General features: G+C 45.2%; 2 protein-coding genes across 6 annotated transcripts; both read left to right on the top strand.

Moving 5' to 3' along the window:
- Positions 1–154: 154 nt before the first annotated feature.
- On the top strand, positions 155–798 carry LOC147007450 (tripartite motif-containing protein 14-like; the record flags this gene model as incomplete). Its single annotated transcript, XM_085867134.1, has 1 exon — positions 155–798. A coding segment is annotated over one exon (546 nt), but the record flags the coding sequence as incomplete, so codon positions are not given.
- Positions 799–26,379: 25,581 nt separating this feature from the next.
- Positions 26,380–61,686, top strand: LOC147007449 (DNA cross-link repair 1A protein-like). Of its 5 annotated transcripts, XM_085867136.1 has the most exons (11): positions 26,380–26,916; positions 32,510–32,680; positions 34,720–34,831; positions 37,051–37,176; positions 38,002–38,016; positions 38,263–38,406; positions 41,385–41,501; positions 41,854–41,999; positions 60,832–60,983; positions 61,069–61,210; positions 61,295–61,686. In XM_085867136.1, the coding sequence occupies exons 1-11, from the start codon at positions 26,805–26,807 to the stop codon at positions 61,471–61,473; spliced, it is 1,416 nt and encodes a 471-aa protein (XP_085723262.1). In that variant the 5' UTR covers positions 26,380–26,804; the 3' UTR covers positions 61,474–61,686. The 5 variants fall into 5 exon arrangements, with proteins under 5 accessions (XP_085723262.1, XP_085723263.1, XP_085723264.1 ...); XM_085867138.1 differs by lacking the exons at positions 34,720–34,831; positions 37,051–37,176 and having other exon boundaries at positions 26,393–26,916; positions 38,325–38,406; XM_085867139.1 differs by lacking the exons at positions 26,380–26,916; positions 34,720–34,831 and having other exon boundaries at positions 29,071–32,680.
- The last annotated feature ends 10,403 nt before the right edge of the window (positions 61,687–72,089 follow it).

The following is a 72,089-nucleotide window of genomic DNA, read 5'->3' as shown; positions in this document are numbered from 1 at the left end:
TCTATAAATAAATAAATAATGTAACTCGTCGGTGGTGAAGTAAATAAAGAAATAATAATAATTGTTATAATAAAATGTTTTTTGTTGATAAATGTGATTCTCAAAGGTTATAAATAGATTCATGTGTCCGGACAAACAATGTCCATGACCCCGTCTCGTGTCCACAGATGGACGGACCCCGAGTCTGGACCCAAACTCTGCACATCGTGGGATCAAGATCTCCCTGGACCTCAGGATGGCGACTCTAACCGTGACCGAACAACCTTACCCAGAACATCCTGATCGGTTTGATTGTTTCCCACAAGTTGTTTCCCGTGAGAGTTTCTCGTCGGGCCGTCACTACTGGGAGGTTGATGTGAGTTCGAGTCGTTTGTGCAGAATCGGAATTTGTTTAAACTCCATGAGGAGGAAAGGGGGAGGGAGGGAGTGTTGGTTGGGAGGGAATCCCCAGTCTTGGTGTTTATCTAAATATAATAATAAATACTACACACTCCACAACAACCAGCGGACCCCCCTGTCCGTGTCGGGGGATCCTGAACGGTTTGGGTTCTTCTTGGATTGCGAGGCGGGAGAGTTGACGTGTTTCGGGGACTCGCGGGTCCTGCACGTGTTCAGGGGGAACTTCATGGACCCCGTTAAACCCGTTAAACCCGCTATTGGGGTTCATCCCCCCGTTGGTGACTCCGTCCGGTTTCTCTAATCATTCCGTTCAGTTCGTGATGAAAGTTTATTTCATGAAACTTACAAAATGAAGGTTATTTTGGGTTCAAATTAATAAAATAATTTACTTGTACATGATGATGTGATTACTGATTAATATCTATATATATAATAAAGATTATATAATTAGATAAGTTCATTGTTTATCAAATTTGATGTGAAATGAACTTTAACCCCAACTCTTCACTCTGATCACCAAACAACACGGATTATTATTCTTCTTCTTCTTCTCCACTGTGTTTCATTCAAAGTTAACTTTTTAACTTGAATTTATTATTAGTCGTAGTAGTCGTCGTAGTTGTAGTTCAATGTATTGTAATAATAACATCCACGCTGTTCACACGGAGAGGTTTTAATTAAAATAATTCACCCCCCCCCCCTCCATAATATTACATACCGATGTTTACACTCACTACCAGTGGAGCTCGTGATGTTGAACTGTTCGTGTGTTGATTGAACATTTACTTTCCACCTGCTCCACGGAAGGTGAAGGACGTGATGTTTTCTCCCCTCTCTGTTATTAATTGATTCATCGATTCTGTTATTGTTTGTCTCAACTACAGGTCACAATTTTAAACCGATCGTCATGAAGCTTCACCACGTGGTGGAGTTTGTCATGAGGAAGAAACCAATTGTTTTTGAGGGCAAAAGGTCAACAACTTTGGAGGTATTTCTAAAATCCTCAATTATCATCTGATTGACTTGAAATTTCAAGAGGATTTATATTTCAGATCGCTGAATGAAACCACCAATTATTTTTGAGGTCAACATATGCCCAAGGTCAACAACGAAGGAGGTATTTCTAATCAGAAGTTGGTCTCGGTTGGGAGAGAATCAAACTGACATCGTCCATCTTGTAAACAAGTATAAGTGGATGAAAGGGACCCGAGAGGGGGATTCGTGAAAACAAATCCTTGTCCATCACAGGACAGGGAATCAAACTCCACATGTCACGTCACCCATTGTCCGGTGTACACGTTTAAACCAGGGATCCAACAATGGTCTTTACAACTTGATCCACTTCACTCAAGGAATCGATCAGAAATGTTGGGACTCACATTATAAACGGGGTTTAACTGGGTGTGGATCGGGGTTTCAATCACACGGTAATACTCCATTTATCTGTCCGTGTGGATGCATGGATGGATGGACCTTGTGCTGTGGAGAATGAGGGTGGAGGAGTCGCAGCTGAAATGTGAATCCTATCCTGGTTCCTCCTGATGACTTCATCTTTGCTTTTTACTTGTTCAGGTTCCTTCTGATTCCTCCTTCTCCAAACTTCAGAGAGTGCTGCAATACTGATGTTCAAACGCTGAAGCTCAGATATTAAGAGACAGGTGATCATCCTCTCTTTGTGAGAAGACATTCCAGGCACCCACCCAAAGCGACCTCGCCAGGTTAACCGTCAGCACCACCCTGACACCCACCACTGTAATCTGACCCTGAGAGTTTACCCCTTGCTTTTCCTCCTATCATCAAGGAATGGGGGTCCCGAAGACTTTGCCCCAATCCTCTCATCCTGTGAGCTTCCCTGTGAATGGCAGCAGCAGAGGAGCTACTCCCACAGAGTGGGTTTTCAGTTTTGGTTGTGTTTGTGGGTTTTAGGAGCCTGGTGTTGGCGCAGTGGTTAGGGCAGCGGCTTGGAATCCAAAAGGTCCTGAGTTCAAGCCCCGTTGGGCCACTGAATTAACACACCAGGGGGTTGACTCAGCCTGTCATCCTTCCGAGGTCGGCGAAATGAGTACCAGTATACTGGGCCGGTATATACCCTGGTTAAAATAGGTGTACCATATCCCTGTGTCGTAAGAGGCGACCAGGGTTGCGTCAGGAAGGGCATCCGGCGTAAAACATGTGCCAAATCACGATGCGGATCATACGGATGATCCGCTGTGGCGACCCCTAACGGGAGCAGCCGAAAGAGGAAGAAGAAGAAGAAGTTGTGTTTGTGGGTTTTCCGGAGTGAAGGGTTTTACGGTGGCTGGAGTGCAAATCCTGCCACCAACCTTCTAAAAAAAGTCACCCAACTGCAGGAGGACGGCTGCAGACGCAGTGGGACATGAGATATGGATGGCTATTGGCTCACAAGGAGCTCCTCCGGCTCTTTGACAGGTTTTGTTTTCCATCCTGCTGGGTATCCATATCCACACACCTTCCTCACCAGGTAACCTGGTTGGGCAGACAGTGTTGTCGCCGACAACCCGACCATTGTGTGATAAACACACCGACTTGTTAACCTCCGCCATCTTCGAAGATGGATGGAGGTTACTGTTTTCACCCCTGTCTTTGTTTGTTTGTGAACAGTATTACGGAAAAACTCCTCGACGGATTTCGACGAAACTTGGTGGGGGGGGGGGGTGAGGTATGGTCCAAGGATCATGCCATTAAATTTTGGACTTCGACCCCCCCCAAAAGAAAAAATTTGAGAGAATTTTTTTTTTTGCATTTCTACATGTTTTAAGTGATTTCCAACCCCCCCCAAAAAAATTGTCACCCCCAGTCCAAAAAAAAATTGTTGGAGAATTTTTTTATTTTTGCATTTCTACATGTTTTAAGTGATTTCCAACCCCCCCCCAAAACAAAAATTGTTCGAGAAAAATTTTTTTTTTGCATTTCTACATGTTTTAAGTGATTTCCAACCCCCCCCCCCAAAAAAAATTTTTTTTAATCTTTTTTTGTATACCTTGGTCGAGGCTCGTATGAGAGCTAACACACAACTCACAGCAAGGAGGCATGAGACAAGAGGGGCGGGAGTGGAAGGGACAAAACAGTGGGGAACAGACACATTAGGTGAACTGTGGAAGGGAGAGGGATGGGGATGGGACGGGGAACATGGCGAAGAGAAGATGGACATTTCAGGGACTTTCAGGAAGGAAAGTAGGAGAAATGAAGGAAGTGGGCTTGGGTGGATTATCGGGGGTAGAAAAGATCGAGGATTTGGATGGGGGAAGATAAGAGGTGGTGGTGAACAGCTGTTTTGAAAGCCTGGAGGGAAGAATGGGAAAGAATAGAGTGAGGAAGTTTATTCCAAAGGCGGGAAAAAAGAGGAATGAAAGAGTGAAGATGAGCAGTGATTCGTGATTTTGGTAGTTTTACCAGAAGGGGGTTGTTGGCGGACCTTGAGCGCCCTGTGGAAATGTGGTGGGGACAAATCGCAGAGAGAGCAGGGGGGCAAGGCTGGAGAGGAGTCGGTAGAAGACAGAAAGACCACCGACCAACCTGCGGTGATTGAGTGAGAGGCCCAAAGACTCAGCTTCATTGCGGGAGATGCCGATGATCTTAAATGCCCTGGTTTCGACAGCGTGAAGCCGAGAAAGGTGGGAGGCAGGAGCACCAGCCCAGAGGGGAGAGCAGTACTCCATCAGGCTACGGATAAAAGCTTTGTAAGTGGTCAGGAGCTCAAGAGGGCCGAGGAAGGACTTAGCACGACGGAGGATTCCCAGTCGGCGACTGGCTTTTGAGGCGAGGTTGGAAATGTGACTTTCCCAGGAAAGGTCATGGCAGATAGTGAGACCTAGAAGCTTGAAAGAAAAGACTTCTTCCAGAGGATTGTTGAGAAAGTGGATGGGGGGGTTTTGTAAACGGTCCTTTCGAAGAGACATAGTGAGAGTGTGAGATTTGTCTGGATTGAAAGACATGTTCCACGTGTTGGACCAGTTTGTGATTTTATCCAGATCTGCAGTGAGTGAAGAAGCTGCTGCTTGCCGGTCTGAGGGATGACAGATGGTACGGCAGAGGGTGGAGTCGTCGGCAAAGATAAATAGAGGATTTTCCAGAGAGTCCGAGAGATCATTGATGAAAACCAGAAAAAGAACAGGGCCCAGAACGCTACCTTGAGGAACTCCAGCCTGCACAGGAAGAGGGGATGAAAGAACACCATTTAGGGCCACACGTTGACTGCGACAGGAGAGGAAGTCTGCGAGCCATGAGTGGAGATGGCCTTGAATACCATGGGAAGAGAGTTTGGTGAGTAGGGCAGGGTGCCAGACTGTGTCAAAAGCACGTGATATGTCCAGGGATACGGCTCGGATTTCCTGTCTGGCATTGAGGACCTCCATCCATTGATGGGAGAGCAGAAGCAGCATATCCAGGGTAGAGTGACCTGGTCTGAAACCAAATTGATGATTGGAAATCAAGCCATTGGAGAAGAGGAAGGATTTCATATCTGAGGCGATGATGGATTCCATCACCTTGCTGATGATTGGGAGAAGGCTGATTGGTCTGTAGTTATAGGGATCTGTTTTTGCACCTTTTTTATGCAGGGCAGTGATGTTAGCAGATTTCCAAGCAGATGGCAGATGACCTTGGGCAAATGAGAGGGTGAATAGAACAGAGAGAGGGTGAGCAAGAGCAGAAGAGCAGGCTTTGAGGACACGTGGGCTGATGCCGTCTGGACCGGTTGCAGAATCTGACTCGAGGTTTGAAAGCAAGCTCTCCACCTTGTCAGGAGAAAAGGATACAGAGTCCAGGGACAGTTGGGTGCGACTGGGTAAAGTGGGTAGAGATAGTGATGGGTTTAGGACACAAGATTTAGCTGCAAACACCGAGTTTAGACATTCAGCTTTATCACGTGTGGAATCAGCAGTGCGGCCATTTGAGGTAAGGGAGGGGATGGAGGGGGAACATACACCAGAAACAGATTTGATTAAACGCCACCAGGATTTTGAGGAGGGAGAGAGGTTTGAGAGTTCAGACTTGAGATGAGAAAGATGTTGTTTTCTGGCTCTCCTGAGGGTAGATACACACTTGTTCCGAGCTTTGTGGAAAGAACTGAGATTGCCCTCAGTTGGGTTTGCTTTCCATGAGGCAAAGGCAAGTTGTTTCAGGACAACTGCCTCGCCACAAGCTTCAGTAAACCAAGGGCGGGAGGAAGGGTAAGACAACTGAACACGAGAGGGGATAAATCTGTGCATGAGGGAGAGCAAGTTTCTTTGAAAGAATTCCCAGGATGAGTTGATGTTTGAGAAAGTAGTGATAGGAGACCAGTCTGTAAGTTTGATGGCTGCTCGGAGACCCTGCCAGTCGGCTTGAGTGAAATGCCAGGCTCGACGGCGGTGAGGTGGTTCTCTGATAACAGCCAGAGAGATGTCCACTTTAACAAGGACATGGTCAGAAGAACCAATTGGAGCGAAGGAAGAGCAGCAGATATTGTCAGGGAAATTTGTCAAAATCAGATCCAGAAGAAATGGAGTACCATTGGTTGAGATCCGGGTCGGGAAGTTGACCGATTGAGTCAGTCCCAATGAGTCGCAGAAAGCTTTTGCTGAGGTGCCATGGCAGGTGAGAGAGGTACCCACACCTAGCCAACTGGCGTGATGACAATTGAAGTCACCACATAAGAGGAAGAGAGAGTTTGGATGAGAAGATAGAAGATGGTCCATGTTTTCGGATAGTGAGGTGTAGATGGAGTCATCACTGTTCGGTGGACGGTACAGTACACATATAAACATGAGGTGGGAGTGGAGGGGAAGCCGAAGCCAGAGGTATTCCTGGGGGTGTGGGGGAGTGAGAGCAGTGCATGGAGAGTGAGGAATAGAGTCTTTGATGAAGAGAGCAACACCTCCACCAGGACGAGGCTCAGGTCTGTCATACCGTAAGAGGGAGTAGCCAGGGAGAGATACTTGGGAGTCAGACACGTCTTGGGAGAGGAAAGTTTCTGTTAGGCAGATAATGTCTGGTTTGTCAGTGGCAACCTGTATGGAAAGATCTGAAAGGTTTGAGCGAAGGCCCCGGATATTTGAGGTCCACACTTTTAATGAAGAGGAAGGGGAGGAGGCTTTGGGTGCAGGAGGTGGAGGGGGAGGGGAGGGTAGACAAGGGACGAGGGGGCAGGTAAGGAGGGTTGCTGAAGGAGTGTGGGGTATTGCAGAACAGCGAGGGGAGGGGGCCGAATGAGGAGGAGAAAAGGCTCTGTGGTGCTGGGGGAGAGGGGGGACAAGAGAGGGGGAAGAAGGCAGTTGAGGATTTGAGGAGGTGGAGTGAAGAGATGGAGGTGAGAGGGCAGTGGAGGGAGGCAGCTTGGTGGATGAGAGGGGGGGCAACTTTGAGAAGGAAGAGTGAGGGGATGAAAGGTGAGGGGGGGATTTTTGAGAGAGGTGAGAGGGAGGCTTGGAGGGAGAAGAGTGGGATGGTTGCTTTGAGAGTGAGAGTGAGGGGGGTGAGTTGGCACTGAAGTTGGAAAAAAAGAATGGTTGATGGAAAGCGAGCATCCATGGCAAACTGTGGTTTTTAAAAGTTTTAGGTCAGAGATGCGATTTTACACAATTCTTGATGGATGCAATGAAGGCGAATTCAGAGCATGGAGAGAAGAAGCGCTGTAATAGTTGGATTTTTTAGGCAAGGAATGAAGGAGAGCTCGAAATGAGAGCAGTCTGTTAAAATAGCAGAAGAGTAGTGCATTGTGAAACAGTAAAGAGTACCACATGTGTGAGAGATGAAGATGAAGCATTATAAGATCGTTTTTGTTGTTACAAATAATGTATGAGAGAGTTTCACAGATTAGGTCATGGAAGTGTAAAAAAAAAAAAATCGAGGAAGAAGACGAGGAGGAAGTTTAGAGGAAGAAGAAGAAGCAGAATCGGGAGAAGGTGAGCGTGTTGTTGTTGGGTATATATATATATATATATATATTTTTGTTGTTGTTGTTAATATTAATATATGAGAGAGTTCAACAGATTAGGTCATGGAAGTGTAAAAAAAAAAAAAAAATCGAGGAAGAAGACGAGGAGGAAGTTAAGAGGAAGAAGAAGCAGAATCGGGAGAAGGTGAGCGTGTTGTTGTTTTAGGTTTTTTTTTATTTTATTTTTTTTGAGATAAAGAGATTAGTTGGGAGAATGGGGGATGTTTGGAAAGTGGGGAGGATCAAAATTGAAGGTAATGGGGAGGATAGAAAATGAAGGTAATGGGGAGAAAAAATAAATAAATAAATAAAAACGATCGAACACCGAGTGGAACCGGTAGGCCTCAAGCCTACGCCTAGGCCTCAAGCACAGGTAAGAACGTCGACAAAAATACTCACAAAATAGCACGATTTTTGAAACAAAACCGAACTAGCAACACACAGTAACATGTAGGTGAGAAAATTAAACAGTTAAAACGGGACAAATAACAACCGGAAACTTAGCTTTGAGAACGTCAGCAGGGAGCCCCAAAGGAGACCTCTCGCTGCTCAAAACCGGAACCGGAAGTGGTTACCGTTACCCCCAGTAATTGTTACCCCCAGTCCAAAAAAAAATTGTTGGAGAATGTTTTTTTTGTTTGCATTTCTACATGTTTTCAGTGATTTCCAACCCCCTCCAAAAAAATCGAGAAAAATTATTTTTTTTTGCATTTTTACATGTTTGAAGTGATTTCCAACCCCCCCCCCAAAAAAAATTGTTACCCCCCCCAAAAAGATTTTTTTTTTTTGCATTTCTACATGTTTTAAGTGATTTCCAACCCCCCCCCCCAAAAAAAAAAATGTTGGAGAAAAGAACTTTCACTCTTCGCACTGTTGACATCATATTTAATGAATAAGATATAAGGTTCACTTGAGTGACCCAGCAGTATTGGTGGCGGAGGTTTTGCACTCTCCCGAGTGCTCCCCCTCCAGTTCATTCTGTGAGACTTTGTACTTCACCTTTGGTTCGTATATGACGTCATAAACTTCCTTAACGATCCATATTATTCCGACATTATTGACTGTTTGGGTAAAGTGTTTGACACAAGTCTTTCACGAATCGGATGGCCAGGTTTGATCTTCGATTGATTGAGATTTGTGCGGGAATTTGGAGTTTGTTCAGATTGCTGGTGATTTATCTCACATCCTCTTCGTGAAATACATCATGAGGTGTTTAACGTTCACCGATTAATGCTAGGAGATGGGACAACCAGCTTAACGTCCACGTGAGGGACTGCAAACTTTACAAAAACAAAATCCTATTTGTGACGAACCAATCCGGAATTTTGTTTCCTGTTTCGTCATGGAACACAGATTGTAAAGCTGAAAGGAAAGTTTGCTACCTGTGTGACCTCCCGTGAATATAAATTACACAACTATCCTTGCAGTCTTGAGAGAAGGGAAACCCAGGTTGGCAGGACAGGTGTGAGGTGTGTGCACTCGTCTCTGAGCTATGGAGATCGATCATCCGTCCATGTACTTTTGTGTTCACGGTATTTCAAAAACCGTTGAACATTGAGCTTTCATATTGTAGATGTGTATTCCTCATGACATCATCTCAACCTGATTAAATCACCACTGTGATTGGCTGAATTATGTTTCCATGGCAACCATTTCAGTTATATAGCTTATGTATGTTGTAGTTCAAAAACTGTTCAACATTTCGATTTCATCTCACACAGATCTATTCCTCATCCCGCCCGAAAGGGAGGGAATCGAGAGTATCAGCTCCTCGGTATTTATTACATTAAATCCGGTCTCACCTCTTTCTTATCTCACCCATCACACCTTGCTCAGGTAACATAATGACCTAATATCAATGTTTCTACACCTGAAGAGATACTTGTATTTCCCCTTTATATATTTGGGATTATGTTGTTTCAGATGAAATCCCACTTTGATTTGTGAATCAAAAATAGGACTGAGTCCTGATCAGCTCACCTGGATCAGGAGGAACAATCACTCACCCTCCCCCCCCCGCCCAACAGACCCCCACAGACCCTGATTTTTTTTATCCGGTGAACAAACTTTGTTACATCACAAGTGATGAAGGTTGTGGTGGTTTCATCGAAATCGTGTGTCGTTCAAGAGAGAAGAGCAAATACCTATTTTGGGGGGTCAACCTCCCCACCTCCGTAGACGTCATAATGAGCGCAGATTGTGATGCGGTTGATAAACCTTCCTTCGACATCACATGTGAAGCTTGTGGCCAAGTTTAATCAAAATTGTGTGTTTGGTTCAAGTGATAATGACTGAAGTGTTCACTCACTCACTCACCTGAGGACACTGCTTGATCACGTGATCTCACCTGACAAAAGTCCAGGTGAGATAAAAATGGAAAAATAATTTTAAACACCCGAGGAGGAAATTCTTGTGAAATGCTTCCTCTTCTTCACTGCAAGGAAGACAGCTGTGAACGTTTCTCTTTTGTCACGTCACCAGTTTCGGTAGTACCTGTGCAGGTGTGTTCCCTTCGCAAGCGGCTTGCTATCGCTTTCCAATCCAGTCGTTCCGTATCAACCACTTTGCAAGCCACTCGTCTCAGCACTCAGAAAGTGGAGCAAGCGGTTAAAAGAAGTTCTTGATGTTCGTGAAAATGTCCTCCGAAGTCGGATTCAAAACAACACAACTAATGAAATGTTCACAGACAAACCCTTGTTTAATGTAGACTCATGTTATTGAAAAGTTCATGTCACATGTCTCTTTGTACTTCTATTTTCAATCCTAATCCGAAAAGATCTACAAACAAGAAAACCCTCCCCAACATGCACAGTGTGACAGCAAGCCACCTGCTCATGGAGCACACACCTGCACAGGTACTGTACGTTCTGAAGCAGAAGTAAACAAGTGGACCTTTCAGTCGGCTTTAATCAACACAAAAATGGCGATTGGCATCCACAACAATGAAAGAACAGAATAAGCAAAGCACAGAAGTCATCAAAAACTGTCACACAATCATACTATCACCATGACAACACTGAGGAACAATCGAACACACAACGATGTCATTGTGCCCTTGATCATATGACCAGACAGATCGGGGTTCGATGGACTCGTTCTGATCGTCACAAAGGTTCCAAATCAATGTTATTCTCAGCGTTTTGTTCAAGAACTTGATGGAATAAACTTCAATTTCCAGCCGTAATTGGTTGGAATCGAAATCAGGCTGTGGTTCAACCAGATGGTGTCAGGTAAGAGAGTTTACAAATAAAGAGGGGTGTGAAACAGGGATGCCTCATTTCCCCAGCACTCTTTGGAATCTTTTTCTCATTACAGTACTCGTACAAATATCTTTACATGAAGAGAAGCATTGTGTGCTGTTCCTTTCTCAGATTACATTGTGGTTTTGTTAACCTCAAAGTGGATGCATGCCAAGACCAAAGCACACCAGTGGAAAATGCAGGAAATTCTTTCCGTTGATGACGTAGTCTTGATTGCTAATGGTGAGGCTGAACTCCAACTATTGTGTGATAATTTTTCATTACCTGCAGGGATTCTCAAGGTTACCAAAAGCTTGAAAAAGTATTTTGTCATGCTACAAGGATCTGACCAGTTTCCCGAGATCTAAATAAATGATTCATCCTAACCCTAACCCTAACCCTAACATACTTGAGTCACGTACAGGTGTGCTACCTGGCTTCCACAGCTTGATGTAAAGCTCAACATCCATGATGTAATGGAACAGGCAACTATCCATCCATGATGTAATGGAACAGGCTACGAAAGCTATTACTTCCAGTCGCTTCACTGATCGTGCTTGGTTCAATCGCAAACTGAACATTCTGGCCAAGATGGCTGTCCGCTGTGCTTGCATCATAAACACTCTTTGATAAGGCAGTGAATGCTCTGCATACCATATGTATGACAGGAAATATGAATAAACTCATATCACATGTGTTGCCTCAATAAGGATCTTGGAGTGGAATGGAAAGATAAGATCATCAATGATGAAGTTCTGAAACGAGTCAAGATGCAGTCGTTATTCACAATTATTGATAAAAGACAGTTACAATGGCTTGGTCAGGGAAGCCGGATGGATGATGGACGGATACCGAGAGGTGTGCTGTGTGGTGGGCTGGGAGATGCTCCTCAGTGAGTTGGAATACCAAGGTTGAGATTCAGATATTTCTGTGTAAATGACCTGAAGTCTTTTGGAATATCCACAACAAGCTGAGGGGAACTGTGTCAAAACCTGTTCCCAGGTGCTCAGTCCACCGAGCTGTTATGTAAAACAACAGGAGAGATCAAGAGATCTGTCCACCATCACCTTGCCCCCATTGATCATGTTTCCCTGCAACATCCCATCTGTGGTTGCCAAGACAGAGCGATCATCGGTTTAACATCCTGGACAAATTACCTGCCTGGAGATATCTAAGGGATCCCTCATTCTCATCCTCAACTCGCAAGTGGGTACAGCGAGAAGGGAGAGCAGCAACTCCATCCGCTCCTCAAGTTCAAAAGGACAGTTACTGACCAAAAATAAATAAATTGTACAAAAGGTCAACATCGGGTGAGTACCAGTGGAGATAACAGGAAGTTCATGAGTCTCAATAATTTCTCTCTTTTCCTCATCCCTTTGAAGCTAAATAAGGGAATGAAGAATTTCCATCGATCCATTAATTCACTCATGAACATATTCCAAGCTTGTTTGGTTTCACTTTCCCTCACTTTAGTCTCGCATTCCTTCACTTTGTTGCTATTTCGCTGTCTGCTCGGGGTTTGTTCCCTCCATGGATCACAAGATTAAAATAACTTCTCATCAAATTATTTATCTTCTGTGCACCAACACGACTCACAGCAAGCAGGGAAATTAACTTCATGTCTCCATCCACTTCAACATCGACATGCAGGGAGTTTAATCAGATTACTGACACACAAGGCCTCGACTCTCTTACAAGATTTAGTCAAGCTACCGATACACAAACCCAACTATTGATTTTCCCCCATTCTTTTCCTGGTGTTCCTTCTGTTCTGTTGCATCGTGGTCCGTTCTTTGTTCCCGCTCTTCCACGAGCCTGGACTGTGTGTGTGTGTGTGTGTGTGTGTGTGTGTGTGTGTGTGTGTGTGTGTGTGTGTGTGTGTTTGTGTTTGTGTGTGTATATTTTGGACACACCTTTGGATGTTTCATGGCGACAACCTAAATATAGACGTGACAACTCCATTTAATCCTCACTTTCAGTGTGCATATCAGAGACTCAGTGTCCCATTCTGATATTTTATCAAAATTGTAATTTATTCGTGAAGTTGATCGTGTTTGCACCAGATGGGATATTTGAATCTCAAGAATGTTCCGAACTGAAACCATCCTTCCTCACACCTATAAATTTACCTCATTTTGATACCTGTGTTCACTCAGGTGAGGATCATATACAGTACATAGAAACATGAACGTCTGTGTTTCACAACAGGTGCTGTTCCACTCTCTCTTTGAAAATGAGTGAAACTCGGGAGAACCTCTCACCAATTAACCTGTTGATTCCTGGAACTCATTATGGATGAACCGTGACTACTTCCCCGAATTATCTTCATGACGGTTTGTTTCATTCGAGTTATTCTGACCCTTGAATGTTCACAAAAACCATAGACAGTTCTGAGACAGAACTGGTTCACGAAATCGTATCGACCGGACCATCAACAGATGACGGACATTTCGTGCTCGTCTCCCCTCTGGACACTCCGACCGTGAAGGTCATTATCTCGAACTCTCCTCCTTTCCTGAAGAATCAGACGTTGATCTGCGAACTATCTTCGTTATGGTTCTGTGGTTTCTCAGATCACCATGTTACCTTTACGGAGCCAGGACGATCAGACGAAGCATGTGGTGTATTTTCGGAGACAAGCTTGTGTGGTGCTTCCTCCCTCTAACGCTGAAAGAACCTTGAACATCGTTTTAAAACTCAAAATTGATAATCATGATAACCGAGTCTACGTAACCACTGACACCCTGAAATGTTTCGAATGTGGTAATTTCGGACACATGAAACGATCTTGCCCAAAGGCGACTTCGTCAAACGATGAAACAAACATCGTCAACAAGGAGACGTCTTCTTCTTCTTCTTCCTCGACTGTGAGGGAAGCGAATCCCGTGTCTGGTAATAAGGCCCAGGCCTCCCAGTCTGATAGTCTCAACAGCAAAACGAATGTTTGGGATCGTTTCACCGTCGTTCCATCAAGGAAGAGAAAAACTTTACCTGATGGTCCTTTAACCCAGAAGAAGGGAGCATTTACAAACGAGGAATCTGTCGGTAATGTTCCTGCAATTATGACTAACGTCACTCTACAAGGCCTACCCTGAATGGACCCTGAATGGACCCGGACCCCGGTACCTACGACCAACAAGTTTACCCCACTTGCCGGTGAGGACATCGACGTCTCCCTTCCAGAGACCGCTTTACCTGTTATCACAGTAAACGAAACTGTTTCACTCGTTAAAAACTCTCCTATTGGAAAGTCCATTGACGGTGATACACAGACCACTAGTGATGAACCTGCTGTCACTTTGGTAAATGTTAACCCTGAATCCTTGTCAGCAGGAAATAGTGAAACGAATGTTAACCCTGTTACTGCTCCCAGTCCATCACGTGGTGAAGTTGGAAACACAGGAAATGTTAAAATGGATGTTTTATGAGAGACCCCACCCCTGCCCCCCAAAGTACTGTAAACCTCCACACCGTTGGAGGTCGATAACACCGTTCCGGTCGAGGGAAGCGATATCGCTACATCCGCTGATGGTGTTTCTATTTCATCAAATCCCCCGATTTCTGTTACTTCACCAGGAGGTGTTCCCACAATGGAAGAGCACATAGACCTGGTAACCAGTACAGATCCGTGTGTCAATACTGACGACAGTATCGATATGTAGTACAGTTCACGCTTGTGTGACTCGGAAACTAAAATCGACTCTGACGAATCTGACCTGGAGGAAGCAAACAGGAACAGTCAGGTGGAAACGGTGGAGAAGCTGACCGGTCAAGGTCCTACCCCCCCCCCCCTTCCTGAACAAATGAGACTCTTCTTACAAAATACATACAGGAAACGCAATATAAACTTGACAGAATACTTTCCAGATCTTCCGTCCTTCCTTGAGTGTGCTCATGTTATCGTATGTAAGCCTGACTTATTGGGTTTCCACCAGACACACTGTCACTGCTTAAAAAAACTGATTGCCAATGTGAAAAGGGATCCAAATCAATTATCCCGCTTCTGATCTTATTCTTAGAACTACTATTTTTCTCATGGCCAGTTTCAAGATTGGAAGGATAAATGTTAATGGTGGTGGGAGTCCGCTCCGCAAGATCCAAATAAAACAGTTAGTAGAGGTCAACGGTCTTGACATAGCTTTGTTACAAGAGACCCATGCTGTCCGGTCTGTTCAGGCTCAGTGGCAACTATTTATGGACAAGGAATGTTTCTTCAGTAACAACTCCACGTTGAAGGCAGGCATCATGTTTGTCTTAGGGAAACATTTCCATCCGTCCTGCCTTAAATTTATGAGTATTATTGATGGACACCTTGCCTCCGTGACCTTCTCTATCAATCAGGTCAAGCTCACAATTCTCAATGTGTACGCTCCAAGCAAAAATGACGAGCGGATCTCCTTTTTTGCCGAACTGAGAAAATTCCTGCAAACACTGGATTTGCAGAGTTGTCTCATCATTGGTGGCGATGTTAACTGAACTGTTCATGCTTCATTTGACCGGAACTGGCTGGAACCCCAACCATGTACCACAAAACTTTTTGCAAACATCATTGCGAAATATAATCTTCATGATATTTGGTGCGTGCAGCACCCTTCTGATCGGTCTTATACATGGTGTCGTTGTTTAAACAACCACGTCTCACTTGCGAGGCTTGATCGCATCTATGTAAATTCTCATTTATTACATGGAGTTTATAAATCCGATATCGTGCCTTCTGGTTTCTCTGACCAGTGCTTTGCTCGAGTCTTTATTCAACTCTCTAAACCATGTCCAGGGAACTCTCATTGGAAATTCAATAACAGTTTACTGGAAAACCTCAACTTCATTCAGGCCTTTGAATCCTTCTGGACGGCTCTCTTAGAACAGAAGTTAAGCTGTTCCGTTAACCCGTTGATATGGTGGGATTTAGTAAAAACCCAAATTAAAGGGTTCTGTCAACATTATCGTTTTTTTCTCAACAAGGGTTGACCATGAAGTAAAGAAAATATTACAATTAGAGATTTTACAACTCCAACGGGTCATCGGACAAAATAATAGCAACATACAAAAATCCTTAACTGAGAAACAGTCCTTATTAAAGGAAATAACCGAGAAGAATGCACGCGGTGCCTTTGCTCGGATGAGGGTGCGACACCTGAATGAGGCAGATGTACCAACCAAGTACTTCTTTTCCTGAGAGAAAAGTCTTCCTCGTAAACAGCTTTCTCAGCTGCGATTAGCAGATTCATCCATTACCATTACACAATCAGAAATCAAACTTTTCGTGAAGAAATATTTTTCGAAAATATATTCAATGGAACAAATAAATCCTGTTAGTGTCGCCTCTATCTCCGTAGGCCTGCCAGTGTTGTGTGAAGATGGGCGTTCCCAACTGGAAAGACCCATTACTTTGGAGGAACTTGGCACTGCCCTGCACGGCCTTGCCATTGGGAAAGCACCTAGATTGGATGGACTTACAACAGAATTTTACAATAAGTTTTGGCACTTATTGGGTCCAGAACTCATTAACACCTTGAACGCAAGCTGCCAGCTTGGTAAGCTACCTCAGAGTTGCCGACGAGCTCTTCTTACCCTCATCCCAAAAAAGGGAGACATGCTGAGTATTGAAAATTGGCGTCCTATCTCCCTGTTATGTACGGACTATAAGATATTTTCAAAAGCCCTGGCATAGTGACTTACTCCTTATTTATCCTCGTTGTTGAAAGAGGACCAATGTTACTGTGTCCCAAAACGTTCCATCGATGACAACATCTCCCTTGTGAGAGACATCATTGAACTGTGTAAGGAAAACCCTAAAGATTTAGGACTTCTCCTTGATCAGGAGAAAGCCTTTGACCGTGTTGACCATCGGTACCTTTTCGAAGTACTTGAGCGGTTTGGACTTGATTCGACCTTCATCTCTTATATTAAAATACTCTTCTTCTTCTTCTTTCGGCTGGTCGCGTTCGGGGTCGCCACAGCGGATCATCCGTATGATCCGCATAGTGATTTGGCACATGTTTTACGCCGGATGCCCTTCCTGACGCAACCCTGGTCGCCTCTTACGACACAGGGATATGGTACACCTATTTTATCCAGGGTTTACACCGGCCCAGTGCACTGGTACTCATTTCGCCGACCTCGGAAGGATGACAGGCTGAGTGAACCCCCTGGTGTATTAATTCAGTGGCTCAACGGGGATTGAACTCAGGACATTTTGGATCCCAAGCCGCTGCCCTAACCACTGCACCAACACCAGGCTATATTAAAATACTATATAACAATATTTATAGCGTGCTTAAGATAAACAATGAACTTGTTGCACCTTTGTCTATTAACAAGGGAATTAGACAAGGTTGCCCTCTTTCCAGGTTGCTTTATGCTTTCTCCATCGAACCCCTACTGGTTTCTTTGCGTTGTCGACTTACAGGGGTTAGTTTGTCCCAGCTTGAACGGCCCATCAAGGTACTGGCATATGCCGATGATGAATGTGTATTCGTACAAGATATCAATGACGTTAACGTTAACGTCATTTATCGTTCGTTATTGTTTGTCCTTATTTGAAAAGGCTTCTTCAGCCAAAGTAAATTGGAACAAAACGAGCGTCCTTTGGCTCGGTCCGTTGTGCTACTTAGCGCCAAGACTTCCTGCTCCACTGTCATAGGCCAATGATGGTGTGAAATACCTTGGAGTGTTCTTAGGTAATAATACCACAGTCGCAAAAAATTGGGCTGGTCTGCTTGAGTTTGTTGAGGGTAAACTGCAAAAATGGAAAGGTCTGATCAAACAACTGTCATATCGTGGAAGGGTCTCGGTCATCAACACACTGGCCTCCACCTTATGGCACAGGTTCTTCGTGCTGCATCCTCCAGCAGTGTTGCTTCAACAGCTCCAGAAGTGCTTCGTGTCCTTTTTCTGGGACAGAAAACACTGGCTGCGACCTGGGGTCCTCAGTTTACCACTGACCGATGGAGGACAAGGCCTGGTCGACATAAAGGTTGCCGATAGGCTATGACGACATAAAGCTAGGCTATGACCACTCTCTTTTCCTGATGGACCTTTCCAAAATCGACACATCCCCCCTCTCTGGTTTCTATCAGAACATGCTAAATGCATGGCAAGCTCTGACAATAAGAAGAGCTACACATTCTTACACGAAACAGATGTTTCTGGAAGAACCTTTGTTCTACAACTCCCTTTTCCATGATATGCCTGCTGATTGGTGTTTTATTCAATGCTTTACTGACAAGGGCATTAAATCTGTCGCAGATCTTCTCAGCCCAAACGGCAGCTGGATCGGAGCTGATGCATTGGCAAGTCTGGTCGGTGTGCGATCCTCTCGAATCGTGGCACGCATATTATGTAGTGTGCTTTGGACATACACACGGCTTGCACCTGCTTGGGAGCAGGACCACCAAAGCAATGAACAAAATGCACATCGAATACCTTCTCTCTTTACCTTCCCTTGACTCGTATGTGCGTTTTCTCTTGCCAGCCCTCTTCCTTGTCCCCCTTTTAACGTGGGCTTCAATGGCCTTCCCAAACAAAAAGACCTTTATTTGGGTTGTGTAAAATTTCTTTCGCAACGGCAAATAACACAGCAGAAGGTTCGATGGAGAGACCTCTTACCTTGTTCTCCCCCTTATTTTCCGAACTGGAAAGGTTTTTATCACCCTCCTGTACCACCACGACATGGCGACCTACAATGGAGACTAGTACACTGTATCCGTCCTTCTAATCAATTGTTACACCGTTTTTAAAATCTGCTTGTAGATGAATGTCCTTTTTGTAAGAAATCTGAAAACCTTTTTCACATCGATGTTGAATGCCAACGGTTGGCACCTTTATTTATGTTACTTTGGAATTGTTTTGTGAGGTTTGGTTTGTTTTTTAACACTTGTGTGTTCATCTATGGATTGGATATCCCACACAAAAATTCCAATGCTGTGTTCGCCAATTTCCTGCTTGCTCAGGCAAAGATGGCAGTATATAAGTCAAGGAAAAGAAAACTTGATGGTGTTGGAGTAAATGATGAAGATGCTTTGTTTTTGTTCCAAAACCTTGTAATAAGTCGTGTTAAATTGGATTTTGATTTCTTTTCAGTAACTGGAAGATAACCACAGTTCGAATCAAAATGGTGTATAAAAGAAGTTATTTGCAAAGTCCGAGAGGAATGTTTATCCTTTTGTGAAATGTTTCGTATATAATCCACCCGATCCATCCTTTCCTTTCTTCAGAAATTCTTTCTTGGTTTTCTTTCTTTCTCTGAAATGAAAATGTAACTCCCATTTGGGGGCTTTCTTTTCTATTTTTATAATAAAAAGATACAAAAGTCAAAGTCTCTCCCTCTCCTCTCTCCAGTGGTTTGGTTTCTGGGCGTGGTGTCATGGCCGCCGTTGGTTCCTGCTCTGTGCTGTGGTGAGATCTTAGTGCTTTTTTCATGCCCCCTTCTATCTCCCTCTTTCCTCTTTTTCTCTCCAACGTGATTTTGGGGGTTGTCTGTGTCTTCTCTATCCCTTGTATGAGAGAGAGAGAGAGAGAGAGAGAGAGAGAGAGAGAGAGAGAGAGAGAGAGAGAGAGAGAGAGAGAGAGAGAGAGAGAGAGAGAGAGAGAGAGAGAGAGAGAGAGAGAGAGAGAGAGAGAGAGAGAGAGAGAGAGAGAGAGAGAGAGAGAGAGAGAGAGAGAGAGAGACAGAGAGAGACAGACAGCCTATTTGGGTGTGGCCTACTTGCTTGATGAGGTCTTGTAAACTTGGTCATTCTTTTCCTTTTTCTTTTCTTATAATGCATTTTCCTTCGTTTTTAGTGATTGTTTTTTTGTGTTTTTAGTCCCCCCCCCCCTTTTTGCTTTGTAAAGCTCGAGCAAAAGGGGGAGATAAACCGCTGATATGGTGGATACACACACTCGGTTTGAGGCATTTGATAATTTAACGAGGAAGTATGCATTGGTGTGCGTTCCACCTGAAGGAATTGCCACCAAAGACATTGTTTTATCAGTTGGGAAAATAATAGGGAATCAAAATGTAAGGGCAGCATCGAAAATGAATTAGAAAATTGTTGTCCTTGTGTCTGAAGAAAAAATTGTTCACGATGTTGTAAGTTCAGGATAAACTACAGAGACTGGTCTCTTTATGTTGGCTTCGCCAATGGATACCCCATCAATGAGAATTGTTATATCAAATGTACCCCCGTTTATAACCAATGACAAACTGATGTGTATTCTGTCACGATACGGAACAGTTGTGTCAAAAATCTCTGATTCCTCGAAGAGCTCGAGATGAACGGATTAAACATGTGATGAGTTTCCGACGCCAGGTTTATATGGTTCTTCCCGATCGAGGTGATGACACCGGTCTAAACATTTCATTCAAAGTGACTTTGAACAAGTATGAGTACCAAATGTATGGAACTTCAGCTTCGTTAACATGTTTTAACTCTGGAGTATTTGGACATGTGGAAATGTTTTGTCCAAAACTATCTTGTGTAAAGTGTGGTGAAGCAGGTCATAATGACACTGACTGTGAAAAGGATATTAGCCCGGTTTCAGGAGTAGAGAATAGAGTAACTCCTCATACCCAGATGCTTCCTGTTGTTTCCTCGCACAAGAAGACTCAGGGTTTTACTCCAGTTCCTTATCCTAAAGAAGTCAACATCTCAGCATTAGGAGATAATGAAATCCCCCCTGACAACTCAAATGGTTTGGCTGTTGCTGCATGTAGTGTGGAGATGGAGGAGGATCCCGTTGCTGTGACAAAGAAACGAAGAGCATCCGATATTAGTAGTTCCAACACTTCCGTAAAAAAGGTAGTTTTGGATGAAGCATGTGAAGTTGAGGATGCACCTCAATGTTTTACTCAGGATTCTCCAAGCTGCATTGATACTCGGGAGAATGTCTTTGGAATGAGTAATGAAGAAAATGATTTTCAAGGATTACTGTGCAATATTGGGAATTTGACGAGTAAAGCAGCTGGTGAGGCTGATGTTGATGGAAAGCTCATTAGCAAGTCGTCACCAGCACCTCCTGCTGAGAATGAGCAGAATGGAGATGTTTCAGTCCTTACTTCCCCTTCATTGATACAAAATCTCATTCATTATCCTGGTTATTCATCTGAGCCAGGGAACACCAGCCATCAAGAGCAAGAAACCGAGGTTGCTGCTCCGGTTGAACGTACTGAGTACCAGAGTAAAGTTGAGGAACATTCTGGCAAATCTTCAGAGTTGCCAGGACCTGAAATAATGACTGCTCAGACTGATTTATATGACCCAGTTTGGGCCGGGTCTGATTTTTCAGAATCAAATGATGAAGCTGAGGTGACTGAGTTGTCTCAATCTTCATCGTATCAGTCATACAGAGCCCCACAACTTATTCTTGCCTTTCTGAACGAAACGTATCGGCATCGCAATGTGATCATTAAAGATCACTTTCCTGATTTATTTTCTTTTGTTCAAGATGCAAAAGACATCATTAGGAAGCCTGCTGAATTCAAGTTAACAAAGTCACAATTTCATCGTCTTCGAAAGGTTGTTACAAAAGCGGGGACTGAAATTTCTCAGCAATCGCTCAAGCCTTTGGATAAAACATGAAAAATATCATTTTTGGAACCTAAAATATGAATGGTGGTGGAGCAAGTCACAACTGCCAGGTTCAAGTGAAAAGTTTGTTTGATCGTAAACATTTCGATGTACTTTTACTCCAGGAAACGCACTTAACTGAAGATGTGGAGTATGATTGGTGTCGCCTCTTTAAGGGACAGTGCTTCTTTAGTAATTCGTCTTCTTCTGCTGGTGTGGCCTTTTTATTCAGACCTGGGCTAGTACCTGAATCATGCCACTTCTAAGAGGTTATCAAAGGCCGATTCATCTCTCTCGAACTGGTCATTAATCATTTCCATTTTATACTATTCAATGTGTATGCTCCCAGTGAGAGTGTAGAACGAAGAGCCTTCTTTTTGTCTTTAATCAGACACTTTCGCTCAATTGATCTCAATGATTGTATTTGCATGGGGGGTGATTTTAGTTGTACCTGAGAACCTCTTTTATACAGGAATACAGCAGAACCTCACCCTGAATCCTCTGCCGATTTTTATCATTTTTTTTCAGCAATAGGTTTGTTAGATGCATGGAGGCTATGTCACCCCAACGAATCTCAATATACGTGGGGACGTTGGGCTAACGGGAGAGCATCCTTTGCTACACTTGACCGGTGGTACATAAACTCGCATTTCAGGACTGCAGTGTTCTCTCCGGTTCGCTTTCCATCCTTATTTTCCGATCATCATTTAGTTACCATGGGCCTCTTTTTCCCTCAACCCTCACATAAAAGTACATACTGGAAATTCAACACCAATCTTCTTGAAGATACTTCGTTTAAAAAAGGCTTCTATCCCTTTTGGGCGAGCCAACTCTCAAAAAAAGCCTTTTTTTCTTCATTAGAGTTATGGTGGGACAACGCAAAAGCACAGATCAGAGTGTTTTGTCAGCAGTTTGCTTCAAATGTCACCAATGTTAATAATACAACAATGGCTCTGTTAGAAGCTGATATCATACAGTTAGAGAGTAAAGTGGCCAGATATGGAAACAGGAGGGACCAAATGATATTAGTTGAAAAAAGGACCCAATTGAGAGAACTGACACAAGAAAAAGTAGCAGGGATGTTAATCAGATTAAGGATAAACAACATCAAGGTTTTAGATACTCCCAGCAAATCGTTTTTCCAAATGGATTTTGTCAATAAATCACAAAAGACCATTTTTTCTTTGCTTGACTCAAGAGGAAACATTGTTGTGAACTCCAGTGATGTACGTTTGTGCATTAGAGATTTCTTTTCAAAAATTTATGCAAAACATACTGTTTGTGAGCAAACTATGGAACTTTTAACTTCTCACTTTCCTTCCATCACTGAGCCCCAGCGTCTGAGCTTGGACTCACCAATCACATTGCTTGAGTTAACGCAGGCCCTTGCTGGATTGAACTCGGGGAAAGCACGTGGAATTGACGGCTTACCGGCAGAGTTTTTCTTGGCGTTTTGGGACCTTTTGGGCCCTGAGTTACTGAATGTCCTGGAATCATCTTTGATAAATGGAGAACTGCCTCTAAGTTTTAGAAGAGCGGTGGTGTCTCTTCTACCAAAGACTGGAGACTTACGGCAGATAAAGAACTGGCGACCGGTCTCGGTATTATGTACGAACGACAATATATTGTCAAAAGTGTTGGCCAGTCGGTTGAAGATGGTAATTGGTGATCTTATCCACTCTGATCAGAACTACTGTATCCCGAACAGATCAATTTATGATAATATTTTTTGATCAGAGATTTGCTGGTGTGTGATTCCATGGAAAAAGAATTTGGGATAACATTCCTTGACTTAGAAAAGGCATTTGATAGTGTTGATCACATGTTTTTGCATCATGTTTGGGAAGCATGTGTTCTTGGTACAAATTTTAGGGCCTATGTATCCTAACTGTACAGCAATATATTTTGTATTTTTAAAATTAATAATGATCTCGTCTCCTATACAAGTGCAGAGAGGGGTGAGGCAAGGGTGCCCTGTTTCTGGTTTATTATTCTCCTTGGTTATAGAACCACTTCTGATTCTATTCAGGAAAAATCTTTCAGGAGTAACTGTATCCACAGGGATTCCTTCAATAGTTGTATCAGCTTCTGCAGATGATGTTGCTGTGGTCATTAAGAATGACAATGATATCTCTGCATTTGTTAAGTGTTTAAATCCCAGCTTATGGGTTCCCAGCCTTAAAAACAATCCGCTGGGGACACGGTTAGTACCACCGGTGCATTTGCCTTCAAAGTTAAAATGGGTGGAAGAGGGAGTCAAATATCTCGGCGTGTTCCTGGGATCCCCATTCTATGTCCTCAAAAATTGGGATGGGATGGTTGATCCCCATTCTGTGTGGCTTCTCACTCTTGTAAGTTTGTGCTTCTTCTTCTTCTTCATCCAATTGTTTCCTACCCTAAAATTTCTCTTCCGCTCACTTTCCGTTTATTTGTGCACTTGTACTGCCTCTGTTCTCTCTCGTGATCTTTTCTTTCCGCTTTGCACAGTCAGACTCCGAGTTGGTGTTGGTTGCGCTGATCTGTGAAATGCTTTATCGTTTCCCGAACATGGCGGTCGCTCAGATCACACGAGAGAGCGTTCAACAAGCTGTTAGCAGTGGTATCTCAGCTCAGCAGGTTTGTTTGCTTGTCTGCATCACGTTTTTCTCTTTATCTCTCTCTCTCTCTTTCTCTCTCTCTCTCTCTCTCTCTCTCTCTCTCTCTCTCTCTCTCTCTCTCTCTCTCTCTCTCTCTCTCTCTCTCTCTCTCTCTCTCTCTCTCTCTCTCTCTCTCTCTCTCTCTCTCTCTCTCTCTCTCTCTCTCTCTCTCTCTCTCTCTCTCTCTCTCTCTCTCTCTCTCTCTCTCTCTCTCTCTCTCTCTCTCTCTCTCTCTCTCTCTCTCTCTCTCTCTCTCTCCAAGAATGAGGTTCATGGAAGAGAAAGGTTCAATTGAGAGTGAGGTAGTGAGGCAACAATTGAGCACAATTGGCAAGGAGATAAACGACACACACACACACACACGGAAGGGTGAAAAGAGACATTGCTTGATCGACCTGAGGGCAAGACAGACATCAACACAAATTGGATACAAAAGATTACGTATGTGGAAAGTAAATACAAGATTGGATACAAAACACAATAGACAACAGAGACGAAACAAGAAGGGAAGACAGGACAGATCCGGTGTGAAATCTTGGCTGTTGGCGAAGTTCTCGAGGAACAGGCAAAACCACATCCACACAAGAATGGTGTGCTGGAAGAATTTTCTTACATCTTATTTCAATCCTTTCTTCTGGCTCCGACAACAGCTTTCGTGCAGAAGGTGTTGTTATTGTCATGCTCACCATCCCTCTGACATGGCTCGCACTAATTCTTATTACACCATTGTCATTACAATAGTTTGGTACAGTTTTTAGGGTTTTTTTTTTTTTGCAGATGTACTTAAAAAAAAAAAAGAGAAAAAAAGTTGGTTCACGTATTCGTACAGAATGATGTCAGAGCACAGCACTCTTGGACGAGACATTCACCGTTGTTTCGTTTTACCCTGTGCATGAAGCAAAAAGCGGGGTTAACGGATTGGTTCACTTTGTATGTCTGCCTGTCTACAAACATCAGTTTATGATTGAGGAACGACTGAATTTCAACTGAATGCTATCCAACATTGTGAACATGAATCGGAACATGAACCTGAAGTTCGGAGCAGTACTTTGGCTCTGAATTTGGTAAATTGTACAGCGTCTCGTACAGAGGAGCAAGTTTATTGGAAAGTTTAAACGGGAAGTTTTAAACGCTTGATAAACGACACACGAGCTCCCGATACCTCTCAATAATACTGTAAATTGGATATTTTTAAAATGTTTCAAATTTGTTATTTCATTGGACATAATGTTTGTGATTACAACTGAACTCCTCTGTTCATGGTATCCTTCTTAGTTGTTTTCCTTTTGCAACTCATTACTGCTTGTGCAGTTCTTTATCCATCGTGCTGTGTTTGAAAACTCCAAAATCTCATTTGTGTCGATTCCAGATCATCCACTTGCTCCACGCACATGCTCACCCTGAGATGTTAAAACAGGTTAGCAATATTTTTGCTCATGTTCCTCACCCTCTCTTGCAGCATACTTTGTTCCAAAAGCATTATTATTTTTTGAGTGGACACTAATCGACTGCTCAATCTCATTTGAGGTCCACCGAAGCAACTTGCCGAGTTAGTTGCTCATCAGCTATCCACATTCTCCAGTTGATTTCATCTTGCGAACCTTTACCAGGTAGAATAATCACGCATGGGTTCAGCGGTGTCCATTTGTTCGTTCATTTATTTTGGTCCCGCCCACCACTCCCCCGTCCCCCGTCCTTCCACCAATACTCCTTAACTGTCTCTTTTGTTATTGAACTGCCAAATGCTTCACATAACTTTGGCATCAGGATTCAGATTTGATGCAGGACTGATGGAAAGCTGTTTAACCCAAGATGGACGGCTGCATGCTAACTCTAAAGGACTTGAAGATACCTGTCTATGCACTCGTTTGCTGATGTTGGTGGCCACTTCCAGGAAGCCGTGCAAGTCATCAGAGGTAATTCTGCAGCTACTTTGACTGATGTTTTCGACTGACCATTAAATTGTTTGAAGAGAGGTTCGCACAACCACATCCATTTCATTGTTTGAAACCCACAGCCAAATTCTGCTTATGAATGAATGAGGAACATTTGACAAAGGGTGACGTCATCTGCGACGTGGTTTCGAGGATCTTCCAGAAAGGCCAAAAAAATTATGTAAATTGTCACAATTTCTAATTCCCGAGCAAGGTACAGAAATTGAGTCGTGCAGCATTCTGATGTCCTCAAGTTTTTTTTTTTTATAAACATGACACTGCTGATGTCTCTGCCCGAACATTTCTTTCATGAAGAACTCCAACTCCGACATTGTTATGTTTGGATAACGTTCTAAAGTGATGTTTGTTTGAGTTTAGTTCGACTTCCTAAGTCACCCGATCTCCTGAAGTTAAATCTTTCTCAAGACCCCAGTGCTGCCCCCCTACCATTACCGACGAGATCTGCCTCTGGTAGATGGAACGTGATCGACTTTCTTTCACCGAAGGTAAAATTGCTTCCGAGTCCCCATGATGCCTTGTGCACATCATAAATACGGACCTATCACACTTTGCCAATTGATTACTTGGATTATTTTTCACTCATGTCACGCTATCATTTTTGGGATGATTTCTTGTGAATGACTAATTTAAAGGCCTTTTAAATGATCTTTTGCAGTCTGTACAATTACTTGTTCTTTTGAACCTTTTTATTCTTCAATCCCCACTGGCATGTCTGAAAATTAGTTATACTTTCAGTCATCAATATGTCCTTCGTTATCTCTGCCACCGAAGGTGGACGGAGATGATGTTTTCACCCGTTTGTTTGTCGATGAGCACGATATCTGAAAATGTGAGGGACTGTCTCGGACAAAGCGTGGTGTACAAGTTGGGTTTGCGACAAGGACCAATTAATTTGATTTTGATGACGATCCGGTTCCGTATCCGAGAACACTTTTATTTTCCAAGTGATATTTCACCTTTGAGAGATGGGGCCAAAAACGATAGAAAGCTTGATATTTCAAAATGTTCTGGATGGATTCGGATGAAACTTGGTGGACAGGTTGGATAGGTGACGAGGCCGAATTGATTCGATTTTGGTTTCGGACTGGATGCAGACATGCACTCTACTGAGTGCCATTCAAGTTTGCTGCTGCTGTTCCTGCCAAAAGAGTGATGCAGAAAATGTTTTGAGGGGTTGGAGCACGAAAAGGAAATTCAAAGGTTTGGTTCCAGATGTTGTCATAAGCAGCGAACAAAGCATTACCAACCATAACATTCACTTTGTGGAAGTAATATTATCGATGATAAGTTGTATATTTGTTTTGTTTATACTCCTCACGCCATTACGAGCATAAGGCTGCCCAGGCTGTTCCACTCATTCCGCGTTACAATCCTTGATGGTCGTTACTGATTCGTGATACTGCCCTGCGTGTGCAGGAATTTGTAATTTGTTAATGGTGCCTGTGATAACTCACTGACTCTTCATGGACGACACCCTGGAATCGTTACCATCCACCAACTAGTGACGGTAGATGATGGGACCCCCAGTTTAACATCCATCCGAGAGACGGCACACACATCGATTAATCACGCTGCCTGTGAGACACTGGGATGGATGACAGTTTATAGCTGTGTCGAGTTTTGAATGTTAATGCAATAATAATTTGGTTTGAAGCAATAAGAACAGAGTTTTGAACATTTAAACTTTTGCTTTGGAGTTTGACATTCAACATCTGTAATTTAAACAGTTACAGCTTTTCACTTGAGACACACTTGTCTCTTGTTGGTAGAGGCTAAATACATCTCGGCTGGCCATCATGTTCACCTTCACCATTATCAGCAAGGCTTGGTGTATTCAGGAAGAATGTTTTCGCTAACCTTTGCTGTTTATTACACTTCATATTAGAATGGTACTGCCATTCAACAATCCAGTAAACACAATCAAATAAAGGAAGGAACACATCCTTTTCGTAAAGTGGAAGAAATAGAATACGCCGGTTCCTTCTCGAGGCAAAACTGGCATCACGGAGGAGGCAGGTACTCGGACAGTTGGACTTGTGCTGCGCATATGAGTGGCCCGGGTCATCTGCTCGGCTGACCAATCGTTATGAGAGCATTAGAATGATATACAGGGTGGGGCAGAGAAACGGTCGATTTTAAAGTCAATAATGAAATAAACATTTTGTATTTGCCAAATTACAAATATGCCATTTTAAAGTACAAAGCATGCCATTTATTTCTTGAAGATTATATCCTCGAGGTGACGTGCGTCTTTGCACAGGCATTCCTCGAGTCATCCACGCATGTTTCCAATGACGCGACGTAGCATCTCCAAAGAAGTTCCAGCAATTTTTTTGATGAAGTCTTTCTTTCAGCTCTTCAATCTTGTGTGGGTGATGAGCATACACTTTCCTTTTTAAGTGTCCTCATAAAAAAGTCACATTCTGGCAGGTCTGGAGACCTTGGAGGCCAAGTAATGTCACTATTCCTGGAGATGATGTGGTTATGAAAAAGTAGGCGTACGGCAGCCATTGACAATCTGGTGGTATGAGACGTCATGCCATTTTGTTGAAACCAACTGGCCTCATTAACTTGAGGAAACCTAGTAGCAAGTTGATTCGTCAAAAAAGTTGCGATCATGTTGGCATCGCGGAGATCGGTTTTTATAATCTCCCGTTTCTCTGCCCCACCCTGCATATGAGGCTAATGGTGTCTGTCTGTCTGTCTGTCTGTCTCTCTGGTCTCTCCCACCCTGAAACACAGAAACACTCCTCAGAGAGAAAAAAAACCCAAGTAAAAGATCCTTCAAATTAATCCAAACCTTTGGAAAAATTCTAAGCAGGGCGGCAACGTCCCGCTGCCTCACACCTGAATTATTATTTTTCTCTTTGCTGTTAAGAAGTCGATTTAACCTCCCATTTTGAGCTCTTCCTGTCCTTCAGAGGCACACTTTGTGATGGATGCAATATCCTGGCGAAAGCACCACTCCAGCAGTTGAAAGTTGGATTGATAATTGAACCCGGACGACACCGCAAGTTGGATATTTCTTTTTAAACTCCAGTTAAAACAGCCAGCAGTGCCATGTTCAGTGGATGGACATAACCATCAGATGAAGGGAGATTTTTTTTTGGTATACCTTGTCAAGGCTCGTATGAGAGCTAACACACAACGCACAGCGAGGGGGGGGGGGGCATGAGACAAGAGAGGTGGAAGTGGGAAGGACAAAACTGTGGAACAGAGACATTAGGAGATCTGTGAACGGGAGAGGGATGGGGCAGCAAACACAGGGTGTGCAAGATGGACATTACAGGGAATTTGAAGGAGGTGGGTTTGGGGGTTATTAACGGGAGGGGGGGGATGGGGAGGGGGGTTAGAAAAGATTGAGGTTTTGGATGAGGGACGACAAGAGGTGGTGGTGAACAACTGTTTTGAGGCCTGGAGGAAAGAATGGGGTTGAGTGAGGGAGTTTATTCCAAAGGGGCAGGAAAAATTGAGGAATGAAAGAGTGAAGATGAGCAGTGATTCGTGATTTTGGTCGTTTGACCAGAAGGGGGTTGTTGGTGGACCTTGAGCCCCCAACGGAAATATGGTGGGGACAAATCGCAGAGAGAGAAAGGGGCTCGAGACCGGAGAGGAGATGGTAGAAGACAGGAAGACCACCGACCTGCCAGCGGTGAGAGAGTGAGAGGCCCAACGTCTCAGCCTCATTGCGGGAGATGCCAATGATCCGAAATGCCTTAGTTTCCATAGCGTGAAGTCGAGAAAGGTGAGAGGCAGGAGCACCAGGCCAGAAGGGAGAGCAGTACTCCATCAGGCTGCGGACAAAAGCTTTGTATGTGGTCAGGAGTTCAGGAGGGCCGAGGAAGGACTTTGCATGACGGAGGATTCCCAATCGGTGACTGGCTTTGGAGGCCAGGTTGGAAATGTGGCTTTCCCAGGAAAGATTATGGTAGATAGTGAGACCCAGAAGCTTGAAAGAAGGGACTTCTTCCAGAGGATTGTTGAGAAAGTGGATGGGGGGGGGAGGAGGGTGGTCTAAACAGTTCTTTCAGAGAGATATAGTGAGAGTGAGAGATTTGTCTGGATAAACAAGACATGTTCCATGTGTTGAACCAGTTTGTGATTTTACCCAGATCTGCAGAGAGCGAAGAAGCTGTGATTGCCGGTCTGAGGGATGACAGGTGGTACGGCTGAGGGTGGAGTCAGTCATCAGCAAAGAGATAAAGAGGATTTTCCAGAGTTTGAGGGAGAATAATTAAAAAAAAAACCTTTTTCATTCAAAAGAGATCATTGATGAAAACCAGAAAAAGAACGGCCCAGAACGCGACCTTGAGGAACTCCAGCCTGGACAGGAGGAGGGGATGAAAGAACTCCATTTAGGGCCACACGTTGATTACGACAGGAGAAGAAGTCTGCAAGCCATGAGTGGAGATGGTCTTGGATACCATGGGAAGAGAGTTTGGTGAGCAGGGCAGGGTGCCAGACTGTGTCAAAAGCACGTGATATGTCTCGGAATATGGCTCTGATTTCCTGTCTGGCATTGAGGACCTCCATCCATTGTTGGGAGAGCAGAAGCAGCATATCCAGGTTAGAGTGACCTGGTCTGAAACCAAATTGATGATCGGAAATCAAGCCATTGGAGAAGAGGAAGGATTTCATGTCTGAAGCGATGATGGATTCCATAACCTTGCTGATGATTGGGAGAAGGTCGCTTGGTCTGTGGTTGCAGGGATCTGTTTTTGCACCTTTTAATGCAGGGCAGTGATGTTTGCAGATTTCCAAGCAGATGGCAGATGACTTTGAGCAAATGAGAGGGTGAGTAGAACAGAGAGAGGTGGAGCAAGAGCAGAGAGCAGGTTTTTTTGCACACGTGGGCTGATGCCGTCTGGACCGGTTGCAGAATCTGAGTCGAGGTTTGACAGCAAGCTCTCCACCTTGTCAGGAGAAAAGGACACAGAGTCCAGGGACAGTTGGGTGCGACTGGGTAAGGTGGGTACAGAAAGTGATGGGTTTTGGACACAAGATTTTGATGCAAACACCGAGTTTAAGTATTCATCTTTTCATGTGCGGTATCAGCAGTGTTGCCATTTGAGGTGAGGGAGGGGATGGAGGGGGAACATACACCTGAAACAGATTTGATTAGACGCTACCAGGATTTGGAGGAGGGAGAGAGGTTTGAGAGTTCAGACTCTGGCTTTTTTCTGGCTCTCCTGAGGGTAGATACACACTTGTTCCAAGCTTTATGGAAGGAACTGAGATTACCTTCAGTTGGGTTTGCTTTCCATGAGGCAAAGGCAAGTTGTTTCAGGACAACCCCCGAGCCACAAGATTCAGTGAACCAAGGGCGGGAGGAAGGGTCGGACAACTGAAGATGAGAGGGGATAAATCTGTGCATGAGAGGGGGGAAGCAAGTTTCTTTGAAACAATACATTTTTTTTTTACATACATTTTTATATGTTCTCATTGCTGGCTAAAACGTCAAGGTGTGACAGGGCTGAAAGCGGACACGCAGGTGGCAAGAGAATCGGCTCCTCCGGTGATAAACGGGTGATGCATGGAGTAAACTCGAGGGGGAGCACTCGGTAGAGTGCAAAACCTCCGCCGCCAATACTGCTTGGTCACTCAAGTGAACCTGATATCCTATTCATTCAATTTGATGTGAACAGTGCTCACAGAGTTATAGTTTGCAACTTTCCCTTTTACTTTTAACTTTTACATACTCAATTCATTCGTCATCACTAGATTCCTTGAGACAGAAATTGATTTTACGTGGGTATATCCACCTGAAGTTCCAAAATCAGCCGCAATTATAATTTTGGCATGTTTTTTGTTGGAAATCACTTGTCACATGGAGAAATGCCCCCCCAAAAAATCGAAATTTTTTTGAAAAAAAAGTTGCAATTTTTTTTTCTCTTACAATTTTTTTTTTTGGGGGGGGGTTGGAAATCACTTAAAACATGTAGAAATACAAAAACAAATTCTAATATTTTTTCAAAATGGCCACCATAGTGGCCATATTGGACTTTGGACCAAGTCCAAAATCTCATGGCATGATCCTTGGACCACACCTAATCCCCCCACCAAGTTTCGTCGAAATACGTCGAGGAGTTTTTCCGTAATACTGTTCACAAACAAACAAACAAACAGACGGGTGAAAACAGTAACCTCCGTCCATCTTCGATGGCGGAGGTTAATAAAGGCGGGAAAGGAATCTGTTTACACACGGATACGGATTGCCGTGAAAAGTCCGCCATCACCAGGGTGTCTGACGAGCCCCGTGAAGTCGACGAGCCAGCTGCTGTCGGTCGGACTTGGCAACGCACTGTCCCTGCTGCGGTCTCCGTGCAAGACCGATCGACCTGGGGGGAAGCGCGGGGCAAGGAGTCTCGGTCCTGGAAGCAGGTTGTTCAGAGAACGGATCTCCTGGAAATCCTCACAACCCACGAATATTAAAGCTGAGAAAACTGGTGCACAGGATGTTTGTACGGGACATCGTGGTCATAAGGTTGTCTCTCGTGGCCCGGGTTGGTGTCGCCTGCACATGCAAAATGTCGCGGATCGCCTTCACCTCCAAGCCGTTGATGAAGCAGATGGATATCAGGGTCTATTTTGGACACACACCCAAGCTGGAGGTGACCGGGTCTCCGAATGTTCCCGTCGAGGAATAGCCGTGATTTCCCAGCAAGTGAAGGGGACACTCGGAGCCGAGGGCATGGACGCCGTCTGGTGAGAAGGTCGTTGTCGTTACTTTGATTCCAGTTTTGATGTTGTGGTCAATGTGCTTTTACTAACTATGCCTGGTGTGTGTGCTCAGAGGTCGAGGAGGCGGCGATCGCACCCTCGGAGGTGAGTCTTAAATCGATGACAGAGCACCTTGGGAGTGGACAGCGTGGCGCTGCCAAGCGCGAACGAGGACTTCCGATCCTGATGAAAAAGCCATCTTCAAGAGTGGTGCGGCAGTGCCCCTTCCACAAGAAGATTCCAGGTCTGTTTACTACTGCGTGGACCCACCACCACCCCTCATCTCCCCACCCCCACCCTAACGAATCATATCTGGTCAACTATCGGGTTTGTGTCATTGTCAGAGTGCTGATTGGTCTCCATGGTCCGGCTCTCTCTCTCTCTCTCTCTCTCTCTCTCTCTCTCTCTCTCTCTCTCTCTCTCTCTCTCTCTCTCTCTCTCTCTCTCTCTCTCTCTCTCTCTCTCTCTCTCTCTCTCTCTCTCTCTCTCTCTCTCTCTCTCTCTCTCTCTCTCTCTCTCTCTCTCTCTCTCTCTCTCTCTCTCTCTCTCTCTCTCTCTCTCTCTCTCTCTCTCTCTCTCTCTCTCTCTCTCTCTCTCTCTCTCTCTCTCTCTCTCTCTCTCTCTCTCTCTCTCTCCCTCTCCCTCTCCCTCTCCCTCTCCCTCTCCCTCTCCCTCTCCCTCTCCCTCTCCCTCTCCCTCCCCCTCTCCCTCCCCCTCTCCCTCTCCCTCTCCCTCTCCCTCTCCCCTCTCCCTCTCCCCCTCTCCCTCTCCCTCTCCCCTCTCCCCCTCTCCCACTCCCCCTCTCCCTCTCCCTCTCCCCCTCTCCCTCTCCCCCTCTCCCCTCTCCCTCTCTCCCTCTCCCCCTCTCCCCCTCTCCCTCTCCCCCTCTCCCTCTCCCCCTCTCCCTCTCCCCCTCTCCCTCTCCCCTCTCCCTCTCTCCCTCTCCCCCTCTCCCTCTCCCCCTCTCCCTCTCCCCTCTCCCTCTCCCCTCTCCCTCTCCCCCTCCCCTCTCCCCCTCCCCTCTCCCTTTCCCCCTCTCCCTCTCCCCCTCTCCCTCTCCCCCTCTCCCTCTCCCCTCTCCCTCTCCCCCTCTCCCTCTCCCCCTCTCCCTCTCCCTCTCCCCCTCTCCCTCTCCCTCTCCCCCTCTCCCTCTCCCCCTCTCCCTCTCCCCCTCTCCCTCTCCCCCTCTCCCTCTCTCCCCCTCTCCCTCTCTCCCCCTCTCCCCCTCTCCCTCTCTCCCTCTCTCCCTCTCTCCCTCTCTCCCTCTCTCCCTCTCTCCCTCTCTCCCTCTCTCCCTCTCTCCCTCTCTCCCTCTCTCCCTCTCTCCCTCTCTCCCTCTCTCCCTCTCTCTCTCTCCCTCTCCTGAAGGATACACCATCCGAGGCGTGGGAGATCAATTGGCTTTCTCCGTGTCACAGGCTTGTTCAAAAGACCTCTCTGGGGCTATACAACAATGACGATATGTGGGTTGGCTTGTTTAGCATTCCCATCAAACCCTGACTCATGATCTGGCTGGGAATGTAAACTCAAATCCCAGACAACCATCCGTTTGTCGACTAATGTCCTTGTAAATCGTGTTGAAGGTTGTTACTCGATGTCGATGAATCTTGTCCAGGGTGTGATTTCTCCACAAGCTCCACCATGAGCTTTGCATCGCTCGCTCTCAAAATCCAACACCATAATTTATTAATTACTACTATTACGATGTTATGATCGTCTTTCTAAACCAACATTTTCCTTCACTGGCTCGATCTTCTCATTATTAAGGGATGATCTCTTTCTTTGTGATGAGGTACGACTGTTGTGGCATGTCCACTGCATTCTTTGAATGCCGACATAGTTCACACATGAACCTTTTTCCATTTGGATTAGGAGATTTTGGGTGGTGCTGCCTTTTTCTTGGTTTGGTTGCCCCGAGGGCATCAATGTCTGCCACCCTCCCAGTCTGGTTGCCCCGAGGGCATTGAATTAAAAACAAATAAAAATTGCGTTACAAAGTTAACCGTGCCTTGCTGAATCGTGCTGTTTCCGGAGATAGGTAAATGATCATAAGTTAGATAAGGGAGGGGTTTGTTTGTTTGATGTTAGGATTCAAGTCGTCCTTGTTTTGTTCTTTTTGATCATCGTCGAGACTTGCTTTGGAGGCTTGGCACGACTGAAGTGGTTCGGGCCAAGTTTCACAACAATTCACCTTCCTCTCCCTTGTACTCATTTTGAGAATAAGGGAAACGCAATTGTTGTGGGTCCTTCGACATACCTAATTATAGTTATGTTTGTGGGCAGAACACGAAGATGGACATACATACGTACGGCTGTCAATGGCTCAATCATCCCAGCAAGCTGGCACTCATTTTGCCGACCTCGGAAGGATGACGGACAAAGTCAACCCCACCTGGTATTAATTCAACAGCCGAGTGGGATTTGAACTCGGGATCCTCGGATCCCAAGCCCACCATCCCAACCATTAAGCCAACACCAAGCATAGGAGATCATCTCCTCTCTGAATGTTACTAGTTATACTTCTGTAGTTTTTTAACAAATGTGAATGTAGCATTACAATTATTGTGCAACTCCATCATTTCCTTCTGCTTAATACTGTTTACCTTCTGCTGGATTTTAACCTACAGTATGTCTGATCTTCCAGTTCAGAGTTCTCACATTAAACAACCACAGTACTCTCGTGGTCTCTTCTCATTTGAGAGGTCCCTGATATAACTTTCCACTGCTGTTAACTTGATGGATGAATGAAGGGTTGTTTGAGGTTCGGATCGAAGTCGTCTTTGTTTTGTTATCTTTGTTGAGACTTGCTTTGGAAGCTTGGCATCACTTAAGTGATACTGGGCAGAGTTTTGGCACACAATCCAGATTCCTACACCTAATACTGTACTCACTCATTGGAAGAATAAGGGAAATGCAAAATGTGGAAAATCAGAGCTCTGCCAGCCTTTCTCAGGGGTAGAACTGAATGCAGCCATCAACCCAGCCGAGGCAGGTCACGCTGCTGGCTTGAACGACGTAATGCCCGAGCGAATAAACAATTTTGTAGCCCAGTTATGAGAGTGGCTTCTTCACGTGTGCAACATCTGCAAGGAACACCGGCAAATCCCAAGATCTGGTGTCGTTCACGAGTGATATCAATCCTCAAGTCCGGGTCAGATCCATCAAAAATAAAAAGCTCTTGGTCAATATCACTCGTGTGCCGTACATATAAACTTTTGGAACGAGTCATCTTGACCCACCTAACCCCAGTGATTGAACTCCTACTTATCAAGGGACAGGTTCGTTTTTCTGTCAAGGAAGTCAATTGGTCAACCTCACACAGCATATAGAGGATGGATTTCAAAAAGTTGTCATTACAGAAGCTGTTTTTGTTGATCTTTCAGCCGCGTATGTGAAACCGTGAATCACCGCAGACTCCTTCAGAAATTATTCCACTTCACGAACGACCGACATCCAACGGAACTTGAGAACCCCAATTGAGAACAGACGGTTCTTTGTTGAACCGTTTGGGAAACCAAGTCGTGAGATCTATTCTTTCTGATGCCCTGACCAACTTGTCATCGTACTATGAAGATGATCATCTGCATGCCAACCCAAACAAAACTCAAGTCTGTGCCTTCCATCTGAAGAACAACAATGTTGACCAAAAGTTGTAGATATTGTGGAATGGAACCAGGCTGGAGCACGACACAAATGCTGTGTACCTCGGAGTAACCCGAGAATCCAAATAATTCCCTGACGTACAAAGTCCATTTCAGTAAACTGAAAGCAAAAGTCAGCAAGTTGGTGAATTCCAAATGGGGAGCCAACCCAACAACAATCCAATCAACAGTACCAGTCCTCTGCTTCTCCATGGCACAATATGGTTGCCCAGTTTGGGAACGATCAGTCCATGTCAACAAGCTGGACCCGGTGCAGAACTTGCTGTTGTTACATGACTGACTGTCTGTCCGATACCCATCAATACTCGCCGTCTTTATATGCTTGCTGGTATTGGACCACCTGATGTTAGGAGGGCAGTAGCAAGCCAGATAGAACACCTTAGAGTATCAGAGAATGAGAGATACCCTCTCCATGGGCATTCAAGTGATCCCTTTGCGGCTTAAATCTCGTCGGACCTTCGTATCGGTCCATTCGCGAGACGGTAATCCGACCTCAATGAGGCTGAACCTTTGAGATGAAAGATCTTCGCTGTCTTCAGATGTTGAGCTAATGACCCTTGAGCTGAAAGAGAAACTCCCACCAGGTGCTGATCAACCAGAGACGCAGCCTGAATGGACTATGTGCCGGAGTTGGAAGGTGTAAAGCAAATATGCTGAAATAGGCACACAGTGAAGTTGATGCCAACTGTGAATGTAGACTTGGACCCGGGACGATGGAACGTGTAATAAGATGCCGCACGATAGATGAGGCACGTTCGTCAAAGGACCTGGCAGAGGGTAATGGTAGAGCCCTTAAGTGTGCCCACCAGTGATGGGCTGTTGTGTGATGACACAAGAGGAATGAAGCTTGATTTGTCAACGCTCTGGTTCTTATTTATTTACTTATTGTCATTCTATTCTTTCGTCCACATATGAACCCCTGTCTACTCTGCCAACCTTTGTTGGAACACAGTTCTCAGTGGATGCATTTTCTTCTGGGGATATCCCAGACTGTTCGGCCTACTTTCTCAGCCATTTTCACTCTGACCACTACGTGGGCCTTTCTCAGCGGTTCCATCACCGTCTATACTGCAGCCAGGTAACTTGGTTAAATGTTTGTGTTGGAGCATTTGCATGTTGCCGATGCAAAAACGGTAAAATCTTGATCCATCATGCTTGTAGTTTATCCACTCTATTAACTTAATACCTTTTTTTGTCTTCTCTATCTACTAAACCCATTCTCAGTCACCATTACCTTAATCTGATTGTCCTTTTTTAACAGCCGCAATTATTCCCACGTTCCTGTGGGGTTGGCCGGGGGGAGTTTGTCCCAAGTCTTTGACAAACTGACTGGCCAGGCATGATGTTCGATTTGGGTTTCGAGCAGGAATTTGTAATTTGGCTATGATGACAGCGATAACTCTCCTACTCAGACAGGACGTCCAGTTTAACGTATATCTACATTTGTGAAACACCAGGATGATGGTTTATTGTCTGGCCTGGATTCTAACTCAGGTGAGATAGCTTGGAGGTGAATGTGTGTACTTCAAAGCTATCCTGCTGGTTACCTTAATCTGATTACCTCTATAACTCAACATCTCTAATCAGGGGATTTACCCAGGGTACCAGCATGCGATGGCCGATTCCCGAGATCTTCAATGGCCATAATGTAAATTTAGATGGGCAAGTTGGCACAAGGATGGTGTGCTCTGAGAGACAATGCTGCACCCTGAGAGCAGTTTTCAGATGAGTAACCAAACCTAGATTAGACGGCCAAATGGTGAGCATGTTACCAGCTGACCTGTCCTTCCGCTCCATTTATTGACGTATACAAGTTTAGAACCGTACTAACATGACCCGGAATTGCACATTTTATAAACATTTCCTGATTTTGAGCTTATTTGTGACCTGCTTTGAATTTCAGATCACAGGGAACCTGGTGAGTCTTCATCTGTGCGTGCCAGCTCAGTTTGTTCACACACTGCCTATGGATAAGCCATGTCAAGTGGATGGTGTGACCGTCACACTTATTGAAGCCAACCAGTGAGTTAACCGACAAGGATCATGTTCTTAGCTTCCTTATTGATGTTCTTTGCCTTCTGCTTGCCAAAAACCCCCTCAAAATCTTGGGCTGCCTTTCGTTTGATTATATCGATCTCAGATTGGTTCCTGCCTCTGGTCTCAGCTGCCCTGGCTCCGTAATGCTGCTGTTTGAACTGCCTGATCATACGTGCCACCTTCACACAGGAGATTTCAGAGCTTCACCTGCCATGGAGCAACATCCAGCTCTTGAGGGACGAGTTATTCACACACTCTTCCTTGACACCACGTAAAGCTCATGTTTTCTCCATTACCAACATTCTTTTTCTTTAAAGTTTGATAACCCCACTATTTTAAATTGTTGCTGTTATACATATCGATTTATTTTGACTTCCTATCCTGATGATCGTGTCTACCAGATACTTAAGTCTTTATTGCCACCAACACTTGTGAGTGGCGTTGTTGCGGCTGACACGACATTTATCGTTGGGCAATTCTGCCTTTCACAGACTAAAAGCGAAATGCAAAGTTCTATTTTAACTTTAATACATATCATCCTTTTGGTATCTCAATTTCGGAATGCCACTCTTTATTGCACGGAAATAAACCGCACCAAAGTACAGTCACTTATTAAGTTGCACCGAATTGTCATCAGCCAATCAACATGCCACACAAGTGTACTGCTATTGTTCTCCAGGAAGTTGCACTTTGCCCACTAATAGCTGTGTGAATCCAGTAATGGCTCACAGACCTGACGAGCATGTAGAAATCCATGCCTCGTATTGCGGAAACTCCGTATCTCAGAAAGAGTTATGCAAAACTGAAGAGAGCACATGAAACCGGTGCTGTTGATGGAGGTGTTTGAGGTGGAAAGCTGAAACGACCACTGCAAATACAGACATTACCACGTGACGAACATACATATCAGCACAAAGTGATCTACTAGATCGTTTCTGGGCCGAGCTCAACTTGGCGACAAGGAGTGGCTCAAGGAGATGGGCTGTATAGGTTAGAGAGGAGGAGGTTACAACTGGATATGTTTGAGATGATGAAGGGTATCAACAAAATAAGTGAACGAGTTCTTCAGCAGAATAGATAGTGATACAACTCGGGGCCACAGCTGAAGAGTTGAGACTATAGTAAGGCAGGAAGGGGTCCTTCACTTGGAGAGTAGTTAATGCATGGAATGTTCTCCATGGAAAGGTTGTGGCAGCAGAAACAGTGGATAAATTTAAATTGGAATTACATTGGTTCCCCCTCAAGTATTGGAGATGAAGTGGTATCGAGATGTTGGCAGGACTTGAATTATATATGAACACTCTCCTCGATGCTCTGCTTCAACACCTTGTCTTTTAACTGGCGCAAATCCAAGTCAACATGTTGTTACGTTTGAGGAGGGGGGGGGTATTCATTCAAAGGGTAATTAGGATGTTTAATTAGGTATGCCATGCTGTTCGAGTTTACCAGGATCTCCATGTAAAAAGTAGCAATTCAGTGGTGATAAGTTGTCTAGTAAATGTTAATTTCTTCAAGGGGGGAAATGATAATTGTCACGTAATTAGATAGGGACACGGGATAGGGTAACTGTGTCTGCGTAAACCCCTTTTGGTATTCTCTGGAGACTGGCCGTGACGTCACAGGACAGTGCAGCGGATGGCTCCGCCCCGTGGTCACGATTGGCAGAAGGCAACGGCGGTGGGCCAATAAACGGCTCGATTGGAAGTGACGAGGACAGGCGGATAAAAAGGTTCTGTTCGGGGTCGAAAAGGAAGAGGAAGAAGATCGGGACAAAACGATCGTGTTTTTTTGGTGTGGAGGCTGTTGCGCGGAGAGCGTCCTTGTTGTTGTGCTGATTCGATCGTGCTCTTCATCGTGTCTTAGAGCCTTGCTGAGCCTCGTGCCTCACCTTGGTTGGCTCTGGGGTTCTGCTGACTCGGAGTACGGGGTCGAACGGCGGGCGGACCTGCCTCCCTCTCCTGCTTGCAACTTGGCGCCAGAACTGGTTCCCTGGCGGCTGTGAGCGGACTTGGGCCAAGACCAGGAGGTCGACAGCACCACGGTTTCTCCTGCCCCCCTGACGAGAGCAAGGCCAGCTCATCCGACGCCGATCCAGGGACAGTTGCGTCCACACCACGGTCCAGCCTGACCACCAGAAATAGCTACGTTGTGTGTGTGTGTGTGTGTGTGTGTGTGTGTGTGTGTGTGTGTGTGTGTGTGTGTGTGTGTGTGTGTGTGTGTGTGTGTGTGTGTGTGTGTGTGTGTGTGTGTGTGTGTGTGTGTGTGCTTGGTGCCTTAGAGGGTTTGAGATCTGTATATTCATTGGAATTGTCTGTGTTTTTCCCCACGCCCGATCCCATACCATCCCGTCGAATCGCCCCGGATCCCTCTTCTTGCCGAGTCTTGTTATTTCTGGTAATAATAAAAACAAATCAACATCATCAACTCAGTGAAAAGTGACTCGTGCCACCTTCCTCGTCCCGTTTGCGGTAGAGCGATTAGAACCGCCATGTTTGGGTTATAAATAAATAAACCGCCTCCATCGTTTCGGCTCATTCTACGTTGGCGGGACTGTTCAAGTCCCGTGGACGTCACAATATAATTACCTTTCCGTCGCTTTATTTCACCGAGAAACCTTAGTCGGTCTTTACGGCTCATGACTATTATACTGTCAAAGGAAAAGCACAGCAAAACAAACCAAATTGGAGTTCTCTTTCAAACGAATTCACTTATAAACGAAACCTGGGGCTCCTTACTGATGCTTCCACTTTACGTGCACATGTGAGGTGTACAAAACGATGGAACGCTCCCACATGGAGACTTTGCCTTGTGCGAGCGGAAGCATGAAGTTTCACAGGCGGTGTATAATCTCCAAGTCACTGGTTTGCAAACCTTCCAGAAATAAATAATATAACCACACATTATTCCTTCAATTCCTCAGGAAGAATTTCCTCCCCAATTTCAGAGAAAGCTTTCACTATTAGAACATAACATCTTCGACGTGAGGAATCTCTGGCTCGCTCCTGGGAGATTGATCGGTTATCTCCGTGCTGCGCGCCTGTTCGAGGAGAACTAACCAGGGCTAATCAACCTCAACTATAAGAACAAAGATAAATGAAATTGTTCAGCAAAGAAAATGAGGCATGTTGTTTCCTGATGAAGGATGAATGCTTAATGTTGTTCCCGATCTCATTTGTGGTTTTCAGGATAGCTGTCTAGCTTGGGTTGGATATCAACCCAGCTATAAACTGTCATCCCGATGTTTCACAGGCAGGGTGATTCATCAATGTGTGCGCAGTCCCTCGGATGGACATTAAACGGACGTCCTGTCTCCCAACATTTGTTGATGGATGTTAAAGATCCCATGGTGTCTTCCGCAAACAGTAGGTGAGCTATCCCCAGCACCATTACAAATTTCTGCCCACTTGGTCGTGTATCCTGCATCCGAGTCGTGCCCCATCTCAGATTACAACCCCATCTAAGAAACCACTTCAGTACACCGATGTTCTGTGTAGAGCATGATGATGTCCCACCGGCGTCATTCAAAGTATTTTACAGGAATTACTTTATTTAGACAAGTGGACCTTGTGCAATGTTATGCTAATGTTAAGTCCAGTGCTGGGCCCCTCACCATTCCTCAGTCACCACCTCCACCATGTATTACATAAAATCGGCCTTTCTCTGCACCCACCATGACCCACTCTTTATTCTCTTTGAACCTCATTCTGTTTCGCTCTAGGTATTGCAATCCAAGATACGAGTTCCCCCCACAAGAGCAGGCTGTGCACTTTGTGGTCGAGAGGTGCGAGGCTGCGATCTGTCAGGATCCTGAAACACTACTGGTTATCGGTGCTTACTCTGGAGGAAAAGAAAAGGTTTTCTTGGGTAAGATTGTTTATTCGGTGGCAGAGGTTATGTTGTTTGTCTGTCTGTCTTATCAAAAATTTATGGATGGATTCGGATGAAACTTGGTGGATAGGTGGGGTGCATGACAAGAACAAGCTGATTAGATTTTGCTTCCGGTCCAGATGCAGATTCGGCGGATCAGTGGGAGACAAAATGTAAAACATTCAGGTGTGCACTCACCTGAGTGCCATTCCACCTCATAATGTGTCCGTCATGATCGTGTAATTATTGATCGTTTTGAGTTTCTTTAACATTTCTCATCAGAGGTTTTTAACCGGTTTGTCTTTTTAAAATTTCATCAATTTCAGCAATCTTTTAAGTGCATTATACAATGATTTGAACATTGTTGATTTCAAAAGCAAACACGTAAACCTTGGTGCAAGTGTGATTGAAATGAGAGCGAGAGAAGAACCTTCAGAGTTTAGGCTTTATTCCATTTGATTGGAGCCGCTTCTACGGGCACACCGGGGAATACAGGTTCAGCTAGGAGTACATAAGCAGTAACGTATACATGTGCAATTAATCATCGCAGAATAAATCCGCGTAAGCACGGAGTTCGATATAATCTCCATTCTCACCAGTCAATGAGCACCTTCAGTCAATGAGCACCAAGTGAACAGCCGATGTAAATGGCAATGCCCCGGGGACAATCACCCCGCACCGCGGAGACCTCCCCTTATACGCGAGACGCACAACATGTGATCCCGCGTCATGTCCCTCAATTCACCACATTCTCCCCACCTTTAAAATGCAACTAGGGGCCCATCTTACGCACCATGATTGCTTTAGCACTATAGGAGTATACATTTCAAGCAACGCGGACTAATAGATCTACAGAAGCATACATGCCAAGCAGTGATTATTTTGAGTTGTAGGAGCATGGTAATGAGCATCGATATATGATATAATGGGCATATAGGAGCATGAGCAGCGAGAATGCCGATAATCCCCTTTACAGATCGAGTCGTCGAGGGGGCCTTATTCGTCGACCTCTCCGGGAGTAAATGGCAGTTTCACTTGAGGGAGGCTCCCGATCCTCTTGGTGAGCCTCGACTTGTGCCGGGGATGACTCCTCGATCGCTCTCGGGTGGAACGCGGCAGCCCCGTCGCCCGGTGGAGTTCCTGCGGGGGGGAACACCTGGGGAGGGGATGTCAGAAGGAGGAGTGCCAGAAGGTGGTGTACCTGCGGGAGGAGTACCTGAGGGAGCCAAATGGCGAACCGACACAGTGGTCTCCCTGCCATCCGGGAGCCTGACATGAGCATACTCTGGATTAGTGTCAATGAGTTCGACCCCCTCCACCAGGGGTTCATACTTGCTTTGTCGTACCGGGCGTTTCATGAACACTGTTCCGGGATGGGTCAGCCAGTTGGGCACCGTTTGACCGTCAACATAACGTCGCTGGTGAGTAAACATTCGTTCGTGAAGAGTTGCATTGGTGGACGTGCAGAGCAAAGAGCGTATGGAATTCAGAGCGTCGGGAAGGGCAACCTCCCACCGCTCGGGGCCCAGTCCTCTTGATTTCAACGCCAGAGTTATGGCTTTCCAAATAACCCCGTTATACCGTTCCACCTGCCCGTTACCCTGTGGGTTGTAACCCGTCGTTCGACTAGTTGCTATGCCGAGCTCTAGTAGGAATTGTTTTAGCCCGGCCGACATGAAACACGGCCCTCTGTCTGAATGTATGTACGAAGGTTTCCCAAACATAGCGAAGAGGTCAGAGAGACATCTCACGACAGTGCCCGAGGTCATATCCGAGCACGGAAATGCGAAAGGGAACCTTGAATATTCATCAACAACAGTGAATATGTATCTGTTGTCTGTCTCGGTCGGCAGGGGCCCTTTGAAGTCGATGTTTAGTCTCTCGAAGGGGGAAGTGGCCTTGATCAGTCTGCCAGATGCCGCGCCATAGAATCTGGGTTTTAGTTCAGCACAAACAGGGCATGAAGCATTCATTTGTTTAATATCTTCAACAGAATAGGGAAGATTTTGTCTGCGCACGAAATGTGCCATTCTGGTTACCCCTGGGTGGCAGAGACACGTGTAGGTCTTGCAAAGCCCGACTGATTGTTGCCGAACTGTAGACCCGAGAGAAGGTATCTGCAGCAGGGTTTTCCCTCCCGGGCCGGTAAACAATGTCGTAACTGTAGCAAGCTAGGTCTATCCGCCATCTCATAATTTTTTCATTCTTAATTTTCCCGTTATTTTTCCCATCAAACATGAATGCCACGGATCGTTGGTCCGTAACGAGTGTGAAGTGGTTTCCCAGTAAATAATGTCTCCATTTCCGCAGCGCTTCGACGATGGCGTACGCTTCCTTCTCTATCGCTGAGTGTCTCTGCTCGCTTCCAGAGAGAGTTCTCGAGAAGAACGCGACGGGTCTCCCAGACTGATTAAGCGTAGCAGCTATGGCGTGATTTGAAGCGTCGGTTTCCACCACGAAGGGCACCGAGCTATCGATCGATAAAACCACGGCATTACTGATATCATCTTTGAGGTTGTGGAAAGCTGTCACAACAGCGGCATCTGGTGGAAAGTTTTTGCAATGCACTAGGGGATGTATTTTCTCGGAGTATTGCGAAATCCATCTCGCATAGTAAGCAAACATGCCGATCACCCGGCGCATCGTCTGCAGGTCCTGAGGTGGTGGTAGCTCACGGAGCGGGCGCAATCGTTCAGGATCAGGCTTAATTGTGCCGTCGGCTATTGTGTAGCCGAGAAGGTCAATTGACCTTGCCGAGAATACGCATTTCTCATAGTTGAGAGTCAGATTATATTTTCTAGCAATGCCCAAGAATCTGTCCAGATTCATATCATGTTCCCCCTGATCCCTACCGCACACTGTGACATTGTCCACGTAAACAAAAGTGTCTTTGAGGTTTTCATCTGAGATGATGTCGTCCATAACTCGTTGGAAGCAAGCTACTCCATTCGTGACACCGAATGGTATCCTTCTGAACTGGTAGAGGCGCCTCCCTGCCTGGAATGCGGTGTAAGGTTTGTCTTCCTCTCGGATGGGAATTTGGTGATAGGCGCTTCGCAAGTCGATGGTGCTGAATACCTTATAATTGGCCACGCGTTCGACCATCTCGTCTATGCGCGGCAGGGGGTAGGCATCGAGTTGGGTAAAGCGATTGACCGTTTGGGAATAATCGACAACCATTCGTTTCTTATGGTTCTGACTGCTGGTTACTAACACCTGTGCGCGCCATGGCGAATCGCTCGGTTCTATAATTCCTTCTTCCAGTAATCGCTTGGTTTCTGAAGTGATGAAATTCATGTCAGCAGTGGTATATCGCCGCGATTTGATCGCTATCGGTTTGCAGACCGGCGACAAGTTAGCGAACAGCTGGGGGACGTCACCTCCGCGGTGGTCAACGCATTTAAAATTAGACGAGGCTTGCTTCCTCCAAAGGGTATTTCGACGCTCGTGTGCTGCTTGAGGACATTATGACCCAGAATTACGTCTGCGCACAAATCACGAAGCACCAGTACCCTTACATCCCGATGCGTGTACCCTTTTACGTCCAATTCAACATTGCAGTACCCTCGTACGCGGGATTGTAGTGAGGTGGCGGCCATGCATACCGTATTGTCAGTCGGGTGGATTATCCATTTCCTGCCCTTCACTAGCGAGCTGTTGACGAAACTTTCAGAGCTACCGCTATCAATCAGTGCCTCAGCCATATGCCCGTTAATTCGTACGTTGATGATAGCCTTGGATAGATTCCCCGGGGAGGCTGCAGTTAATTTATTTTGTGAGTAGAGAGCCGCAGAAGTGGGTTTATTTCTCCTTAGAGTGGATTTACATACCCTGGCATAATGCCCTTTCTTGTCGCAATTCATGCATGTGGCATCTCTGGCGGGGCATTTTTGACGAGGGTGCCTTTTGTACCCACAAAAGAAGCATTTACCAACCGGAGCAGTTGCTGAGGAGTTTGACGTGGCCTGGGTATCCGGCTCCTCGGGTGTTTCTCCATCCCATATGTCTGGCTGTGTCTGTGCCAGTGGGGTTCCTTGGGTTCCCACCGTAGCAGCGTTCATTAGCAGCATCGGTGTCCCAAATGACTCAGATTGCTGCTGAGCCGTATCCATCGCTCGTGCCTGATCGACTACCTTGTCAAGAGTGGGTTGCGCTTTCTCTAGTAAGCGTTGCCGTATGTGGGCTGATCTGAGTCCTTGGATGAATGCCTCCCGTGTCGCTTCCTTTCGGTGTTCCTCGGCGCTTACGGCCCGGAAGCTGCCGTCTTTTCCCAGCTGATTCAGAGCTTGCAGGAACTGATCGATTGTCTCCCCGGCTGCTTGCTTGCGTGTGTTGAGAAGATGTCGTATGTATACCTCGTTCTTGGGCTTCACGTAGAGCGCCTGCAGCACGTCGATCGCTGCTTCGTAAGTGTCGCACTCCGAGAAGAGCCTGTACACGCTGGGCGAGACATGATTCACGAGAGCGGCCAATTTGTCAGCTCCCTCCTTGATGATGGTCAGATAGTGTGAGAAGGAACAGAACCAATGCGACCATTTCATTTCTGCGTCAGTCGCGTTTGGGTCTGCGTCGAACCTCTCTGGTTTGTAGATCTTGTCCATCGTTGGTTGAGAGAGCCGAGAAAACCAAATGGAATAAATTGAAGTGAGAGCGAGAGAAGAACCTTCAGAGTTTAGGCTTTATTCCATTTGATTGGAGCCGCTTCTACGGGCACACCGGGGAATACAGGTTCAGCTAGGAGTACATAAGCAGTAACGTATACATGTGCAATTAATCATCGCAGAATAAATCCGCGTAAGCACGGAGTTCGATATAATCTCCATTCTCACCAGTCAATGAGCACCTTCAGTCAATGAGCACCAAGTGAACAGCCGATGTAAATGGCAATGCCCTGGGGACAATCACCCCGCACCGCGGAGACCTCCCCTTATACGCGAGACGCACAACATGTGATCCCGCGTCATGTCCCTCAATTCACCACAGTGATATTGTCAGAGGAAAGGTAAGTCTGGTGTTGGCTACATGGTTAACGTGGCTGGTTTGAGATCTTTGGGTCTTGAGTTTGAGCCCCTGTCCTGCCGTTGAACACCACCAGGTGGGTTGACGGCTTACTGGAAACGGGGCACTGCATCAGTGGCATAGCTGTGCACCCAGTAACTATGGGCTACTTACGAAATAATATTAATAAGAGGAATGATCACGAACACCAGTGCTCGGTGACTGTCCCGGTGCCAATCTATTCCGTTAAAATAAGTGAGTCACCATGTGGAAGGGCGAGCATTGTGATAAGCAGTCACCGTTTCACTGCATTGAAGAGCGAAGCAGCACAGACATTCGTTGATTGATTATTTATGTATGTGTATATATATATATATATATATATATATATATATATATATATATATATATATATATATATATATATATATATATATATATATATATATATATATATATATATATATATATTCTTTGGTGTGACTGCGGAATCGAACCGCCACCATACTGGACTCAGCGGCCACTCTAACCACAATACCACCAAGTCTGATGCGATAATGTTTTGAGCTGCATGAACCTGACTATTTTCAAGGGAGAGTTATTTCAATTTCCTTGATCGAGAGAGTTAGTTTTCAAATGGATTCTTATTTGGGGAATATCCCCAAGATTATTGGCGGTGTTCGCCTCAGGTGTTCGCCTCAGAAGGGCTTATCGTCCAGCAGCCATTCCTCATATGAGGCCAAATAAGGAAATTCGTTCAACACCCCCTGCAGAAAAGGTTTGACTTGATAGGGTGGTAGAATAGACCCTATAGAACACCTCCAGGTAGTATGTGGTTTCAAATTGTGGTATCATTAAAATTCTACAGGCCATTATACATACCAAGGGTACCTACCAAGAGGGTCACTCTGGGCGAGCAAAATTTAGGGGGAGGGGGTAACATAACCGTGAATATCTTTGTCTAGACTCAACCAATTTTCAATATTGAGTTATCATTGGCTTCTTATTATAATTCTCCATCAGAGAATGTACAGTTATTTGAAAATGGCCTTTGCCATGGCAACACCAAAGCTAAAGTATCACACTAATTCAAACTTTCGGACATTTTTAATTGTGTTCTTATATGAAGGTGAATGGTGTTTCTCAATTACTACTGGTATGTATACATTTTGGAAATCAAACGCTGAAGAAAGTATTGTTCTGCAGAAATTCATATACATAGAGAGGCACGCAGAAAGAAAACTGCAACTGTTATTTTTAGCGTTTGTCATTTACTGGTGTATCGCAACATGGAAGCACATACATCAGAGCCGAGCATAATAGTTGTGTTTGGCAACACGGAAGTACATGAGTGAAAGCCGAGTATAATAGTTGTCTCTGGCAGCACGGAGCTACTCATTCATCATAGTGGATGATCATAGTTATCATGGTCGACACTGGGAGCTGTGCATGACAACACAGAAGCACATCAGTGAGAGTGAATCATAATAGTTGTACATGGTTGCACGGAAGCACATTCTTCATAACTGTGTGGATGGTGCTGAACTCTGGAGGGGAACCATCGATCATAGGGCAGTCGCCGATGTTTGTGCGAACGGGAACACAGGAGTGCACCATAGCATTGAAGCCACTCCAGCTGGGTACTTTTTGTTAGCTCGCCTGTTCGAAGAACAGAGAGCGATAGCGATACCCCCGGCGTGAGCGTGAAAATGTTAAAATTTTTGGTGCAAGTTATTTTTTCCTTTCTAATGTTTTTATCTACCACACTTTTTTATACGCCCGATATATATATATATATATATATATATATATATATATATATATATATATATATATATATATATATATATATATATATATATATATATATATATATATATATATGTATATATGTATATATATATGTATATATGTATATATATATGTATATATATATATATATATAAATATGTATATATGTATATATATATATGTATATATATATATATATGTATATATATATATATGTATATATGTATATATATATATATATGTATATATGTATATATATATATATATATATATATGTATATATGTATATATATATATATATATGTATGTATATATATATATATATGTATGTATATATATATGTATATATATATATATATATATATATGTATATATATATATATGTATATATATATGTATGTATATATATATATATATGTATGTATATATATATATATATATATATATATACATACATATATATGTATATGTATATGTATATATATATATATATATATATATATATATATATATATATATATATATATATATCTATCATGGTGAAAAATGTGAAACCGGTCGTCCGTCCGTCTGTCTGTCTGTCCATCCGTTCCTGTCCACACTCTAACTCCCAAAGTTTTCACCTTTCATATTTGGTACATAGGTACAGACTGTGGAGACGGTGTGTCGCGACATACGTTCGTCATCTGAAGTGGTTGCCATGGCAACCAGGATGCTGTTGTCCATCTGTTCCTGTCCGCACTCTAACTCCCAAAGTTTTCAACTTTCACATTTCATATTTGGTACATCGGTACAGACTGTGGAGACGGTGTGTCGCGACATACGTTCGTCATCTAAAGTGGTTGCCATGGCAACCAGGATGCTGTTTTCCATCCGTTCCTGTCCACACTCTAACTCCCAAAGTTTTCAACTTTTACGTTTCATATTTGCTACAGACTGTGGAGACAGTGTGTCGTGACATACGTTCGTCATCTAAAGTGGTTGCCAAGGCAACCAGGATGCTGTTTTCAATCCGTTCCTGTCCGCACTCTAACTCCCAAAGTTTTCAACTTTCACATTTCATATTTGGTACAGAGGTGCAGACTGTGGAGACGGTGTGTCTTGACATATGTTCATCATCTAAAGTGGTTGCCATGGCAACCAGGATGCTGTTTTCTATGTAGTAGCACAATTCTGTATGCACCTTCTTGTTCAGGTGTATATTGTGCTTACTTGCGCTCTTGTTACTGATTACAATATACAAATACATATGTTGCTTTAAAATTATTTGGATGAGACTTCACTGCAATGCTTTATAAAAAAATATTAATGATTAGACGAGTCTTTTAAAAACGATAAATGTATAAACAGGCGAGCATTGGGTGTCTGACACCAACTCTGGTTTTTCTGTGGCGAAGAGCTCCACCTCAAACAGCTTCATTGGTGTCATCCTTATCAATGCCCAAGCAAGATCCATCTTACTGGCTGCCGAATGCAAGCTTTCAGAGCATTTGAACCACTCAGCTTGTATCTTCCCAGAGAAACTGGTAACAGCAGGCCGCTTTCCGTATGCACTGTACTCTCTGATGGATTGGCACATCCCAGTGGATTCAAGTGTCCGTTTCCTTTTTGTCTGGTCTGAATAGACCCTCGGCTCGGGGACTGGACCAAAGTGCCCTCGTTGATAGAGGACTACTGTAGTGGCATGAGTTGTCCTCTTTCCATCAAGAGTCTCTTCAGTCATGTCATTATTGTCTGCTGCCACCGAGACAAAGACGCCTGGGGAGATGTTTGATGGCAATACCGTACCAAAGATGTCGCTCTTGCTAGGATCTCCTGTGCAAGGCTTGTGTCGGTTTCCTCAACATCATCGCAGGAGTCACAGTGGCCCATTCTGCTCAGCACGGTCATAAGCTGTTTTGACCTCATCATATGGCGAACTGCAATTCCCAGAGCCACATGCTTGGGCATGTTAGTTGTAGCATGAGTCACACAGTGTACAACATCCTGAGCAAGCATCAAAACACATCTTTCATCTGATGAGTTGCTACATTCTGGTGCTGAAAACTCATCTTCATCTTCTTTTTCTGGTTTGGCAATAACCCAGCGTAGTTGCCAGTAAAGACTGTCTGGAATCACAGATTTGGATTTTGTCAGGGTGAGATCCATGATATTAGGAAATTCGTTTTGTTGTCCGCATAATGATTTGGCATAGGTTTTTACGCCGGATGCCCTTCCTGACGCAACCCTGGTCGCCTCTTACGACACACAGGGATAGTATGTATGATGTATAATGGCCTGTAGAATTTTAATGATACCACAATTTGAAACCACATACTACCTGGAGGTGTTCTATAGGGTCTATTCTACCACTCTGTCAAGTCAAACCTTTTCTGTCGGGCGTGTTGAACGATTTCATTTTTTTCAGGTCCTCGCTCCTGGACTATTAGTTGATGAAATGTGGTTAAAAAGAAGCCTCAAACATGTTAAATATTGCATTCAAGTCTGTAGGCCCAGTTGGTCATGTCTGTACAAATCACCAGTTTTAATCATGATTTTACCATTTGCAATGGTGATGGACAGGTTGACGGACGAGAACACACTGGAGTCTCCATGGACTATGATGTTCGCGGATGACATCATGATCTGTAGGGAGAGTAGGGAGAGTAGGGAGCAGGTTGAGGCGAGCCTTGAGAGGTGGAGGTACGCACTGGAGAGAAGGGGAATGATAGTCAGTCGGAGTAAGACGGAGTACATGTGCGTAAATGAGAGGGAGGGTGGTGGTATGATGCGGTTGCAAGGAGTTGAGGTGGGGAAGGTGGATTGGTTTAAATACTTGGGATCAACTGTCCAAAGTAACGGAGAGTGTGGGAGAGAAGTGAAAAAGAGAGTGCAGGCAGGATGGAGTGGTTGGAGAAGAGTTGCAGGAGTGATTTGTGACAGAAGGGTAGCTGCAAGAGTGAAGGGGAAAGTATATAAGACGGTAGTGAGACCAGCTATGTTGTATGGTTTGGAGGTGGTGGCACTAACAAAAAGACAGGAAGCGGAGCTGGAGGTGGCAGAGTTAAAGATGCTGCGATTCTCGTTGGGAGTGACGAGGATGGACAGGATAAGAAATGAGTATATTAGAGGGACAGCGCAGGTAGGACGGTTTGGAGACAAAGTGAGAGAGGTGAGATTGAGATGGTTTGGACATGCTCACAGGAGGGAAGCGGAGAAAATCGGGAGAAGGATGTTGAAGATGGAGCCGCCATGCAGGAGGAGAAGAGGAAGGCCAAAGAAGAGGTTCATGGATGCGGTGAGGGCGGACATGCGGGTGGTTGGAGTGTCAATGGAAGATGTAGAGGATAGAGCGAAATGGAGACGGTTGATCCGCTGTGGCGACCCCTCACGGGAGCTCGCCGAAAGAAGAAGAAGATCCATGATATTAGGTGCTCGGACTGATATGCCTTGGCATTCATTGATCTCCGACTTGATGAGTTTCGCAGTGTGGCACAGCAGATCCCTGTTGCAATCCTCCATCGCTGTTGTGGGCTGTTTTCTTGGTACACCCGTGGCTGTTGCGGTGTTACACTGATAGGCAGAGTTGATGACAGCTTGAGTACAAAAGCTCGGACTTGCTAAGATCATATGGCTCATGGAAGACAATGTCATCTCCAAAGTGTTTCTTTGGTCGAAGTTTGAGTCACTGGGTGGTGTGGCTGTCGACTGCCACTCCCTGTCCATGCAGAAAATGATTGTATCTGTCCAGAAGAATTGTCATATCAAAGGCCTTCCCACCATTCAGGTCAGCAGAGATATCTTCAGCCAATTGCTTGAATGCCATATCGTAACAAGTTTGTCTCCCTTCATGGAAGCCAGCATACTGCAGATTAGCTTTGCTGATGTATGAGGCATGGCAAGCTCTGTGGTGTCTATTTTCTGCTGCCACCAGATCGTTACTGACAGCACCAGTAGTCCGTAACATGTCCTCATCGCCCTTTGCGGTCGCTGCTTGCACAATAGTTTCACAGGCTTGGAAAGTTCTGACCATGGTCATCTCCTTTACCCTTCTGTGTGTTTTCTTCTTGCAGAAGAGGCACATAGTCCAGTCAGTGGACGTTGACTGGGACCTGGATACCGTGGAGGTCTCTGTCAAACTTGTTTCAGATTGTGTGCCAATCTTAGATTTTTCTGCTGGTGTCGGTGAGAATGCAGATCTCCTCTGCATGTAACGCAGGTTTTCTTTGCTTGTCCATTTTTCGTAGCAATTTGAGTGCCATTTAACATCCGCGGTTGCCAAACTGTCAAAAACTGATTTTAAACGTTCGTATACTTCATCAAGTGTCTGTATGGAGGTATCTCGGGCTTTCCACAGTGTCTCGTTTGAGTCCAACTCACAAATTATGCACTTGTGAAAGTTAGTCAACTTCTGTCTCTTTCCAGGTAAAAGTTGTACTACTGCCTGACTCTCTGAACTGGCCATTGCTTCAGTTGGCTGGTAGGATTCTTTCAGATGTTCAATGTGGAATGACACAGAAAAGCAACTATGTTAACCCACAACCTCTTTTACCATCATTATTAACATGACATTTGAAAACTTTTTTTTTGTAATGATCTCGTCCATAAGAATTTCATAAAAAATAGACTAACACAGCATTTTTTAGTCCAGCAGCATGAACCTGTGAAAAATTCAATTGTTTAACACCCACTACAGAAAAGTTTGACTTAACAACTTGGTATGACAACTTGACAGCTCTAAAAGATGCCTAAAATATAAAAAAGCTCATATTTGATTTGTTTGTGATTTTTACCTCTTGTGGTTGTACAATTGAATGAATATCGACATTTCTGTACATATTCTGAAAGAGAATTATAACACGAAGCCAATGATACCTCAATATTGAAAATTGGTTGAATCTCGACAAAGATATTCACGTTTACGTTACCCCTCCCCTAAATTTTGCAAGCCCACAGTGACCCTCTTGGTAAGTACCCTTGGTATGTAGAATTTTAATGATACCACAATTTGAAACCACATACTACCTGGAGGTGTTCTATAGGGTCTATTCTACCACTCTGTCAAGTCAAACCTTTTCTGTAGGGGGTGTTGAACGATTTCATTTTTTTCAGGTCCTTGCTCCTGGACTATTAGTTGATGGAATGTGGTTAAAAAGAAGCCTCAAACATGTTAAATATTGCATTCAAGTCTGTAGGCCCAGTTGGTCATGTCTGTACAAATCACCATAGTTTTAATCATGAATGGGTGCAGCGGAGGCCTTCTGGTGAGAACAGATGATAGTCGGGTCAATTTATGACAAACAACCACCAAACCCACAACAAATTGCAACAAAAGGTTTCTTAGTGGTTTTCATTCCCACTGGATATACTGATCAATGGAAAAAAAAGTCTACCAAAATCTGACATCTGGCAATGGGTTAAAACAGTCATTTTCAAGATGGCCGCCACCGGGCTTTGAAATAACTAAAACAGCTATAACTTCTTCAATAATTGTGATAAAAACATAATTATTGGTTCTGGTCCATGGTTTTAATGGATCAGCAATCCACTGGTGTCAATAAAATTTTAGATCTGATCAGTATTTAACATGAAATCTCAGATGGTGGCAAAAAATGAAGGGCGTAAAAAAAAAAAAAAGGGTCTCTCTGTGCAGGTCCATCACAAATATCGGTCAAAATTCCTTGTGGAAACCCTGTGTAATATGGGGTACGGCTCGTCATATGGTGAAGTACTGCGGTTTGAAAAGAATGTGGCAAGCTGTGTCACACCCGATTTGCTAATTGAAGAAACAGGTGTATTTTGACCTCTCAGTGTTGTTTGCTGGTGACAATGTAGATCACAACATAATCACCCTTGATGACAAAGGTACCTTTCATGGAATGGGCATGATAGCTGCATTGACTCCTGGTAGAAAATCAAGTCATCTTGTGACAAGGCAGAAGATTTCAGAATTGAACATTGTACCGATGTCAAAAATTGATCTCAAAGAATATGGCTTTGCAACCAATGTTTTTTGCAACATCAAGTTCCGAGACCTCCCAGTCTGTGACATGAGAGTTGAGATCTTCTGGGAGCTATCCTTCCATTTCAAGCAGACTGTACCAGGCTGGCAGGGGATGATGCACATCCTTCACCGAGGACAGATACATCCTGGCGCATCCTCCATTCTGTATTTGCCAATGATTGATATGTATCCAGGCAACAAGGCTTGCATTCTGTCCACTTTGAAATTCCTGTCCAACATGGCCATCAGACACCATGTCCCTCCTGTGATAACGTTTGATCAACTGCTGTACTGGAAAGCTGCCGAGATAACCAGTGCTGCACCAGAGAATAGCCATTTGAAGGGGATCGTGCTTCGGCTGGGTACATTTCACATGTTCATGAATCTGCTTGGAGCAATCGGCACGTTGATGGCGGTAACAGGATTCAAAAACATCCTGGAACTGGTGTACGGTGAAAATGCTGTAGTTCATATGATGTCCGGAAAATCTGTTCAGAGGGCATTCCGAGGCCATCTACTGGAGTGCAATTATCGACATCAAATTATTGTGGCATCTGTAGTGGAGGAAAATCCTGAGTTCATGCTCCAAGTAGAAGAGATTGAGAAAATGTATTCGTCATTGCTAACGGGTGACATCTCTCTTGAAAGTCTTGAAGAATCAGCTGCAGTTGTGAAGAACACTGATGAACTTGACAAAAAAGAAATCTGAAGTTGCTGCACAATCCAAAACGAGTAAGCTGTGGCTGGGTTATCAGAAAATGCTCCATACTGCTTGGGCAATGATCAAGGCAGATCGCACTGCGTCTTGGAAGGATCACTTGCAAGCTGTTGCTGATGCCTTGCCAATATTTGCAACAGCTGGACACTACAACTACCAGAAGTCTACTTATGTCTACGTACAAGAAATGAGTGAACTGGAGAGCAAACACCCAGATGTGTATGAGAAGTTTCTAAATGGCTTCCCTGTGATCCGGCAAACAAACCAGTTTTGGGCAGGCCTCAGCTGTGATCTGGTCATTGAACAAACACTCATGAGATCACGAAAGAGCACCGGTGGCTTGACTCATGGCAGTAAGATGAAAGGGGAACACCGAGCATTGTGGACAATGTCAGTCCCCATAACATCTGAGGTCAACGTCGCCATGCAGGACTTCAATGATCTCACGTATGCAACAAGCGAACAGCATAAAGAAGCAACTGGTGCCAGAATTGGAAGACATACATTCGACCTCTCGAAGATAAGCACAAAGCTGAATGCATTTTCACCTTTCTCCTCTGATCCTCCATTGAGAAATATCATAAATGGTATCGTGGCAAGCGAAGACATCAACGTGCATGAATATGAAGCTCTTGGGAATAAAATCATTGAGAGAATGATTGGACAACCTGTGTTTTCCTTCTCCATTAAGAGGACAGAGAAAGCAAAGACCCTGGGAAATTCTAATCTTCTCCAGGTTGCTCCTCACAGAACCATCGAATCCAGTGTGCTATTCCAGCGATTCCTGGTGGTATCCCAGATAGGTGATTTGTCACTTGAGGACGTGATGAGTTTTGAGCTCAGTCCATGCCCTCCATTCCCTCTTTGAGGACAACAAGATCTTGAGGAAGGCCGACAAACTTCAACTCGCTCAAGCCGTCAATGACCACTGTACCAAGGCACTGGCATGTGAAGGAGTACCTGTAACCACATCTTCAGCACACCTTAAGACAAAGATATGTTCTTGATGGTGGATCCTTGCTGCACAAGCTCAAATGGAAGAAGGGAGATGCATATGGCAAAATAGCCAGAGCATATGCCGACGTCACAACAAAACACTATGGGACAGCAACTGTTGTCTTTGATGACTATGGTGCAGGCCCTTCGATAAAGGATAACACTCAGCAGAGACGGGGACAAGCCAACAGCTATCCGACTGTGAACTTCACCGGAGAAACTGAATTTGACGGAAAGAGAGATGAATTCCTATCTGTCGGCAGTAACAAGCAACAGCTGATCACCTTAATAGGTGATCAGCTGAAGAAAGTGGGCTGCACAGTTATTCAGGCAGAAGGGGACGCTGATGTGGACATTGCCAAGACAGCCGGAAACAGCACAATTCTGCATTCCACCATACTAATCAGAGAGAACACAGATTTGTTGATGCTTTTGCTCCATTACTGTATACCAGATGGAAAACCACTATATTTCAGATCAGACAACCAGTCAAGAAGCAATCTGAAAGTATGTGACATCAATTGGATGAAGCATCTTATTGGGAATAAGTTGTGCACTCAACTATTATTCCTGCACGCCTTCACAGGATGTGATTCAACATCTCGTGTGTATGGCATTGGGAAAAAATCAGTCTTTTAGAAACTCGTGGAAGATGATCAAGGCCTCGAGTTGTGTGCAGATACATTCACTTCGAGAGGCATCAGCCATGCTGAAATAAAGAAACTTGGCAGCCAAGCGATAGCCGTTATATTTGGTGGGGAGAGCACAAGTTCTCTGGCAGCCATGCGTTACAAGATATTCACAAAGAAGGTCGCTGCTGCTAAGTCTTTCGTTACACCTGAACGTCTTCCCCCAACCGAATCTGCCACCAAGTTTCATTGTCTGAGTGTACTTCCAGGTCATGGTTTGGATGGGATGGAGGGTGACCTCGATCCTCTGGACTGGGGCTGGGGACTTGAAGACAATCGATTTGTACCTATCATGACTGCCATGAATGCTGCACCAGACACTCTTCTGAAGATGATACACTGCAACTGCACCACAGCTTGCGACACACCCCGTTGCAGCTGCAGAAAGAATGGGCTTCTGTGTACGTCTGCACGTGGATCATGCCAAGTGACGTTTCGTGACAATCCACTAAATCAAGCCTCTGAGGAACTAGAGGACAGTGATGAGGACTGAAATTGTAACCAAAACTGCCATTATGTAATGTTCACAAATAAATGTTTCAGTGGCACCAGGTGTTCAGTGATTTTTGTTCAGATGGAGAATTTATTGATTTTTGCACTCTTGAATTTTGCCGCCATCTTGGATTTCATGTTAAATACTGATCAGATCTAAATTTTATTGACACCAGTGGATTGATGATCCATTAAAACCATGGACCAGAACCAACAATTATGTTTTTATCACAATTAATGAAGAAGTTATAGCTGTTTTAGTTATTTCAAAGCCTGGTGGTGGCCATCTTGAAAATGACTGTTTTAACCCATTTCCAGATGTCAGATTTTGGTAGACTTTTTATTCTGTTGATCACTATACCTCGTAGGAATGAAAACCACTGAAAAACCTTTTGTTGCAATTTGTTATGGGTCAGGTGGTATTTTGACCCGACTAAGAATGGAATCCAAGATTATGAATTTCATGCTTACTGAAGATGACAGAAAAGAGAACTGGCCTCAGAATTATCAGATTGTTGGGAAAAGTAAAATCTCTTTCGCTCATTGATTATAGGTTGACAGGATGGCTGAAAAGGTATGCACACTCACCTCCGAGTGGTTGGCGTGGGTTTGAAACCCGACTCAGCGACTTAACTGTCTTCCCACAGCACGGGTAATTCATAGATATTTGTGCCGTCCCTCGGATGGACGTTAAACAGGAATCCTGTCTGCTTGCATTCGTTGGTGGACTTTAAAAATCCCATTGTCTCCTTCGTGAAAAGTAGGCAAGCGATCAAATTGCTGCCCTAACCAGAAGAGGGAATTGCAGCAGTGGCACAGCTATGCCCTCAACCAATGATGCCACCCCACAGCCGTGTGCTGCATACGAACAAGGCTCATTAATGGACTTTTGGGAGGTGTGGTTATCTGCTTGTTCCGGCTGCCGTGGTTCATAGTCTATTGCCACTTCACACTGTGGTCGATCCTTGATGTCCTTGGGTTAACACGGGATGGGCCACAAAATACCATTAATGATGAAGTTGACCAGTCCAAAAATCCTTTTTCATAAAAGCACAGGTGTACTCGACGAGTGCTGCAACATCAGTTCTCATTTGTCTGCATGATGGGCAGCGAGCTTGGCATCACTTTTATTAAAGCTACATGAAAGGTCCCCTGACATGCCAAAGTACTGAAATTTCATTTCTATATGTCCTTGAGGAGTTTTTCATCGTGATTTCAGATCTGACAATGTTTTTTCACAAAACTCATTCTGTAAAATGAAAAATTAAAAAAACAAATGTCTTCGGGAACGCCCCTAAAAATTCTCCTGAAAGGGGCGTAACCCACATGACGTCACGTACAGTATGTCAAAGGCTGCACGTAAATTACTGGGGTTGGTGGTCTACGTGATTCTATTGGCTTCCTGTGCGTTTCCACATTTGATTGGTCGATTCAATCGCTTCGTTCATTTCTGCTTTAAAAAAATCGAACATTTGGTTTTGAATAATGGATGACATGGACTTCCACTTGTCTGGTAACGACAGTGAGTGTGAGAGAAATGAAGGATGAGGGTCTGAATCACATGGAGAATTGTCGGATAACGTAGTCGCGGGAGGTGAAGTTCAGGCAGCTTTAAATGAAATACGGCCTTCGCAGTTCGAGCCCGAAGCAGGACAAGCAGAGGAAAATGGCGATGAAATTCCCGGAGTTAATTATGGTCGGGAGGACATCGAAGGAAGACTCGGAAATAACAACTGGTTCGACTAAATCCTCTTCGTAATCCAATAATGTAAATTCGACTTGCATACTGCTTGATATCAGAAATATTTTAGTGAGGTGACGTGACCAGCGCAGCGGAGATGTTTCTCCACGGCGAATTAATCGCAAACAAGGCCGGCCCGTGTCATCGGCCGTGTCTCTCCGCGCATAAAACGAAGCAACCTCGCTGTTCGGATACGATGAAAACTTGTGTGCAGAACACACCTTGCGACACAATTGTCGAGAGTAGTCCGATAAATCTGACGTTTTGTTGCATTTTTATTTATTTTATTCCGACTGTCGTCATGAAGCACCAGTAGAAAACAATGAAAAAACGAGAATAATAAAATAAAGCGACAGCATGTCAGATTTATCGGCCACGTCAGACGGACGACGGATTTATCGGACTCGTCTCGACTCAAGAGATCTGGAGTTGACAAGTAACTTGTATTAGCATGCACACAATGTTTTAGTCAATGCGTAAGAGTCCCGAGGATATGAGGCCGTGTAATAGGACAGATACATTTGTCTTTCATTGTTGTGCAAACATTTTTTTCCCTTTTCTTTTATTACAGCATTTTGGCTGCTGGTGGTGGTCATATGGCAGCTTAGCTGCCGGGGTAGCTATCATTTCTTGAAGCGCGACTGTGTCGCTGATGCAGTGCCCCTCTACCAGTGCACACACTGGAACTGGTACTCATTTCGCCGACCTCGGAAGGATGACAGGCTGAGTCAACCCCCTGGTGTATTAATTCAGCGGCCGACGGGGCTTGAACTCAGGACCCCAGGATCCCAAGCCGCCACCCTAACCACTGAGCCAACACCAGGCCAGCATTTTGGCTGAATGATAATGAATAGCATGCCAATGGAAGCAGAACCTTCACTTTAGATGTCCAGATTCTCCGACGATTATCATCTTTCGGGAATACATGAAGGCTTACACCGCCTTTGCCAGTATTGCTGCATCCTGCTACGATACATCTTGCAGGCATTTTCGAAAGTACGGCTAAAACTATTTAAAACTTTCGTGAAACAATCACTGGAATTAAGACGATCACAGAGATTGCACTAACGTGCAAAATGCATTTGTACGTACTGTATGAGGCGCGCGACGTCTCGACTCGAGTCAATCCACTCTGTGCGAGTTACTGTATGTGACGTCATGCAGAGATTCGCTGAAGTCCATTTTTTTTAGGGGTGGGGCACAGCAAGTTGTGAATAGCTCCAGAAATGATCGAAATATTGCTGTAATTATCCCATTTTTGATTAAAAAAAAAACATGGGTGATTTCTTCACTCGGAAGGTCAAGTTAATTTATAAATAACAAGTTTATTTTGCATGTCAGGGGACCTTTAAAAGCGAGTGGATGGTAAGCTTCCTGGTATGAAAAAGCTTAGTCGTGTCTCCTTTTGGTGTTTTGTTCAGGTGTTGCAGAGAGGTTGGGTGTTCCTGTGGGAATGGGTTGTGAACGCGTGGCAGTGATGCAGTGCTTGCAGCTGGACATTGCCGTGAGCACCACCACGGTGTTGAAAAACACCTGCCTCCATGTCCTCCCCATGGCGAAGCTCAATTTCAAGGTAACGGAACTCGGACAGACAAATGTGCAAGGTCTAATTGCGTTGGAGTGTCATTTGCAGTGAAATTGAGCTGCTCGTGTTCCAGGCACTGAAGGAACATCTCAATGTATTCAAGGGGAGATTCAGCCGAGTGATCGCGTTCCGGCCCACAGGCTGGACCATCATGGGTGGGAATCCCACAATGGATAACATCTATTCCAATGTTCGAGGAAAGGTGTCTCTGTATGGTAATTAGCACATCTCAAATCCCAATCTTTTGCACCGTTGATGAAACTTGCCCGATTCAATGCATTCTTCTCCCACCTCCCCAGGAATTCCTTACAGTGAGCACAGCAGGTTCTCCGAGTTGCGTCGCTTCGTACAGTGGTTGCGCCCACGCCGCATCATGCCCACGGTCAATGTTTCCAATGAACTTGCTCGCCATGCCATGATGGAGACTTTTCGACAGTGGCAACAGCACGTGGGAGGCAGGGCCTTAGCTTCCCTGTGAGCCTCCACCTTGGTGAAAACAAATTTATTTATTTTTCTACATCTTCCCTGCACGAAACTCTTTTGGGAGAAATGTGAGTTATCATAATCTCTCCTCAAGCATGTTATGAGACCTGTGTTGTTTGCTGCTCATGCACTTTAAAACGTTTTTAAAAACTATATTCAACACAGAATGAACAGTTTATTTGAAAATAAAGTTGCGACAAATCACCGATTCATTTCTGGTCCATTTGTATCCCTGACATGAGTAATACAATTGCTGAACAGTAAATACTATTCTTTCGATCACACCGATCAGAAAAGTGAAAAATTTTTTCCTGTATCACCTTTCAGTCGAGCATTTGGGATTTTCATTCCGTTGCAATAATGTTCGTCTTTGAAGTAATCGGACCTGTTTGTGAGTTTTTCAAACGCTCGTCTCTGATATTACATTCAATGGCTTCCGGCATGACCGTGAGAGTTATATCCCGGCGGAGAACCAGGGTGACTGCAGGCTGGCTGGAGACTGCAGAGTCGATATCTGCAGCTGAATGCACAGGCTTTCCATTTGCCTTCACCAAGATGTCACCAGGTACAACACCAGCGCGAGGAAAGGTAAGGTTACAATTTACTTGACAAGTTCTTATATACAGGGGGTCCTCGACTTACGACGGAGTTCCGTTCCTACGACGCGTCGTAACGCGATTTTCTGCGTAAGTAGGAACACACTGACTTTTGTGTCAAAAATAACTTATGGGAGATCTGGAATGACGGCATTTTACGCACAGCGCGCGGCTCTGATGCTCGGAGGAAATCACGTCATCGCGTCGTACTCGCTCCTCTCTTCCTGTTGTTCTACACACAGTAAATCCAATACTTCTCCAAAGATAAACAAAATAAATAAAATGACATCAGGATTGTTTAATAGCAGGACATCAAAGGAAAATCCTAGCTCCAATGAAGGCGTTGAACGGGCGGCCACTTCGAGTGAATTTTCGTTTTCGCGTGAATCGGCACCGTTTAACCATAGACGTGTTTCTTGTTCAAAAGGAGGTTTAAAAAAAACCTTGTAAAGTTGTCGCTTCTCAGCCTGATGGCTAAGATCAAGTGGCCGGAGTGACGGATGGAGAATGAGGTGTATTCTACTTCTCCAACGGCAGTGGCTGCAGCGGACAAGTCGGTGTTGCCAGCTGGGCTTGCCGCAGTTTTTGATGAAATGTTGGATTCCTTGGACGGAGAGTCTTCGGCGGTGCTGGGACATCACTCAGATGTAACAACTACTGCTGAGGAGAAGTCAAGGGCGTGGTCTGAGCGAGGATCAGCCGAGGATTGGTGGAGCATGGAGGTGGGGGCTGTCCCTTCTGGGGGAGGAAATGGCTTGGAGGCCTCCCCCTCGGAGCCAGTTGTGGCCGGCCCGTCGGGCGTTCGTTTGCAAGAAATGGTTTCGAGTTCCTCTTGGAAGACTTCTGCAGATATTCCGACAGACGGTCGGTCAAAGGTTTTGCTCCCAAACAAGCCTTGAAAGGTGCCTGCTTCCGAGGCGAGGAGCGGCGCTTCTGCAGATAACAATCGAGATTCAGATGTCGGGGCCCGCTTGAGTAAGGTCAAAGAGCGTCCGAAGCCTGTGGTTGCCCAGCGAGCAGTGGAGGGTTGACGGGTCTCGGGGGCCGGGCGGTTCACAATGGTTCCTTAACATCTCTTTGGAGGAACCTGCAAGCCGCGCGTCGGCCAAAGGGGTGTCGGACTTGCTGGATACCTTCAAGCTTAAGGATGCCTTTCAGGATTTCTGCAGCCGGGATCCAGGTTTCACTTGGTCAAATGCAGGGGGGTCACAGAGGTCGAGGCTAGTTTATATTTTTGTACCGAAAGAAGTTACAACGGTCGGCGTCCAAAGGTTGTGGAACAGCTTTTCTGACCACTGTCTTCTTTAGGCTGTTTTTTCCTTTGTTAATTTTTTGTTTGTTGGGAAAGGTGTTTGGAGGTTAAATACATCCTTGTTGGGGAATCCAGAGATAAGGGAATTGATCGTTACAAGACTCAAGGCCTGGAAAGATTTGATCCCTCTCTTCTGTTCGGTAGGGGAATGGTGGGACGAGGTAAAAGCCAGACTTAAAGAGATATTCCAGAGGCTGGCTCGGAGGGCGAGCTTTAAGGCCGCCAAGTCCTTTCAGGCCAAGTCGGCCTGTCTGCAGAGATTATGTCGGCTTCAGGCGTCTGGGTTTGATGTCGGGGAGGAGATAAAGTCTTTGAAACAACAAATTGGGAAATTATTCTCCCTTCAATTCCAACGCGTTCAATTTCATAGTGAGCTGCTGAAAGAGAGGGAGGAGGTATGTTCCTCCCCTTTCTTCCAGAACCTAGTTAAGAAGGTTTGTATGAAGGGCCTTGTCAATGACGGGGTCTTGTGCGAGTCTTGGTCCGATATGGAGGCCGTGGTTGTGAGGCATTTCGTTAACCCTTTTCAGGGTCCGGGGGACTCTGATAAGGACTCGAGAGAGGGTTTTCTGTCTGGTTGGGAACATGGGTTAGTCAATGGAGAGCCTCTTACGGGCTTCTCAGTTGAGGAGGTGGAGCAGGTGATCTGTGATGGTAAGAGTGGGTCTGCTCCAGGCCCAGATGGGCTGCCCCTAGAACTCTACCATTACTTTTGGGAGGATCTTAAGGACCCATTAATTGATCTTTTCAATGAAGTCCTTCGGTCGGGTGTGTGTCCGGCCTCTTGGGCGCAGTGTAATATTAGCCTGGTGCCAAAGATTGGGGACCCCTTCAGTTTGAACAATTGGAGACCCATCTCATTGCTTAATGGGGACTATAAGATTCTCGCTAAGGTTTTGTTGGGAAAGCTCCAGGCGGCTCTGGGGGATCGGCGAGGCACCTTTCAGAGGTGTGGGGTGAAAGGTCGCCGGGCTTCAGACGTGCTGATTGTTCTTCGTGATCTGATTATGTCAGCAGCGTTCCTCAGCCGAGACATTGTTAAGGCATTCGACTCGCTTTCTCGGGATTATTTGTTTTGCATTTTACGGGAATGGGGATTTGGTGAGGGAGTTGTTCGGCTGATGAAATCCTTGTATACCTCTTCGGTTGGTCGGGTTAGTATTAACGGGTGGTTGTCTCGCCCCTTCGAGATTTCCCGAGGAGTCCGACAGGGCTGTCCTTTATCCCCATTGTTGTTTGTTTTGGCCTTAGAGCCTTTGATTTACAGGTTTTCGGCTTGTATTAATGGGTTGTTGGTGCCTGGTTCAGGGGGTTGTAGGGTCCCCTGTTTAGCCGACATGGATGATGTAGTTGTCTGTGTTTCTCAGAGTGGGGAACTCGAGGGGGCTATGCGGGCCTGTGAGGAATTTAGCGCGGTCAGTGGTTTGCGGGTAAATTTTGGGAAATCAAACCTGTTGGTGGTGGGTGGGAAGTCATGGGCGAGAGTCCCCCATCAAAGGCTTAGGGTTGTTGATGACTGCATTCAGGTGTTGGGGGTGTGGGTGGGGTCAGGTGGCTGTGTTGCTAAGAATTGGGAGAGTAGGTTAATTTTAGTTGAAAGCTTGTTTCGCTAGTGGGGGCAGAGGGTTCTGTCGTCGGCTGAAAGGTGTTCCATTATTAAAGGGCAGATTTTTCCGATGCTGAGATTCTTATCGGAGGTTTTTCCTCCTTCTGATAGAGTCCCAAGTAAGTTAAAAAACCTAGTTTATCGGTTCATGTGAAAACCTTGGTTTTATCGTCTTTCCCGTCTCCAGCTAGATGTGGGTCAGTTGCAAGGGGGAAGGGGATGCCCCGATCCAGTAGACAGTTTAAAGTTGGCCTTCGTGGCTCGACATATGTCAATGGTTACGGAGGGATTGGGTGTTTTTTTTCTTCCGCCATCGAGTTATACGTATTACCTGTGTTAAACCAGGTTCGAGGCAAAAGGGTCCGTCTGGATAGGCCCTTCGTGTGGGATCCGGGGTACCCCTATTCAGTGTTGAAAGAGGTCATTCGTGGGGTCAGGTTCAGAGAGGCGCCCAATTGGTGCAACAGAACCTTGATGAAGCAGATGGAAGCAGATGTCGTTTTTCCTATAAGCGGCCTTCATTCAGAGAGAACTCTGATGGTGTGGCAGAACGTGTCCTCCAAGGTCCTCACTGGGGCCCAGAGTGACCTCGCCTGGTTGGCGGTTTGCAAGCTATTGCCTTGTCGGGCGGTGCAAGGGGAAAGAAGGCATGCCTCTGCGGAAAAATGTCCTTATATTGGTTGCGACATGTCTGAGTCGGTCCAACATTTTTGGTGGGATTGTGAGTTTGCCTCCAGAGTTTGGAATGATGTGAAAGTTAATTTTTTGTGCAAATTGAAGGTCAAGTTTTCCTTAAGTTGGGACATGATTTTGTTTGGTCCCTTTGGAGAAGATTGTAAACCACAACAGAAGAATTTTTGGAGAATTTTAAATTGTGTCAAAATGGCTCTGTGGAAAGCTCGGGTTTCCGCATGCTTCGGGATGCACCATTTTTCTTTGAATTTTGTTCTTTCGTTGTTCAAAAAAGAAATGTTTTTGTATAATGATTTGAGAGGTATGTTGTGATTCCCTTCGGTTGCGTGCCTAAACGTGTTTAGGACTTTTGATCTGAAGGTTTGAGACATTTGTCTTGCTGGTTTTTACTTTAATAAAAAAAAAATCGTTGTAGTTTTTTTTTTTCTTCTTCTTCTCCTTCTCCTTCTCCTTCTTCTCCTTCTCCTTCTCCTCCTTCTTCTCCTTCTCTCCTCCTCCTTGTTCTTCTCCTTCTCCTCATCCTTGTTCTTCTCCTCATCCTTGTTCTTCTCCTCATCCTTGTTCTTCTCCTTCTCCTTCTTTCCCCAGGGGCCCTGTTCTCTTTTGTGTTTTAACTTGGTGGAGGAATTTTTAAACTTTTTATGATTTTTTCTTAATTTAAAAAAAAAAAAAATCTTAATGGGAGATGCGTCGTAACGACAAAACGTCACACAAATAGACCGTTGTAACCCAAGGATTGCCTGTACATATATCACGTGATACACACGTGCTGCATATGTGATACACGTGGCACACATGTGATACACATTCCACACTCGCCAAACATGCCACACACGTGGCGCGCACACAATACACACGTGCCACACATCGCACACACGTGACACGTACCGCACACACGTGATACGCTAGGGCCGCACACATGCCAGACACGTGGCACACGTAATACACTAGGGCCACACATGTGCTGTGCATGTGATATACACGTGCCACACGTGCCACACACGTGATACACACGTGCCACACACGTGATACACACGTGCCACACACGTGATACACACGTGCCACACACGTGATACACACGTGCCACACACGTGATACACACGTGCCACACACGTGATACACACGTGCCACACATACACATGCCACACACGTGCCGCACACTAGGGCCACACACACGTGCCGCACATGTGATACACACGTTCCACACACATGATAGACTAGGGCCACACACATGCTGCCCAGGTGATACACACGTGCCACACACGTGATACACGGCACACGTGCCACACACGTGATACACTAGGGCCACACACGTGCCACACGTGATACGCTAGAGCCACACACGTGATACACGTGGTACACACACGTGCCGCACACGTGATACACACGTGGCACACACGTGATATACTAGGGCCACACACGTGCTGCACAGGTGTCACACTAGGGCCACACATGCCACACGTGATACACTCGGGCCACACACGTGGCACAAGCGTGACGCACGCGTGCCGCACGCGTGATACACAGGTGGCACACACGTGATACACAGGTGGCACACACGTGATACACTAGGGCCACACACGTGCCGTACAGGTGATACACACGTGCCTGATACACACATGCTCCACACATGGTACACACACGACACACGCGGTACACACGTGATGCACACATGCCACATGGGCTACACACGTGATGCACACATGATACACACACGTGTGCCTTGAAGTAATCGGACCTGTTTGGGAGTTTTTCAAACGCTCGTCTCTCTGATGTTTCATTCAATGGCTTCCAGCATGACCGTGAGAGTTGTCTCCCTGTAACCCCGGCGGAGAACCAGGGTGAGTGCAGGCTGACTGGAGACTGCAGCGAAGATATCCACAGCTGAATGCACAGGCTTATCTTTTGCCTTCACCAAGTAAACACCAGCAAGAAAAAAGGGAAGGTTACAATTTCAAAAAAAGGGTGTCCCAAAAAAATATACAACTATTAAAATTCTTCGTTTGATCCGAAAAAAGGAGTAATTTTGTCAATAATGCTTCATTTCTTGTTGCAGAGACCCTGAAGTTTATTTTGATACCAAGCAAGCACCAGAAAAATGCCAAGACTGACCGTACAGTAACGGATGAAAATTGTTGAACTTTGGCACCATACGAAAAGTGTCAAACAGGTGCAACGTCTTCACTCGAGACATTTGGGTATCCACTTGCGCCATGCACTAAACTTTCGGAAAATAAAGTGCACCATCGCAAAGTTTACCAATGCGGGAGCCATCTGTGACCTTCACAAAGGTCGCAGTGGTCGGAAGAGGACAGATCATAGTGAAGAAAATGTGGAAATTGTGAGACAGGCGGTCGTTCAGAGTCCAAAAAAAAATCGATTCGTCGACTTTCTGCCAAGACAAACATTCATAAGAGCACCGTTCAGAGGATACTTCACCAAGACATTCATGCCTTGCCATACAAATTAACGGAAACAGTGCTTCGGCCAAGGTCACATTTGCCACGGCGGTCGTGGGGTCTCCAAAATCTTCGGCCACGAGCAATTATACGGCGGCCGCAGCATTTCCACGGTCACACAATGTTGCAGTCACATATGTTTTTATTTTTCGGGTCGCCGCACGGCGTATTTATAAATTGTGGAGACCGAAAATGTGGGGGTGCCGTACGGTCTTTGATTTGATGTCGCACGGTGACCTTTGGGTGTTCCTGCGGCGACCATAGAATTTTCAAGGCAGACGCAAGGTGCCCACAGGGGGACCGCAGGGGGGCCCTAAGGTGAACGTGCGGCCAGACAGACGGTAACGAGTGGGTTCTTTTTTTTCATTTCTACGTTCGCCAGAGCAATTCGACAAGCCGAAACAAAATAACTGGTGAAAAAAAAAAGTTATAACTCCACGCTATAATTCCACGGCGACCCTACGGCCTGTAAAATATAGCCATACGGCCACCCTGAGGCCACCTCAGAAACTCTGCGGCCACCACACGTTTCTGTCAATTCAGAGGGTGTACGGCCGCCGTATCCTTGCCGTAGAGCAAATGTGTCTTCGGCCTTACTGATCAACAGAAACGCAAACGATTAGACTTTGCAAATTGGTTCTCAGGAAAGTTGGAGGAAGATGCAGACTTCTTCAAAAAAAACTTCACATGACGAACGAATGCCATGGTCACTTGTCCGGGGAGGTCAACAAGCAAAACTTTCGGGACTGGGGAACTGAAAATCCTGGTAATGCATCAACTGAATTGGTGCCTCAATCTGTTCTCAAAGTCACCATGTGGGTGGCGGTTGGTTGGTATGGGATAATTGGTCCACACTTCTTTGAAGATGACTAGGGACGCACTTGCACGGAAAACCAGAGGAACCTTCGCGAAATGATTCAGGAATTTTATCTGCCTGAGCTACGTACTCAGGCCCATCAGAGAAACAACCTGATCAAGATGAGAACCCAGTGGTTCCAGCACGATGGGGCACCGCCCCATACAGCCAGGGAAACAAGGCGCTTTCTCAACCAACATTTTGAGGGCCGCTTTATCTCCCTCTACGAAGACGTTGAGTGGCCACCGTATTCCCCTGACCTGACTCGTCAAGACTTCTTGTGGGGGTATCTCAAGGACAGGATCTATGGAAACCCTCGGCCTCAGACTCTTGATCAGCTGAAGGAAAACATCCACCGAGAAATCCAGAACATTCCTCAGGAAACTTTTCCCAAAGTGGTGGAGAACATGACAACGCGTTTGCAGGCAGTGATCGGACAACGTCGAACATGTGGTGTAAAAGAAAACGATTCTATACCAAAATTTAAATTTTGGTGGTAATTTTGACATTGGTGCAATAAACTTCAACCGTTCAGCTTTCTATCCAGCCATATATGTTGAAAAAAATATATAGGTTTTGAGCATCCTCTTTGCAGATGAAAAGTTGTATATTTTTTGGGACACCCTGGTATATATGATATATGACACATACGAGGTGTGTTCAAAAAGTATCCGACCTTTGTTCAGAAAACAGACTCGTATCCAGAAACAACAAACTTGCACGAATCTCCTTCAAAGTAGTCTCCTTGGGCTACCACACACTTCTCCCAACGGTTCTGCCACTGTCGGAAGCAGCGCTGGAATGCCTCTTTTGGGATGGCGCGCAGCTGGTCCGTCGCATTCCGCATGATGTCTTCTCTGGACTGAAATCTGGTCCCTTTCAGGGGCATTTTCAGCTTGGGGAAAAGCCAGAAGTCACACGGAGCCATGTCGGGAGAGGAGGGAGCCTGGCAAAGCACAGGTGTGTTGTGTTTGGCCAGGAAACAATCACATGTGAAGAATGGGCGGGTGTGTTATCATGATGGAGCTGCCAATTGACCGCTGCCCAGAGGTCCGGCCGTTTGCGTCGCACAGCGTCACGAAGGTGACGCAGTACCTCTTGGTCATACTCTTTGGTGATGGTTGTGCCGTGTGGTGCGTATTCATGATGAACCATGCCACTGGAGTCAAAGAAGACGGTCAGCATGACTGACATTGCTGCGGATCTTCCTTGCTTTTTATGGCCTCGGGGATGTTGGATGCTTCCATTGTGATGACTGGAACTTGGTTTCTGGGTCGTACCCATAAACCCAGGTCTCATCGCCAGTGATCACCGTGTTGAAGAAGTTGGGATCGCTGTTCACAGTCTCCAGCATGTCCTGTGCGATCTCCAAACGGAGTTGCTTCTGCTCGATCGTTAGCAGCTGTGGCATGAACTTCACTGAGATTCTCAAGCCCAAATCTCCAGTCACAATAGAATGAAGGGATCCAATGCTGACACCTGCCTCGTCTGCAAGTTCTCTGATCGTGATTTGAGGATCCTCCATCAGCAGGGTCCTCACTTGGTCAATGACTCTCATTTCGGGATGTTGAGAGCCCACCAGAACGTGCTTCACTTTCCACTGATGTGTGACCATTTTTGAAGCGGTTGTACCACTCTTTTATCTGTGTGGTGCCCATTGCTTCGTTACCGAAGGTCTGTTGAATCTTGCGGATCGTTTCCACTTGGGAATCGCCAAGCTTTGCACAAAATTTGATGCAGTGGCGTTGTTCACGTTTTTCCGTCATTTTGTCAAAAACGAAAATCCGACGGCGCTCACTTACACTTCCTCACTCATCGGTGGTCTGTCGGCGACTGACAGCTTCTGCAGGCAGGAAAATATTCACGCATATGAATTCGGATCGCCTACATCTTCTTCTTCTTCTCCTTTCGACTCGCTCCCGTTAGGGGTCACCACAGCGGATCAACCGTCTCCATTTCGCTCTATCCTCCACATCTTCCATTGACACTCCAACCACCTGCATATCCGCCCTCACCGCATCCACGAACCTCTTCGTTGGCCTTCCTCTTCTCCTCCTGTGCACATGTCCAAACCATCTCAATCTCGCCTCTCTCACTTTGTCTCCAAACCGTCCTACCTGCGCTGTCCCTCTAATATACTCATTCCTTATCCTGTCCATCCTCGTCACTCCCAACGAGAATCGCAGCATCTTTAACTCTGCCACCTCCAATCCTGTCTTTTTGTTCGCGCCACCGCCTCCAAACCATACAACAAAGCTGGTCTCACTACCGTCTTATTTACTTTCCCCTTCACTCTTGCGGCTACCCTTCTATCACAAATCACTCCTGCAACTCTTCTCCACCCACTCCATCCTGCCTGCACTCTCTTTTTCACTTCTCTCCCACACTCTCCGTTACTTTTAACAGTTGATCCCAAGCATTTAAACCCATCCACCTTCCCCACCTCAACTCCTTGCAACTGCACCATACCACCACCCTCCCTCTCATTTACGCACATGTACTCCCCGTCTTACTCCGACTGACTATCATTCCCCTTCTCTCCAGTGCGTACCTCCACCTCTCGAGGCTCGCCTCAGCTTGCTCCCTAATCTTCCTACAGATCATGATGTCATCTGCGAACATCATAGTGCATGGAGACTCCAGTCTGATCTCGTCCGTCAGCCTATCCATCACCATTGTAAACAGGAAAGGGCTCAGAGTCGATCCTTGGTGCAATCCCACTTTTACCTTAAACCGGTCCGTCATTTCTACCGCACACCTCACCGCGGTCACACTGTCCTCATACATATCCTGCACGATCCTCACATACTTCTCCACCACTCCCGACTTCCTCTTACAATTCCACAACTCCTCTCTTGGAACCCTATCATAAGCTTTCTCTAAATCCAAAAACACACAATGTAACTCCTTCTGGCCTTCCCTATACCTCTCCATCAACATTCTCAAAGCAAACATTGCATCTGTGCTGCTCTTTCCTGGCATAAACCCATATTGCTGCTCACAAATCGTCACCTCTCCTCTCAACCTAGCTTCCACTACTCCTTCCCACACCTTCATGGTGTGGCTTAACAACTCTGCAATTTCCTCTG

Source organism: Eptatretus burgeri, unplaced genomic scaffold (assembly GCF_056783735.1).
Source record: "Eptatretus burgeri isolate ZD-2024b unplaced genomic scaffold, Ebu_testis_v1 Ebu_testis_scaffold_160, whole genome shotgun sequence".
Classification (NCBI taxonomy): domain Eukaryota; kingdom Metazoa; phylum Chordata; class Myxini; order Myxiniformes; family Myxinidae; genus Eptatretus; species Eptatretus burgeri.
The sequence above is the reverse complement of the archived record's forward strand: the minus strand, read 5'-3'. Positions and strand labels throughout refer to the sequence as shown.

What these genes read in the sequence shown, in the direction of transcription:
- LOC147007449 (XM_085867136.1), top strand. Translation starts at nt 26,805, where the DNA reads ATGCAGACATGCACTCTACTGAGTGCCATTCAAGTTTGCTGCTGCTGT. An exon ending in CTTCCACAAGAAGATTCCAG is followed by an intron (nt 32,681 to 34,719) that starts GTCTGTTTACTA and finishes GTTTGTGGGCAG; the next exon opens with AACACGAAGATGGACATACA. An exon ending in TGGCGAAGCTCAATTTCAAG is followed by an intron (nt 60,984 to 61,068) that starts GTAACGGAACTC and finishes CTCGTGTTCCAG; the next exon opens with GCACTGAAGGAACATCTCAA.